Source organism: Micrasema longulum, unplaced genomic scaffold (genome assembly GCF_059751315.1).
Source record: "Micrasema longulum isolate JH-2025_06_02 unplaced genomic scaffold, ASM5975131v1 h1tg001506l, whole genome shotgun sequence".
NCBI lineage: Eukaryota > Metazoa > Arthropoda > Insecta > Trichoptera > Brachycentridae > Micrasema > Micrasema longulum.
In genome coordinates, this window is record NW_028278690.1 from 74,946 (window position 1) to 147,034 (window position 72,089).

Below are 72,089 nucleotides of genomic sequence, written 5' to 3' on the forward strand. Positions count from 1 at the left end.
TTGGAATTATTATGAAAATAAAACTTTGCTATTTGTGTTACACAACTTTTATTATTTTACAAGAACACTACCATATTTTTGGGAGAGCACTCTTTCCATCGACGGGTGATATAAAACTCAAATTAAAATTAAAGTGTTACGAAGTGAATGCCGATCAATTTTTTTTTTAAATAATAAAATAAAAAAATTAAAGTCAGAACGCTTAACAGCTGAGCGATAATTGCTAGATTTTTCCACCCTTGGGAAAATACATTATTTTTAAATATCAAAAACATATTTTTTTCCTTAAACCAGTGCACCCCTGAGAATAACCTTTTTTATTGCCTTTGCTAAATATTTTATGTAGTTTTAAAATCGCTAAAAAGGCGAATGACATTTAATATGGCTGAGTGTTCGCTAATGACTGTTTGTTCCCGAAATCAAACAGTTTGATCAAAAAAGGTTTTCGCGATACTAATTTTCGAATGACCTTTGATTAGTATTTGAGTTGCGTCAGCAATAGATTTATGAAGTCAACTGTCAAGTGAATTGAAGTGCAAGTACAATAAATTAGTTAAGCCAATATTCGAAAGCTTGCGTAAAAATAACTCAACGAATTATTAAAATGATTATTGTTCGATTTAGAAATTCGAAACAGGGTAAAAACCTCAGAGTAATAATGCGCTAAGCTATAGAGGAGCCCAAACGTAGGAAAACCATTCTATGACTATTAGGTATTAAGTTAAAAAAATAATACTTAGAGTGATGCTTCGATGTCCTCCAAAGTTGAAATCTATTAATCTATTTATATACTACTAAGCGTGTTGTCCGGGGGTGGTATCCCGAACGCTCTTGCAGCTGTATTATCTCGTGTATTAACATACAAAACACACGAGAAAAACTGTTTTCCTGTGCCGCGAGAGCGGTTTAGAATAGCATCTCAGATGTATATTTAAATAGATGTGTAATAGTTTTTTATTTATATTTTTGCTATATTGAGTTTTTCTACTGACATTTCTTGGTGGAATTGCATTTTAATTATAATAATAAAAATACTTTATAGTTTTATTCCACTTTTATTTATAATCATTTTATATTTTTTTTACCAGTGACCGGGTTTCGTCGTGGCCGACATCATCACCGACGACACCAGTCTGACGATGTCGGTCGCGACGAAAACCGGTCACTGGTAAAAAATTTATGAAATAAATATAAATAAAAGTGGAATAAAACAATAAAGTATTTTTATTATTATAATTATATTTTTGTTATTGTTTAATAATATGCATGCTTGCACTTTCAGTAACAATTTTTCATGTTTTATATTGTGGGAAAAACGGTGGAAAAAAGAATGAGGGGATGAAGGGAGTGGCGTGAGTTTAATAGATATAGGGTGACCGTTACAGTGGAACATCGTTTAACGGGCTATATTGAAAGTTCGTTTGATTATTCATCAAAGGAACATTCTTTTGTAAAGCTTTCCTAATGTAAATTATTTCCATATCTTTATTGAAGTCATGATTAAAATTGATAAGGTGATTTGCGAATTCGGAAAAATTGTAATTGTGAAGACACCTCATAAAACCTTTGACACGGAAAATTTCGCGATGTTCTTCCAACGTGAATTGTAGGACAGCAATTGCATTTTGATCGGTTAACATCTGAATTATTAAATAAACCAAATGGCTTTTTACTGTCAAGCAATAATTTACCAATATTTTTATTGGTATAAAAAGAAGATTTAATATTATTTGTCGAAAATTTGTGTACATTTGTATTTACGTAAATATTTTTTCTCCGCTTATTATACTCGTTAGTATTATTATAATTACTCTTGACAGGATATAAAAATTGATTGATTGTTTTTTTCAAATCAAGTTCATTTATCAAATCAATTGTATATGCATTACAAATAACAATTTTTTGAATTTAATAAATTCATTTTCGAAATTTAGTTTAAAAAGAGAAACATTTATTAAACGATGCAACATTGACTGAAATGTGGAATGTTTTCGAGAAGTTGGGTGGTTGGATGAGTTATCAATGACAATATTCGTGTTAGTCGGGTATCGGAAAACGTTAAATTATTTTTTATTATTGATGTTCATTAATGTCAAATCTACAAAAATTCATTTAATGTCACTTTGGACTTCTAGGGTGAATTCAGTTTTTTCATGAAAAGTGTTTATAAAATTAAAAAAACAAAATTTATCGACGTTGCGTTCCAGTCTTAATACAAAAAATATCATCGACGTACTGTTTCCATAAGAAGATTTTTTTATAAAAATATTATTAGAGTTTAATATTTTACTCTAAATGATACTATTTAAAAATATATCTGCAACTAAAGGACATGTTGAACTTTCCATTGCGAGTCCCGAAGTTTGCTTATAATGTTGAATAAATTGGAAATAATTTTGATTTAAGCAAATTTTAAACAACGAATGCTTTTAGATTATATTTAATAATTGCTTTCGTAGTCTGAAATATTAACATTAGTGAAAAGGTTTAGGACGTCAAAATATTAATTTAGCTTTGTTGGGGATTACCAATTTTTTAAATGTATCAATTAGCTCTAACAAATTTTTAGCGTTGTATTTAGGTGACTTTATTTATTTTGTACGGCGGCAAACACCAAACATTTGTACAAAATTTCAGAAATTTAACGTTTCAAATTAAATTTATTTTAGTCGTTTATAATAAGTTACTTCTGTAGAGCATAAATAATATCTCACCCGTCAACAAGAGCTTAAAAACGAAAAGTTCCATGAGTTTATTAGCTAAAAGATAGAAAATCTACTGCCAAGCTTATTCATCCCAGGGAATTTATGATTATCTTGATAATACTTATTCTTAATTTACTTGAATAATATAAACAGATTTCTGTGTGTGCGAAGACAGAAGAACATTAGTCACACAAAATGGTTAAAAATTTAAAACAAACAAACAAAAAAAGTAACCGTCAAACCGTTTTCTCCCAGGGGTAGGGAGATACGAAGAATTCCATATCACGTTGTACGCATACAGACCTGTTTTTTTTCTACATTGATTTTTTATTTATTTAAACTTTTGCACATAATGTAAATTGTTCATTGGCGGACTGTTTGCCAAATTGCAATTTCTTCCAACCATTCAATAAATTATTTTTTTATTTACATAATTCAAGTCAGAAAACATCATTCATTGAAAATAAAAATTACATGCCAAAATAGAAATAACTGTATTTGTATATCGTGGGTATACTGGCAAAAAGCTTTAACTCTCAAATCCCTGTTTCGAAAAATCAAGCATTTAAGTCTTGTTCCAATTTTACTCTTTTATATCTTATTTAAATAAAGTAAGATGTAAAGTGCTCATTTAAGAACTTGTTTTTAATTTTTCCGTTTCTATATTTCATATTTAGTATATATTAAGGTCTTAAAAGCTTTAAGCCAGAATAAATACCGGGTATACGACTTAACCTTAAATTTACTTTTAGAACTACAGATATATGATTTAATATGACTGAGTATATTTTGCCAGTTTGTAGAGCGTTAAAAATTTTATGAAATTGCATCATTAAGTCAAATCCGCATATTTTCGAGTTAACTTGTTTCGCCAGTATACCCACGATATAAATGACCTTAAATCAATAAGGAATAAAAAGGAAAGAGGAAAGGAGGAAAGATTAATGAAGATGAAGAAGATGCTTCTTAAGACGTGATTTAAACAGATATAATGTAAACATCTTTGATAGTTGATGGAAGATTTTCCACAGTCAAGTCGCATGGACACGATATGAATAATACTCGTGTATCGCCTCCGTTACTTTTATACTAATACTATTTGTATTGAAATACTTTATTTATGGTTAACTTGCTGCATATTTATGTTATAATTTCTTATTTAATTTTTCTTTATTATTTTTTATTTTTTTCTGATTTTATTTTATTTTATTTAATGTATCTTTATTTTCTATACTTGTGTACAGATGTTTTGTTTCATTTAAATTGTTTTTCAATTTAATTTTATACTTTGTCAAAGGCGAAAGCCGTCGAAATCAATAAATAAGAAAAAAAAAGAATTGAGCATGAGTATTAAGATGGTGCTTTGAGAATTAGAACGAAAAGGTAAACCATGAACTGACAAACACACATTAATATATCTTTAAGCACGTGCACCTATTATTTCGACTTTTGATATATTCTTCTTTAAGTATTTCCTGGGTCCATTGAAATGAAGTTTGTGAAAATAAGTGAATGAATACTGAATTCATTAACTCACAAGGAAGTTTATGAATAGGATATAAAACACAGCGAGACTTTGTAATTTGCTTTGTAGCAAAATCAAATCGCATCGTTTTCCCTGTTTTTGAAATTTTTGGTAGGAATGGTTTTCTTTTACTAATAGATTTGACGAATTTGAAGAATAAAATCAAAACGAGAATAAATGAGAAGATCTAAATTTGTTGCAACAGAGGGAGAAAACATATTTGAGAAGGCAAAATAATGAAATGAATTTTAACATGAGGTCACATTGTTAACTATTCATAAATATTTGTAAATTAACATAAAGTTGGATTGAACTTATAAACATTATTTTTGTCCTAGACGTGTTTTTCTATGATATAAGAAATACAACACGCGATAATGTTATAATTACGTGATACAAAATTTGAATATTCCACAGGAAGTAAAACCCAGCACTTGTGTAAAAACATTTCATCCTAATGAGTACTAATTCAGTGCTCTAATTTCATCGTCTCTGGATCAATATTATTAAATGAAAGGTCAAGTGATTAGTCCTGCTTTGCGTGTGCCAGTCCAGGGACTATGAAATATTGCAGTATGGCACCAACTTTAAGACCAATAATTTACATACCTTTTCCAGGAATAATTGCCATAAAATTCGGCTTAAAATTTTTAAAAAGACGTGGGAGTTGCATGCATGTGAAGATGTGTGTGAGGTGTATTTTCTTTCTTTCTTTCTTTTAATTTTCCGTAATAGTGTTTTTATAATACATTTAATAATATATTGTTTATGTGCTCCTCAAATTACGTAACAGCGCTTTCGACAAAAGATAACACGACATTTTTGTTTCTCTATTTACTTTTAATTTTTAATTAATGAAGTGAAATAATGTATTAAGTGCATCAAAAAAGAGGAACTGAGGCCCAAAATGCTGAAATTTATAGGTACCGGAAATTCCAATCACACGAGTCCCGAAGGGCAAATTTTTTTTACCCTGTAATAGTCAATTAAAGTTAACCTGCTCGTTATTATTAATAATAAAGATATTCATTTAAAAAGGCTTTATTTTTGTGGAAATAACATTAAAGTAACCGTTGTAGTATAAATATAAAAAGTTTTCATCTAAGTTAAGAATAATTCCTTTATTTCCAAATACTCGTCCAGGATTCGGTATCTATTTTATGAATAAATCTATTTTATCTGCTAGTTGATTATTTTAATTAAATATCGGGTTGTGGTCCTGTGGCTAGTGTCTTGGACTCACGGACCAAAGGTCCCTGGTTCGAATCCCACTAGACCCCAACTTGATACCCATTTTCTTAAAGTGAGTTATTTAAAACTCGTTGAAAATGGCCATCAACATTAAATATTTGGGTAAACTATAAAAACGCAAATATTTCTTTTTAAAAAAAATAATTTAATTCCTTGTTTATTTATTTCAAATAAATCTTTTTTTTTTTTTTTATATGAACACCTAACTGGGCATAACCCGTGTCGAGCCATTATTTTTATATGATGATCTAGAATATAAAAAATATAATATAATATATATTTTTTAATTAAAAAAAAAAAAAATTAAACATTATTATTATTATATTATTATATCAAGTCATAAGTTAACCCGAATAAATTTTTTTGATAACGAACCTTTAGATAAAAATAAATTTATTTTCATATAACTTTGAATTATCTATCCTTACCTCTGTTTTGTATAAATACATTGAACTCCTTAATAAAGATACAAGTCTCGAAGATGTCGCGAAAGCGATGAAACCGGTCACTGGATATTAAAAATTTGTGGATTGAAGTATCTCGTCTTTTATTTATATAATAAATATAAAATTCTTAACAGAAAATTAAGCAAATAACCTTACCGGGTCAAAGAGAGGGAGTCAAATCCCCTATGGATCAATTTTAATTCGATAACTTGAGGATCATTAAAGCTTTTTACTCTACATTTTTCGTAATCGTGAAAATAACAGAAAATAATATTTTTCCGTTTTCGATTTAAAATTTTCAAATCGTTTAGCATTTTTTTAAAAATATATGTGTAAATTAGCATTCGGCGAGCTAACAAAAAATAATAAAATACACGAATGAGTAAAATATGTGGACGCGATAACACGAATAAATTATTTCACTATCATAAACAACTCCAACCTTTTACTTTCGTGACTCTGTATATTATACAAAAAGGCGCTGGGTCGTTTGGTCCACCCGTTCGCATCACGTGTAATATTTGGATGCTTAATAAGGGAAAGGTTTGATGATATATATATTTTTTTATCAACCTGCGTACTTTAATAAAACTAGGTGGATATTTCAATAATAATGGTGAAATATAAATCTATCAGCCAATAATAGGCCATAAGATCCATCTTTGTTTTAATATGTTTACGAAAAAATCTTTTCAGATGGTTGTAAGTTTAGCCATTTACAAAGAAAATTACTTCATTTTTGTTGTTAATATGATCATTTTATATATTGTGTAATACTTACCGTTCTGTCTATGTTTTCAGATCCATATTTTTCAATTTTTTTGTTAGGTTAACATCTAAGCTCAATTTCTTATTAGTCATTAAAAAATGTCCAGAACATGTAAATAAGTTGATTCGTCGCTTAACTTGGAGATCTTTGATGATACAGGAGATTTGGCTCATGTTCTTCAATAATATGCTGTTTACCATTATTTAATTGTCTCTGTTTGTATTTGCTACATGTACTTATGTTTTGTTTGTTTGGTTTCTTGTGTCATAAATTATTAAAAATATACAATGTTTCAAACATACCAAACATAAAAAAGCAACATTTGCATTTTAAAACAAGCTTTATTTTAGATTTATCTTAACTGTGCTTTAAAAGGAGAAAATTTCTTAACCGGTCTCAAATAGATGACTCAAAAATAATATTACAAAACTAAACTAGTAAATATCAAAATTCATTTTGATTCACCCTATCAGATGATCAATTGCTCAATCGATATCGAATATCGAAAAAATACCGCAACAATATTGTAGTGTCTTAAGCTGTGGCCAGGGTAGAGGCCTAGCGCAGTAGCGACAGCGGGCCCGAAACGTCAAACTTTCGAAAACGTATAAAAAACGCCACACATGGCCATAGTGCAAGGCCGGGCGCGATAAATGAATGTTCGAGGTCTAAAGTGTCACCATACATTGCCGCTGGTATAGTGAAAATAATATGGACACTACCCGTTCTAAAACTACCATATTAATTCGTAATTAATTTTAAAAATACAACCAAAAAATATAATTCTTAGAGTGAAACTTTCCCGTCTGGCACATTGTTTCAATTTATGAAAGTACTGAATGTTGGACATTTAAAAAAAAGTTATTGACACATTTCTGGCCATGTGGCTACAAAAGCAGATCCCAGCAGAATGCTCGCAAGAGGTTTGCCAGTAATTTGAATTATGTGATAACGAAAACACGTACGACTTTCGCTCGGAGAAATTTATCTTTTGCGGCCCTAAGAGTGTTCAATGTCCTGGATGAATATTCAATTCTCTAAAACAAAAGCCATTTTCGGGATAGGTGTACAAGTGTAGGTTTTGTCCAAGAGAATTGACCATTGCAGGAGACTGCTGCGAGACATAGATTTATATGTGGTACTATTAAGCGTGTTGTATGTGTCTTTATATGAATAATTAATAAAGTTGAGTGTTAAAATTACCGATAAAATCATTATTCGAGATAAGTAATACCTTTTTTCTACCAATTTACATTTGCTGAATTGGAAAATTCGATTCCGAAAAAGGTACGCATAAGCAAACCCAAATTAAATCATTTGTGACTACTTGTTTAAAGGTACTTTAATTAAATGACTCGACAATTTTTCTTACATTTTTTCATTGCAAACTTGGACGCTTTTGCCAGTCCCTAAAATTTGAATACGGGGTTGCGCAATAAAATTGAAGAGTGATCGGTTGTAACTTGTAAAGTACAGCCATTTCTATGGTAATTTTTTGTCAGAATTCAAGACCACGGTAACTTTTTACAAGACTTTGAAAACTTTTTGACTCAAGAAAAATATATTTTGTGGATGTTTTGGAAAAAAATATGTCAATAGATATTAATACTCTTATTCTGAGTAAAACGGGACAGTGCGTTTTTTGATAAAAGTAAAATTTTGAAACTAAATTATGATTCTAAACTCCACCGTACTTAAAATGAATAATATATTTATTTATTGGTTGGAAGAAATTGTCATTTGGCAATAAGCTCGCCAACTTACAATTAACATTATTTACAAAAAAAAAATACTGCTATAAAACAAACAAATTATTTAAAAAATACGCAACATTATTATTTAACAATATTTTGAGCTTGTCCAAATTTTTGTAGACAAGGCTGGATTTTATTCAACTGGGAAGCTGTTAATATTTACATATTACAACAGATATAAAGAACATTTTACAGAAAGTAATAAAGAAGTCTAGGCTTCTACAGGGCTTATGACCTATCATTGGCTGGTTTAAGTTTTAACTTCAACTTCACAAACATCAACAGATGAAAGAATTGAAGGAATAAAAATGTTCAAATATAGGCAGAATGATAAATGTTACACAGCGTGTAACATGGCCACTCAAACCAGCCAATGACAGGTCATAAGCCCTGTAGATGCCAAGACATATTTATTGCCTTTTCTAAAATGTCCGTTATTATTTGATTATATTTTAAAAATTCTCGGTCTATGTTATTTATTAACTAATATTGATGGAATTCTATTATAATTAGGAAATAACTTGTATTTTCATATACGTCAGGAATTAAAATACTTGGTACAATAATATTTATTTATTTAAATAATTGATCTACCAATTAGCATTTTTACCATCTAACGGAAATCTTCAGACAGGTAAACATTGAAAACATTCCTGCAAAACTTAAAGCATTATCCTAATACATGTGAAGACATGAATGGATGAAAACGATGTGTGGCAAATGTTCAAAAATGTACTTTTTTACATAATTAATTAATTTTATTATTATTATTCAATAGACAATATTCAACTAGAAAAAGTCGCTGAGATTCAAGATCTTGGTGTCATATTCGACAAAATACTTGAATTTAAAAGCCACATCAACCACATTACTTCTAAAAGTATGAAAACTTTAGATTTGAATGGATGGATTTGGGTGGATGAAAAACAGTTTTAAAGGATAAGGAATTTTGAATCCGTTAAAATAATTAAACTCTCGTATATATCCTTGGTTAGAATCCAATTAGAGTACAACATTACTATATGATCCCCTTTTTACAAAATTCTCATAAATAATGTTGAAATATAAAATAGTCCTACGAAAATTTTTAAGATTCATTAATTTCAAACTGCATCTTCCAATAAAATAAATTGATTACAAATCTTTGTTATTTTTTTTGAATTTACATACTCTGGAGGATTGCGGAAAAATAACTGAACTAATATTTTCTAATAAACTAATTAATTCTAAATTCAATTGTTACGAACTCTTGGATTTAATAAATATTAATATACCAACACGTCGAACTAGAAAAAATGGTATGTATTATTGTCACTCTTCTCAAACCATCATTTGTCACTCACCTATACCGCGTTTACCACAAACTATGAAATTAATGTACTTCCTAAATCGACATTTTTAAGTGAATGAAAATCATCTCTTTATAAATATTTGATGGTGTTTTATAATAACTACTACTACTACTACTACTACCATCACGCCATTTCCCCGTAGGGGTAGGCAGAGAGAATGGACCGCCATACACGTCTATCCTGGCATACACTCCTAGCCTCTTCCACATTCATACATCTTGTCATACATGTCATTCGGTTCTGTCTGCTTTTGACATGACCAGACTTAAGATTTTGGTTTATCTGATCATGCCACGTCTTCCTTGGTCGTCCTCGTCTAACGTTGCCGTTCATTTTTGCCATATATACTTGTTTTACCATTCTCTCGTCGTCCATTCGTTCTACGTGACTAAACCATCTCAGAGACCCTTTCTTAATCTTATCAATTATACTTGTCTCAGATTTACACTCTCGCCTGATTTCATCATTCGTAACCCTGTCATACATTGATTTCCCACACATTCGTCTAAGAGATCGCATTTCAACCGCGTTCACTCGGCTTTCATCCTTCCTCTGCCAGTTCCATGTTTCACTTCCATACATAAGTGTTGGGACTAAAACTCCGTTGTGCACTGCCAGTTTAGCTTCGATTGACATATTTTTATTAGAAATTACTGTGCTTAGTGCTCCGTTCATTTTGTTTCCCGCATTCACTCTTCTTTCAACATCTTTTTCTACTCTTCCATCTCTTGAAAACATGCTTCCCAGGTACACAAATTCTTCTACTTGCTCGAGACATTCGTTGTTTACATTTATTATGCAGTCAGTAACCTCACTATCCCTTTCAAATACCATCACTTTTGACTTACTTTCGTTCATCGCCAATTCGCTCTCTAGGCATACATCATACATTCTAGAGACTATTTGCTGCAAATCAGCCTTGCTGCTTGCTAACAGAACTGCATCGTCAGCATACAACAAGCAGCTTACTGAAAAATTATCCATTTTTGCTCCAATACCCATACATTCTATCTCTTTCATACAGTTGTCCATGTATAAATTAAACAACCATGGTGACATTACACATCCCTGTTTCACGCCTTTTGAGATCGCAAACCAAGATGTAAATCCCCCATTAACTCTTATACACGCTGAACTCTCCTCATAGAGAGACGATACTGCACGTATAAGTTTATTGTTTACTCCATACTTTTCCAACACGCCCCACAATTTCATTCTATCTACTTTATCATACGCTTTTTGCAAATCGACAAATGCGCAGAATAGTTTTTGACTTTTTGCCAAAAACTTCTCCGTTAGCATTCGCAGCGCAAAAATTTGATCCGTGCATCCACGTCCACTCATAAAGGCTCCTTGCACGTCCCACACTTTGTCTTTCGTCACCTTTCTTACTTTCTCGATTATAATTTTCCCATACAGTTTACCGACAGAACTCAGAAGACTGATGGCCCTATAGTTTCCACATTCCGCACGAGATCCCTTTCCCTTATATAAAGGCATGACAACTGCCCTCCTCCAATCCAACGGCGTATGTCCTTCCTTTAGGCAGAGATTGAAAAGTCTGTGCAGCCATGTACCCACGATCTGGCCACCACTCTTCAGATATTCCACAGCAACCTTATCATACCCAACGGATTTTCCGTTTTTCATACTTTTCAGCGCACTCTTTATTTCTACCATGCTTATCTCACATGACCTATTATCACTCGTATCTTCCTCTGCACAACCAAGCTGTTGCTCAGGGACACTTTCAGTACTTTCGTATACTTCCATAAAGTATTCCATCCATCTCTCTTTCACTCCTTCGTCATTCGTTAGCATTCGGCCATCTTTTGATTTTATCGCTTTAATGTTTCCACTTTCGGAGGAGTTCTTTGTCTTTTTCACCTCTTTCCGATAACGATAAACAAATTATTTGCAAAAACTATTTGTGCTAATAATTTGGTGTTAATTCATTTTATATCTTTTGAATGCTGACTTACATGCATACAATAATTAGAATAATTTTTAAAAAGCCCTTTAGGTACCCCAGCATCAGGTTATTTGAGGAATTGGTTATATTCGATATAAAGCAATCATATATTTTTAGAATAATAATGTTTGTGAAAGCAAACTATTCTACCAAATCCCAAAAGGAACACTCCCACACTACCAGAAGTCAAACTAGAGGATGGGTCATGGGGTCTATCACAAACTCTGAATTCGGGCAAAGAAATTTCAGGTTTCTGGGCCCCGAAATATTCAATATGTAGCCAAACATAGTAAAACCATGACCCGGATTCAATTGAATAAACTTGTAAAAAATAGGTTGCTGGGTTTAGGTCGAGAAGGATTGAAAAATTTACTCAAAATACATTCTTAAATAATAAATGGTATAAATTAATATTGTATAACTGTATAGTAAATTAACTGGTAGGTAGTTATTTAACTTGGTAATGTATCCAAAATAAAACAAGTTTATTGGATTATAATTCTACTTTATTTTTTATAAAATATACAAAAGGTACATTGTGAAAAGTTTTTTTTGTTTGAAAATGTCCTAACAAGACAAAACGCGTCACAATATACCCTTTGTATATTTTTTAAAAAATTAAGTAGAATTATAATCTAATAAACTTGTTTTACTTTGGATACATTTCCAAATTAAATATGGAATTCTACCAATTGTCTGCATAAACAATAAATAAGTTATGTTATTGTTTATTTTTGCATAAAAATGTCTGCCTTAAAACAGGTTGTACCTAGTTAAGCAGACTAGACACGATCCAGAGATATCTATTACCTAAGTGTGTATGTAGTAGATAAAGTAATAGTTTTTTTTATTAAAAACTAAGATTATTATTATTGTTATTGTATATATATTATTTTTTCTTGTTATTTTTCTTTTTAACTCCATCTTTTATTATGGTTTTATTGTTTTTAAATTTGTATATCTTAGTAACTCTTTATATTGTTATATTCTATATTGTAATAGGTAATTGTGCCGTATAATAAATAAACAAATAAAATCCTTTCATATATAGTTGACTGCACTATCAAAAAGTCGCAGAAAAATGGTTTTGAGAGCGGATGAATGTGTTACTTTTTCAACTATTGTACCGGTGCGGTGTTGAAAACTTTCACTTCAGATAACTTAAACTTTTGTTTTTATCACTTAACACCTTATTCCACTCATGTTTTTCTGTGGCTAACAAAGTTCTTAATTACTTAAATTTTTCATAAAATCTGTCACTTTGAAAATTGAAAATTCTTAATTAATAAACAATTTATTTACAAACATATTGCCAACAAAGTATAAAATCAATTTAGAAAATAACAGTGTTAAATTTCAATCGATGTACAAAAAACGTTCTTCTTTGAAGTAACCAATCACGTCCATTTTATAACCTAGTTTATTTTATATTTCCCAGGAGTATTAAGAGTTAATCTCACATTTTACGAGTTGGAAGTAAAAATATTACGAGTACTTACCTACGTAATCAAAATATTTAAGTGCTAACAATTTTTTTAATGCATTTATTTTTTAACACGGCATGTTTGAATATTGAAATAAGATTCAACCATAGAATTAAGAATAGTCCTGAAACCTCATACCCATATCAAACGAAAGGTGACTAAACTACTCTTATTGGGGTAGTTTTACGTTTTGACCCATTCGTTTCTTTGTAGACGTCGCTCAGTACGCAACTCCCCATTTTAATTGAACTATGCCATGTTGTGTTGTTTTAAAGTGTAGAAAAACTGCTGAGAACCTAAAAGAACTGGATGTGTAAGTAGCAAATGCATGTGTAAGTAGTAAATGAATTTCTTAAAAATTTAATTATTTTTCCATCTGTCAGATTGTCAAAGAAAACAAAAAGGCCATTTTGTTAGTGTTGCCAGGGTAGTCAATTTTTTTACGCTACTTTGCTCATCTAATGAGATAATAAATGAAAATTCGACCTCTCGGATTGAACAACGCCGTGTTGGACATTTAACTGACATCATCTCTAAAACATAAAATATTATTTAAAATTATATAAAAATAAATGTTTTACGGAAAATAAAATTTGTTTTATTTTTAAGGTTCAAAGTTCATTTGTGTTATGATTATATTTTTTTACGATCTGGCAACATTACGCGACGGCTTCATGCATGCGCGCGGCAATAGTGGTGCAAAGTGGGGATTTTCGGACACAGTCCGATGTATTCAGATATTATTCTACGCTCCTTCTGGACTATTCTTAATTCTATGGATTAAACTTTGTCAAATAGGCAGACCATTGTCAATATATTTTTAAAGACTAGAGCATGACAAAGGATAAATGATAAAATCTTTATAGAATAATAATTATTATTTTTATACCATAAGTAAGTAGGTAACACAACCGGTCAAAAAATTAACCGTTGCATTATCTAGGTAATCAATACTAATGTTAATAATTATAATGATGGAATTCGTAGAAAAAAAATGTGAAAACTACCTTGAGATTCCATCAACATTTTTTTTGGTAGCTGTCAAAATTTTGAAAGAAAATTTAGGTTTTAAAATAAAGTGTGTCCGTTTATTTAAAATTTTAAAAAGGATGACCTAAAGTCCAACGAAACGGTACAAATTTATCGTCATTCGAAAGAAAATTTTCTGATCTATATGACATTGTTTTTGTTTTTACGATACATGTATTATTTTATTTGATTACTATCCTTTAAAATGGAATGTCAAGTAGGCGAAAGCGAGCATTTTCGACACGTATTTCTGTTCGCGATTAATTGAGAGGATAACGCTGCCAAAGCTGTTTGCGATATTTACGCAGTGTACGGTCAAGATAAAATGAATTGTAGACTAATTTGTTCTAAAACAATGGAGAAAAATACATTATTGACTAATTTGTTGCAATGTCTTTTGATGTCCTCCTGTTCACCTCATTTGAAAAAAAGGGACACAGCTTTTGTTAACATATTAACAAATTGATTTTGATTTTTTTGTTTATTTATCCATACATATTTACACAGAATTTTAATTACAAAAATACATCTTCAAATTAAGGTATTACGTACATTGGAAAAAATGCTTACAAAGACTTCAGTGTCTGAGCGTGGGCCATTCCTTTTTTAATTATTATTAAATATATAGCATATAAATATGGCATGACATGGCCATGAAAAGAAAAAAAAGAAAAACAAAATTAACAAGTGCTGATATTACGAAAACAGGATTTATTTGCAATACGCATTTTATTTTTAATTTTAATTAATTTTTTAAGCTGAGGAGGAGCTACCAAAATCAGAATTGCTTGAAAGGCGGTGCAAAAATAAATTTTAAAAATAATGAACCGACGCCCTCTTGTGTACGCTATTTTTCTTCTTTTCGCAGAAAAAAACGTAATATTTATTTATTTATTTATTTTATTTATTTTTATTTGGGAAAAAAACAACAGTTCTTACATTGGCGGCCTCCGTGGTGTAGTGGTCAAGACGCTTGACTCGCAGACGGAAGGTTCCGGGTTCGATTCCCGGTGAGAACACAAAAATTAAATGTGATTTTTCTCAAGCCTGGGTGTTCTGTGAAGTAATTCACCGCTGTAATTGGGCCTTCTGGCCTGTTGTGGTGCAAAAATAAAATAAAATAAAATAAAATAAAATAAAAATAAAAATATATTGTTTACAAAAAATAAGAATAAATATAAACGAAAATTGTGAAAACAGTCAATAAAAAATTTCCACAGTGGTGTAATCTATTGATTAAGTGCATTATCGGTATCAAAATAAATGCAATTAACAATAAAGAAATGTTAAGCACTTTAAAATTGCAAATAAAATCAATATAAATATATTTATATACAGTAATAAAAATAAAGTAAATAGAAACAAGATAAATTTAAATATGAAGAATAAGAAAAGAAAAAAGTTCTTTAAAAATAATGTAAAAGGTACAAAATATAATAATGAACGTACGAGTACATACATAATAACTGACATCGTATAACTAAACGGGTGTACAGTCTATAAGGAATCTTCTATATTTCAAATAGGAAAGATGAAAAATGTCTGCGTGACCAGAGCAGTATTTTAATAATGACATGCTCTATAGAAAAAGTCGTTTTTTCTTGCGTCAGTCCTAAGTACTGGCAAATTAAATATTATGATTAATGAAATATTCAATATTATGTGTCAAAGAGTTTTTAATAATTTAGCGCTTTGCCTGATTCACATAACTAAAACTAGTGAACAAAGAACTCAGCAAAACAGATACACGAGATGTGCTTTAGTTGAAAATTATGTTACTCCTACTGCAAGAACAAGCTTTGCTCAAAGGCAATACAATGTTTTTGCACCGAGAGTGTATAGTCTGTTAGACAGTTCTTTGAAAACCACTAACAGCTTAAATACGTTTAAAGTCAATATTAACAAGTGGATTGCTGCACAGAACTACAAAAATGTTTAAAATATACTTCATGATATACTTACACAAAATACATTTCTTATATTTCCTTGATGCTTAGTGTAATTTCTATTTTGTATACCTTTACTATCACTATGTTCTATTGCAAACCAGTCAATTCATAATTTGTCAGCATAAGAACCGATTTTTGTTTAGTTGGGCGACAAATTGTGAATTGGAAATGTAAAAAAATATTAAAAGATTTTCCATATATGTAAACTGTTTCTGCTTGCTTTTTTCTCTTCAATATATATTAATATGACGTTTGTGTATGTAAATCTAAATAATAAATAATATTGACGGAAAAATATAAATACATCTGCACTTATTGTACAGTTTATCAATGTTTTAGTGTAATTAAAGCATTTTCATTTTAGACGGCGCGGCGGTATTATTCTTAGTCCATTGCGTCAAGTTTAATCACTACGAGTCCATTAGATACTGAGGAACAGCAAGGAGTTACCCACAAATTGAACAGCCATCTCTATCACGCTCTTAATGCGTCTATTTAATTATACATCATTGGCAAAAATCTATAAAACGTGGCAAAATATAAAATCACCTGATCTTTTTGACCACTTAAAATAATTTTAATTATGTTTTTTTTTATTTCAGGTCTTGTGATGTCATCATTACAAACAACGTAAAAAAGCGCAGCTCGACTAAGAGTTAAAGAAACAAAATGTGAAAAACAAAACCAATTATGGCCGGAAAGCTGTTTTTCGCTGCGCTGGAAAAAATATAATTAGCGAAATGAGCTCGCCAATTCCTTTACCGTCAGAGATATCTTCGAACGAAGGGGGCAAAGAAATCCCCAGCGATCTAGAATGGTCCAATTTATGGTCGTACCAATTTTTTGGTGACGAAAGTGACTCGAACGATACTTTGTATTTCAATTACACTGGAAATGCGACACAAGACTGTCGAACTTTCGCAGAAGGGTCTTTTTTGGGTTCAGCGTATTTCCAAGCGACTGTGTCGTTTTTGTACTTCGCAATTTTTTGCGTGGCGCTCGTCGGGAACGGGCTAGTTTGTTTCATAGTGCGCTCTAATCCTCGTATGCGAACTGTGACCAACTACTTCATTGCCAATTTGGCTTTGGGTGATATTTTGATGTCTCTGTTCTGTGTTCCGTTTTCGTTCATGTCTCAATTGCTGCTGTACCACTGGCCATTCGGTCCGACGCTGTGTCGGCTGGTGAACTACTCGCAGGCGGTGTCGGTGCTGGTGAGTGCGTACACAATGGTCGCCTTGGCCGCCGACCGGTGCAGGGCCATCACTCGCCCGCTGAGGCCCCGCCTGTCCAAGCCGGCGGCGCAGGGGGCCATCGCTGCTGTGTGGCTGGGCGCCCTGGCCACGGCGGCGCCCATTCCATTAGTGTCGGCTCTCGTTTACCCGTCGGGATGGCACGAAGCCTGCGAAAGGTGAGAGATACCCTGACTTATAAAACAGGTTAAGTTTTTATATAAACATTTCTTTGTGTGGTCATTGTCCAAATATTCGTAGACAAAAGACTAGATTTCACCCACTAAGAAGTCATTAAGATTAACAAGTTACAACAGGTTGTGGAAAATATTTTAGAGTAAGGAATATGAAAGTCTAGGCATTTACAGGGCTTATGACTCGTCATTGGCTGGTTTATGCGGCCATTTTAAACTCTGTAACATTCACCATTTTGTCTATGTTTGAACATTCATATTTCTTTGATTCTTCCATCTGTCGATTTTAGTGAAGTTAAAGAGCTGACAGGTCATAAGCCCTGTAAATGCCTAGACTTTATTATTCTCTTCTCTAAAGTGTGCTCCATCCTTGTAATTTCTCGATATATAAAATACGTTATTCTACAGAAACAGTGTAATAGTGGCATTTTTTTTACCACTTTTAAAAATAATAATTCATATCCTTAGAACCCTCTATCTCTTTTCTAGGTGTTCTTCCCGCCTTCTTTCAAACTAGTTACATTATTTTATTCATATATACAACTTTAAAAAAAAATAAAAACTTTTATTTATTGATTTAAGTGGCCACTATACACACTGTGTTTCATTCACCAATTGTGTTTATGTTTAAACATCCACATTACTTTAAATCCTCCATCTGTTGACTTATGTAAAGTAAAATAGATAAATCCTTTTTTAGTACAGTGCAAACTTTATCTTATTGAATTATTTTACCTTCTAGACAACGCTTGAAAATACTTATCGACTTAAATGTATCTTTTTATCAATAATTAACAACTTAAATAAAAATAAAATAATCATCATGGTTTATTGACAAAAATAATATTTTTTTAATCTACTACATACACACTTAGGTTCTCTGGATCATTTCAAGTCACCTAACTAGGTACAACCTGTTTTAAGGCAGACATTTTTAAGCAATATAAACAATAACAGACAAAAAAATTATTAACATATTACAATAGAGATGAAAAACATTTACAGGAAGGTAATATAGAAGTCTAGGCATCTACAGGGCTTATGACCTGTCAAAGGCTGGTTTAAGTGACCACTTTACACACTGTGTAACATTTACCATTCTGCCCATATTTGAACATCTATATTTCTTCAATTCTTTCATCTGTTGATGTTTGTAAAGTTAAAGAGCTGAAACCTTTACTTATGCGGGTGAGATTTATCTAATTGAATTATTTCACCTACATACTAGGCAACGCCTGAAAATTTTATTTTTTCATTTTCTATACTTCTTCATGGATCAGGTGGATTTATCAACAGTCTGTTGTAATATGTTAATGTCAACAGCTCCCTATGGAGTTGAATCAAGTCCTTGTTTACAAAAATTTGGACAAACTCAAAATATTGTTGATAAATCCACCTGGTCCATGAAGAAGTACAGAAATTGAAAAAATAACATTTTCAGGCGTTGCCTAGTATGAAGGTGAAATAATTCAATTAGATGAATCTCAGCCGCATAAGTAAAGATTTCAGCTCTTTAACTTCAGAAACATCAATAGATGAAAAAATTGAAGAAATGTAAATGTTTAAATACCGGCAGAATGGTGAATGTTTCACAGTGTGTAAAGTGGCCACTTAAACCAGCCATTGACAGATCATAAGCCCTGTAAATGCCTAGACTTTTTTATTACCTTCTTTTATATGTTTTTCATCTCTGTTGTAATATGTTAATAATAACAGACTAGTTAATTTATTTCTTAAACGCTCCTTCTTTTTAATCAACAATATTTTGAAGATGTCCAAATTTTTCTAAAGGAGTCTGGATTCAAAACTAATGTAATTATCTGTACAAAAAGTAAACAAATTCCAAAGTATAAAGAAAAAGAAATTATAAAAACAATTTGAATCCGAGTGTTCCACTATTTCGGACATTTGACACCCAGAGACAAATATTACCGCATATCGCTTTGCCAAGTCTTCAATGGAGCTATTCCAGGCAGCCATAAATAAAATGATGATGTCCAACACGATCACAGATGTTTGATCACAGACATGCACCGAGAGAAGAAGAAAAATGGGAGTTTGGTCTTGACTGTCTGCAGTTGAACTACTCTTTGGCTCTCATGGCACTCAAGTTCATGGTGTGGGAGTTGGTGTGCACCTACACTCATAAAATTGCATAAAATATATTGAGTCAACATGAGAAACCTTTTTCCAGGAGTATCTACCACGAGGAGTGGCCTCTCCCAGAGCAGCAGTTCTACTACACTATAGCTCTCTTGATACCTCTTGTTTATTTATAAAAATTTTAAATATTAAAATCAGATTACCCAAAACTGTTAACTTTTATAATCTTTCGTATTTCACATAGTCCAACAAGATTTTTTTTTTTACAGTCATAATTATGGAACTAATTATTCATTGAATTTACCAATTATTCGCATGCAGCGACTTGCAAATCGATACAGTAATGATTAAATTTATTTTATACCACGCCGTTGATGATCAAGTTCTGTGTTTTGAAAATGATTTAATAATTGAAAATTCAAGGAATGCTTTGTTATAAATTCTTGTTTTAACTCTTTCCTTTTGTGTTTAAAATAATATTTTACATTTGTTATTGTCAAGGAATAATATTTATATAAACCATGATGAACTTTATAATTTTCCTTTTAAAGCTCTTTTTTTCTTCTCCTCTCTTAGACAAACGGCTATTTTCTTTGATTTACCTTTTTATCACATAGGTAAATATTTTTATTTGTTACATATGTAATATAGATTTCAGTCACCTACTTACGTAGTACGACGTGTTTTTCTGATCGCTCCGTTAAAACTGTTTTAAATATTGTTAATTTGTGAAGTTTTGATTATCAGAGGTGATTTTGGGGTAGATTATATATGCTTGCAAATTTTCAAGCAAAGCATTAAACAGAATAATATAATCTTTAGCGTTATTTCTGTGAGTAAAAAGTTTTACTAAGTTAATTGTCACATTTTTGGGATTTATGACAGTTTGCGGGTATGTCTGTTTTGAATTAAATAATTCAACTGATAAAGCAGAGAGTAGATAACGCATTTTACTGCCATCTATTGATAAATATAAAAATAAAAACAGTTACCAATTTAATACTGTTTTTTTGATACTGTATTATAATTACTGAAGGAATAAGATCATTAGTTTTTACTTAATATAATAAGATTAAAAATGAACCCACATACTTTACTTGAGGAAACTAAAATAATAATTGAGGAATTAATACTTGCCACACAGGATCCATCAAAAAAATTTAGCAAGTATCAACAAAATATAGTGAATTTGAAAGCAAATAAAATACTTGCTTTGATGGGTCACATAGCTGTTGATATGGGAGAAAAAAATAAACAAATTGAAAATATGAATACGAATAAAATGCTCGCAGAAGATAGTTATGCAAGAAAACTTACTCTAAATATGGGTACTCTCAATAAGGCGAAGGTAGATAGAAATAGTCTAAACTTTCGAAATGACTATTCTGTTTTAATAACGCCTACAAAAATAAATGAAACAGCTGAGAGTTTACAAAAAAAGTTAACAGAAGGCGTTAAAATATCTAAATTCGGTATAAAAGTGTATGGAATAAAAAAAATATCGAAAAATCGACTAATTGTTAAGTGTTCTAATAAGGCTGATGCTCAAAAACTTTGTGAAATTATAACCAAGGAATTGGATGATGTCGAGGCCCAGGAGATGAAGAAAAGAAAACCTACAGTGATTTTGAAAGGTGTGTTTAATGAATATGAAAAAGAGCATTTATTCAATGATTTGATGGGTCAAAATGAAGAAATAAAAATAATTAAGGATGCGCATTTTGAAATAAAGAAAATTATTAAGAGTAAATACAACGATACTTCAAATTATATTGTAGAAACCGATTGTGCATTGAGAAGACTTTTGGTAAATAAAGGTCAATTATATTTGGGCTATCAAAGGATATATGTTGAGGATGCAAACCCTCTACTGCAGTGTTTTCACTGTTTATTCTTTGGACATTCGTCTGCTAGATGTCTCCACAAAGATAATACAAAACCTAAATGTTCTTTTTGTGCCGATGATCATTCTTATAGAGAATGTATTAAAAAAGACAAAAGCTCACCAATCTGTCTTAACTGCTCTAAATACAATGAAAAAAATGATAAAAAAAATGCTGTAAATCATCAAGCAAATGATAAAACATGTCCTATATATAAAAAAATGCTCTTATTTGCGCAGCAAAAAATTGAGTACTAGATATGGCTTTTTCATATATGGATGAAGATATTGAAATCAATTATACAAGAACAAATAAAATAGAAGACTGGATTATGAAACAAGATGACACAGTCACACACTTGACATGTGTCCAAATTAATATTCGATCTGTTACTAAATATTGGGACTCATTTATGATATATTTTAAAAATTGTTTGGATAAAATTGATGTAATAATGCTGTGCGAAACGTCTCTAAAAAGTGAGTTAGTCAACTTATTTAATATTCCGGGCTATAACTCGTATAGTTTTTGTAGAAATAAAAGATCTGGAGGAGGCATTTTGCTTTTCATAGATAAAAATATTGTTTTTCAACCTGAATTAATATGTTCTGTAAATTTTGAGAATATTTTTGGAACACTAACATTAAAAAATAAAACCAAAATTAACCTACTCGCTGCATATCGACCTCCAAATATGAATAAAACTTATTTTCTCAATGAAATAGATCATATTCTTAAAAGTAATTTTCAACATGTGGAAGCAATTCTTATGGGAGACATAAATTTAAATGTGCTCAATACTCAAGATCCTGTGATAATATCATATGAAAACTTACTTGCAAATAACTATTTTATAAAGTGTATAAATGATGTAACTAGGGAAGCGATTGTTAGTGGCAAAATTACTAAGTCTTGTATTGATCATATTTATGTTTTTTTTTTTTTTTTTTTTTTTTTTTTTTTTTTTTTTTTTTTTCCCTCTTGTTCCCGTTATTCATTGCTTTGCTTATGCATACAAAGCTTTTTTTCCTGGTGTGTATATTTTGCACAATAGTTATTTTTCACGGGTATGAGTCAATTCCCTCATTAATTTTTTTCATTTTTGTAACTATGGCCTTTAGAAAGTCAATGTATTTTTCGGAAGTAGCTTCATTTTTTATAACTTCCTCTGGGTTTTCAAAAATTTGGCTGTATTGTGCGCACATTTGTTTGCAGTTTAACCTCTCGGCATCAAACATAGGACAATCTAGTAATATATGGAGGACGTCCTGAGAGCTAAGTCCATCGCAAGGGCAGCAATCGTTATCTCTTTTTTTAAACCTATGAAGATACTTTCGAAAAGCACCATGACCTGAAAGCATTTGAGTCAGCTCGTAAGTCCGCCCAAAAGTATCCAATATCTCGGCATCTTTTATATTTTTGAAAAACAATTTCGTTATTTTGCCTGTATCACTTGATAAATATCTTTTGTTCCAAGTATCGTATGATGTTTCTTGCACTATTTTCTTAATATATGATATTGGAATGTGGTCATAGGTAGGGAGAGTTCTCATTTTGGAAGCTTTTTTCGCTAATTCATCCGCTCGCTCATTTTCCATGTTGCCGTCGTGTGCTTTAATCCATGTCATTGCAATTTCGTTTTTGACATATTCGGTATTTTTTTCAGCAAGCTCTTTAATTTCGTAAATAATTGGATCTGTGGACTTTGGATCATTCAATCCTTGTAAACTTGACATGCTGTCACTATGTAGCATAATTGTAGAATTTTTGGCATTTTTTAGTGTCCACTTCAAAGCTTCTCTTATAGCCACTAGTTCACTTTGGAAGACAGTACACTCATTTGCCAACTTTATTTGTCTTTTAGCAGTTTCAACTTTATTTTTAAAAATGACAAATGCTGCTCCGACTCGTCCTTCCATTTTACTGCCATCAGTAAAGATGTTTATTTCATATAAATTGCTCGTGATTTCGACATCAATAATTATATTTATTTTAATAGGAGTGGCTGGGTGTCGTAGATCTTTATAATCTATGCGTCGCTGAATATTTCTATCCTCGGGAATGTCATTTACATATCCGTATCGTTTTGCATGATATATTTTTGATCTTTCAGTTATCGCAATATCTAAGGGCTTAGTACCAGCGATTACCAGCGATGCTTCGGTAGAAATAGTTCGGTATCCTTTTATAATTTGGATGGCTATCATTCTTTGTACACTGCTCAGCTTTTTAATGTTCTTTTTTTTCGTGACTGAATCACCCCATACACTTGCGCCGTAAGTAGCAATTGGCGTTATTATATATTTGTATAATATCTGTAAAATCTCACTCTTTAGTCCCCAAGTAGCCCTGGCGGCTCGTGATAGTTGTTTATAAATATTGTTAAGCTTATTACAAATGTGATCCAGATGTGCATTCCAGGCTAAATGGTCATCGAGAATCACACCTAAGACCTTAAAATTGGTGACATTTGCAATAGCAATATTGTTCATATAAAGAATTGGTGTCTGAAAGTTTTTTCTTCGCGTGATGATCATACAATTTGTTTTTTCTGGAGCAAACGAAAGCTTGACTTTGGTTCCCCATTGGCTTAGAATTTCAAGAACACTGTTGGCTTGAGACTCTGCTTTTCTTAGGTCGTTGTCCGCTATGGCTATGAGTATGTCATCCGCAAAGGCATGCTTGTAAATTATATGTCCTTCTAAAAGTTCCAAAGCTTCATCAATTATTATGTTCCATAAAGTAGGCCCCAGAACAGAGCCTTGGATGCATCCTTTGGTATTTATTTTACGTTTCATTTCGTTATAGTGTTCTACTTCAGTAATGCGGTTTTCTAAGTAATTAACTAAAACCATATATATGTTTTGAGGTATTTCCTTTTTCCTTAGATTCGCCATTATGCCAGGCCACCACGCATGGTCGAACGCCCCTCTAATATCAAGAGAAATAACCAGGACAAATTTTTTGTTGTCTCTTTCCTTCTGAATAAAAGAAGTTGCTGCATTGAGGGCATCTTCGGCACTTCTTTGTGGAAGAAAACCATATTGGTTTTTAGATATTTTTTCAAATTTTAACAAATACCAAGTAATTCTGGCACAAAGTATTTTTTCAAAAATTTTGCCATAAACCGGTAGTAGACCAATCGGACGATAAGATTTTATTTCATGATAATCGTCTTTTCCTGTTTTTGGTATTATTATTGTTTTCGCTATTTTCCAAGACTTTGGGAAGTAACCTATGCTTAGGCAACGATTATAAAGCGATAGAAAAATTTCAGCGTTTTCCAATAAAACTTTGCAACAGATGTCTCCACTGAGATTGTCATTTCCCGGAGCTTTTGTGTTATTTCATCCGTTTGCCGCATAAACCATTTCGTCATTGGTAATAGGAGGGTCTTCAAAAGAATAATAATTATTTCTTAATTCACTTCTTAAGTTTTTGTGAGCTTGATTTTCATTGATAATATCATCGTCAGGATAGAATGTATTAACAAGAAGCGAAGCACTATCTTCTACGTTTGCACACCAATTTGTTCCACTTTTAAGAACAGCAGGAACAATTTTTGTGTTTGACGTACCCATAATGTGATTCACTCGATCCCAAACGCTATCTTTTGTTTGACCTTGACAAAATTCTTTCCAACTACGTATTTTAGCGTCCTCGATAATTTTTAAATATGTATTTTTATCAGCAAGATATTCAAGCAAAAGTGCAGTCTTTCTTCGTCCTCGTGAATTACACATTTTCGTTTTCAATCGTTTGAGTTTTATCGATGCAGTGTTAATATCTTTATTCCACCATGGAGGTTTCTTCTTGACAAAGGGTTTTATTTTTGGACAAATTTCATCACACCCCTTTTGAATAGATTCAGTTAAAAAAAGCACAGCTGTGTCAATTTCATGTTTGTTCATTTCGATAAATTTCTCAGGTTTAAGTTCTTTATTAACATTTATGATTTCTTTGACTTTATCACATAATTTTTTCCAATTTACAGTTTTTGTACAGTATATTCAAGTATTTGTGAGATTATTTTCTATTCCTAAGGTACACAATTTAAGGTTAAACTTTATTGCGTTGTGATCGGATAATAGGACGGTTTGTTCACATACCTCCCAATTGTCTATCTTTTGAACGATGTTGTATGTACATAAGGTAATATCTATAATGCTTTCGGATACTTTCCCCCATCTAATTGCTCTGAATGTAGGCGATTTACCCTGATTTAGAACGCACAAATTGTTGGAAGCTATAAAATCTACAAGGTCGTTTCCTCTGGAACAGTTTTTTGGCGAACCCCACATCATATGTTTGCAATTAAAATCTCCCACAAGAATAATCTTTCTCATATTAAGTTTAACCTTAATGTACTCTAAATCGTCGAGTGTTTTGTTTATATGTCCACCAGGCTCTGAGTACACTGATATTAAAGCAATATTTTCTTAGGGTAAAATCGCACATACTATATTGTTGTTATCGATATTCTTTGCTTTATAAATTTGTAGGTTTTTGTTCATTACAAAGATAGCAGATTTATTTCTACGGTCGATGTTTGAATTATCACTCTGAAAAATTTGCACATTTTGAACTGATTTAATCGTGCCAGTATTTCCGGTGTAAGGTTCTTGTACTAACGCAATATCAATCGATTTGTCAAAACACGCTTTTATTATTTCTTCTGTAGCACCTTTACATCTTTGGAGATTGCATTGTACAAATTTAATAAAATGGCCTCGATTGTTCGCATGGCTGCCATTAGCACTCGTATTCTACCCTTTCTCTGGCTCTTTTATCCATAAGAGTTCTCACAGGGCAAGCTATGCTCGTTGCATAGTGATTATTATTTTCCATTTTCCTTTCAAAACAGTTGACGCATTTGGGATTTTCTTTACTCTTGCAGTCTCTTGTTTCATGGTCCTTTGAGCACACCGCACATTTAGCTTCGGCATTGCAATACTTTTGTATGTGTCCAAAGGACAGATACTTGTAACATTGCACCACAGGACTTTCATCTTCAACTATAACCCTCTGGTATCCGATGTTCACCTTTCCTGCATTGGTTAGAGTTTTCCATAGTCTTGGGGTTACTTCACATATTACGTTATGAAGAAGTGCATTTCTGTTTCGCTTTTTGTATTTGATCTTTAGATCGTCATTAATTTCCAAACTCTTATTTTGGTTTGTCAATGATTCGCTAAGATCTTCATCAGTGATTCCCTTGATTAAACCTTTAAATATAACTTGAGGATTTTTCTTTTTACCTTCTTCTACTAAGAGATTTTGGGTTTTGTTTTTTATTTCTTCCTTCATTCTTTCACGGTCTTTTTTTGAGGAGCAATTGATTAAAATTTGTTGGTTACTAATTTTTCGCAACCCAACTATGCCTATTCCTGTTGACCGAACATTTATATGACGTTTTACCAGACCCTCTACCTCCTCGCTTTTTTTCATAGGGTCTCCAGATTTCACGATAAGTGCGTAGCTAGTGGGTTTTGGCTCCAACGGTAATGTCGGAGTTTGCCTCTCTTCTAACTTTTCAAGAATTTTTTCAATATTTTTTTCCGACTTTTGAATTTGAGACTGGACCATAGCCAAGGTTTGGTCCATTTTTCCAGTAATGTTCATGGTATCACACATGTTTAAGACAATTTGAAGAAGATCTTTTGTGGCCGTTAAGACAGTCTCTTTGATATCACGCTTTATAGTTGCTCCAGAATTCATTGCGATATTTATAATGTTCGCTAAACTTCTGGCTTTTTTTCCGGGGTTATCAATTATTTCCGGATCTCCTCCTGGAGAAGCTGACCTAGAGGCAGGTTCTGAGTTCGGTCTTCGCAAAATTTTTTTGGCAGAGTCTGTCATTTCGTAAAGTAAAATATAAATAAATTATTACTTACGATTTTATATTGTTTACAGACTTCGAGTTGCAATCCCTGTCGTTAAAGTCTCCAATGCTTTGAAGCTCGGGAAGCTCGGGTTGCTTTTGGAAAATATGGAAGATAATAATATTTTCCGGATTTTCCGGGAAATTATACTGTTTTTCCTAGCTTTTCCGACTTTTGAGAAATATCTTTCAGGATTTTCCGGAAAATGGAAAAACACATTTATTTTATTAGTTTCACTCAAATCGATTATTGTTTAATTTATTTAATTTTTTAATTTTTTTTCAGACCGGCACGTCTGCGCGCCACGAAATCAACTTTTAAATGGTTCTCGATTCGTAAAATATGAATGTCTCCGACGACGAGCTAACACGTCCGATCGGCACTACGTTTATTTTTGACTGAATTGGACAAACTAAAATATTCAAATTAACGAGGAGCGCGGGTACTAGAAACAACTGAACACTCCAACGGCTGGAACAAGAAGGATATTTATGTTAGATTGATAAGTGAAAATAATATAGCTGCTTGTGTCACCGACACGATGATTGCTGATCACTTTATAACAGCAATTCAAATTATATTTGATAAAAATAAATCCATGCCTCAACAAAATAATTTTAATCGTTTGTCTATATTATCTCAAAAACATATTGATTATGAAATAAGGAAATATAACTGGAACTCTCTTATAGAAGAATCAAATTGTCTTATACTTTATGATAACTTATATGTCTGCTTCAATGAAATTTATAAAAAAAGTAAAAAAAACATACATTTTAAACCAAAAGCTAGACCCTATGCTATTAAAGAATGGGTCACAAATGATTTATTAGAAAAAATACGAAATAGAGACATGTTTTATAAAAGATGGAAAAGTACTCCTACAAATAAATCATATGAAAAAGAGTATAAATTGTTAAGAAATAATGTTACTAAATTAATTAAGATAAATAAAATTGCTTTTTATGGAAATAAATTCAAACATTGCTTCAATGATACTAAGAAAACTTGGGACGAAATAAATAAGTTGTTAGGGAAAAGGAGTAAAAGCAGTTGCGATGAAACCATAAATAAATATTTAATAAAGAATGATACTACTCCTAAAAATATTAGTGACGATTTTGTTGATCATTTTACAAAAAGTATAAATAACATGCTACATCATTGTAATAAAAAAACAATTGATGCGTCAATTGACAAACAACCGCAGAGCATGTTTTTGCCTAGAGCAAAAATAAAAGATGTCGTTAATATAGTTAAAAAATTTAAAAATAGTAAATCTGCTGGATTTGATAATATTAGAATGTATGATGTAAAAAAACATATTGATTTATTAGGACCAGTATTAACACATTTTATTAATTGCATTATACTCCAAGCGGAAATACCAGAATTACTTAAATATAGTATAGTCAGACCCATATATAAAAGAGGTAAACATTCAGACATTAGTAACTATCGACCAATAAGTATTTTACCTGTTTTTGAAAAAATATTAGAAAAATACATAGCTCAAAAATTAATTAATTATTTATCAAAATTTTCTATAATTGATCAATATCAATATGGTTTCCAAAAGAAAAAGAGTACGGAATTATTATTACAAGACTTTTCAAATGGAATAAATAATGAACTAAATAAAAAATATCACACCCTTGTTCTATTTATCGACAATTCAAAGGCATTTGATACAATTAACCATTCAAAATTAATAGACACATTAAATGACATTGGAATCAGAGGAAACCTTTTAAAACTTTTCAAAAATTATTTAACTAATAGAAAAATATGTGTCAAAGTATTAGATGAAAATAGTAAAATAGAACATGTTTCTTCGGGGGTGCCACAAGGATCAATATTGGGCCCTACCTTGTATATAATATATGTGACAGTCATGTATAAACTATTTAATAATGTCAAACACTATGTATACGCCGATGATACTGCTTTAGTTGTGTCTCATAAGGACCTCAAAACTGCAGAGAAATTATTGCAAGAAGACTTTTTAAACCTGCAAAAATGGTCCCATGATGCAGGTTTAATAATTAATTCAAAGAAAACCAAACTTATGCACATAAGATCACCGAACTATAAAACTCACACAACACCGTCAATTTTATCACATAACTATACGTGTATCCATAGTGATATTACGCAACCGTGCATGTGTGAAAATATTGAAAATATTGAGCAGTATGTTTATTTAGGTTTAACTATAGATTGTAATTTTAAATGGGATGTACATATTCGAAAATTGTGTAAGCGATTAAGAGCAATAAGTAATAGAATGTACATATTAAAATATTATGTCCCTGTTAATACTTTACGAATTATTTATTTATCTCTCTCTGAATCAATTATACGATACGCCATAACTTCCTGGGGGTTATCAAGTGAAACTAATATTAATTTTATTCAAACCTTGCAAAATTCTATGATCAAATTGCTACTACATAAAGATGTATACCGCCAGAGACACAATATTTCAATATCATTAATGTATAAATCTGTAAATAAATTATCTGTTAGGGCTCTACTTTGGTACAAATTAATTTGTCAGCATGCGTCGCACTCCGAGTATAAACTCAAGTTGGTACATGATTACAACACCAGGTTTACTAGTATGGAAGGGCTAGCTGTTCCTAGATACTGCAATAAATATGGCAAAAGGACACTGCAATACAGTATACCTAAAATATTTAATATGTTACCAAACAATATTAAAAATACTGAGTTAAATACAGGAGTTCGACGTTTGCTCAAATTATGGTTATTAGAAAAAAGTTTTTTGTATTAGTGATAGTTTTTAATTTTTCAAAATGTAATCTGTAATTGTTTTTCAAGTAAAATTATTGTTAATGTAGGCTAAGTGTAAATAATTAATGTAATTTATAAGAACCTGCTGACGAGTTGTATGTATGCAACTCAGCAGGACTTTAATTTAAGAATTTTTTGTAAATATTTTTGAAAAATAAATAAAAAAAAAAAAATAAAAAAAATATATGTAAGTTTTAAAAATGTTTTCTACTGTTTATTTTTTTTATGTTTTTGTTCTTATTTAATATAACACTCTATTTTGTTGATTTTTTTTTCTGGTTTTCTTAATTATGCAAAAGGTTCATGAAACCGTAAATAACTAAATTTGTAATATAACAAGCTAAAATGGGAGCAGTATTACTAATTAATGGCTCTTATTTTACTCTTGCTTGTGGTATGAAGGCTGATGTCCACATACAAACATATTTTTAAAATTTTATTATTTTAAGCCAATTGACAGAATATGAAAGCCTTAAAAGATTGGAATTAATGACACACGATATACTGATTGAACTGAACCTTAGCAATTTAAGAAACCTTTTGAAGGTACAATTGAAATTGTCATGGCACGATCTGGGCAAACATGGAAAGTGTTTCATATTAGATGTTTGCTTTTGCTGTAGAAACACATCGATAGTAGGAAGTACATTTAATATAATGAGCTAAAATGGGTAACCTTCTCTCCCCAGGAGTATCTGCCGCGAGGAGTGGCCTTTCCCAGAGCAGCAGTACTACTACTCCATGGCTCTCATGGCTCTCCAGTTCATGGTGCCATTGGCAGTATTGGTATTTACCTACACGCGCATAGCTATAGCTGTATGGGGAGAAAGACCACCGGGGGAGGCTGAGAACTTGAGAGATATGAGGATGGCGCAGTCAAAGAGAAAGGTTTGTAAAATGTTGTATTCATAATTTAATATGATAAATAATTTGTAGATTTTGACTTTTTTCTCAAAATGCAACACTGAAGTAACGAAAATAGCCACCTTAGGGTCTGGATACATCACCACGGCACGGCGGCGGCAAGCATTTGGACATAATCAAACATTGTTAAAATATTTTTACCTTTAGCTTGAATTTTGTAAAGACAGTGATCTTTTTCATTTCGTCAGGCAAATTGTTATAGAAATTTATTCCCTGATATACACAACCTTTTTCAAAGTGTTTAGTATTAAATAAACATATTTAATTTATTTAATATTACATATTCAACTGTTTCGTGAGACTGTTTCTGCATATCAGTTTAAAGCAGCGTGAGCAAAAAAACTGATTTAAGCAACTGCTGGAACCGTTTTTCAAAATTCATATTATCTTTAAAAAAAGAGTTTTATATTTTTATTAGAGGGAAAGGATGGCCACGGTTTTTTTACACTGCTCCAAGAGTGTAATAACTGTGTTTTTTTAAAGTTCGTACATCCTGACCAATTTTTTACTGCAACAGGAGGGTGGTTATGATTTTACTGTAAAGACGTTATTGTTTAGATAGTTCCATTTCATATCGTCACTTTTTAAAAAAATTAACATTTAAGTTTTATCATGAAGTATTACAGCTCTTTAAAAAAAATGTCAATGTAAAACTGTTTTTTTTATGTAAAAGTTTCAACTGTTTTGAAAAAGTAACTTTTGAAATGTGACAGTTTTGTTTTTAATTTACTACCTCTAAGTTTAATTTTATGCCCTTCATTGCATATTACACTGCAATTCTGAACGCATCGCGCGCACAAACCACACATTTATTTCAAACCTCCTGCGCGCGCTGTTTCTGCTTTTTTAAAGTTGCTTTCATATTGTTAATGTTTAAGATAACAATAAGATATAGTGCATTAAAAATCTAAGAACTGGATTTTTTGTGTAGCTAATTAATAAAACGTATTTATTAAATGATTCACCTTGCAAAATAAACCGGTTTGATTTTTATTTTTCATTAATAAACACGGGTTTAAAAGAGAAATTGAAAAAACAATTTATCTCGGCTGTTCATAGCCACGAATTTCAATAAAGGTAAATTTAATCGAATTTTACAAATGCTCCGAAATAATTCAATCAAAACCATATTGCCACTCAATCAGAAAAACACGAATGTCCTTAATATAACCTTAAACGATTACCAAATCTCAAGAGCAAGAAAAATACTACGTAAAATATTTTGAAAAATTGAGTGAAAAGAGTATGACACGAGAGTTCGTACATCGAAATCAAATTTAATAACAGTGAGTTTCAAAATGCATTTTATGATTTAAGTGTAATATCGCTATATTATATTTTATGGCTTTATTCAGGGGAATAAAATTTACGAGGCAAAAATCTTCGAGTCGTAAAGTTACATTTTCTTTATTACCTGTGATTCAGTTAAGTGCAAGATTATTAAGACACAATCTTTAACGATGTAATACACGCAATAAAAATAAAACAATATTTTGAGTTTGTCCTTACATTTGTAGACAAAAAATAAATTTCACCTCCTTGGGAGTCAAACAGTCCATAAGAACTTTAAAAATTGGAAAATTGTTGACAGGCGTTGCCTAGTATGTGAAATAATTCGATCATATCACTCTCTTTACAATTATAAAGATTTTAGCTCTTTTATTTCACCAAATCAAGAGATGGAAGAATTGACAAAATATGAATGTTTAAACATACACAGTGCGTAAAGCGGTAACTAAAACCAGCCAAACCAGATTCTTTAAAATATCACGCACTATCCTGGATTCAAACTAAAGATATTTTCTCTTTATTATGATATATTTTGTTGCCTTTTAATAATAACAACTAATATTTTAATGTTTTTTTAAATATTTTTTATTTCCTTTTTTAATTTCTATGAAATTAAAAAGTGCCTTCTAACCTTTTACATAATATTTTCTTTTCTTTTTCTTACATTAAGCAAAAATATTATACCTGTCTTTGTATTATAGGGGAAAAAAATAATAAACATTTCTTGTATACCCACGAACAGGCCATGCCTTCGTGGGGTTTTTGTTTACTATTTTTAATGTTTATACGTATTTAATTGCTATGTAACTATTCGTTATTCTTTTATGCTTTGTTTTACCTCTTATATGTTTATTGTAATAAAAAAAATACAGGCCATAAGTCCCTGTAAATGCCTGAACTGCCATATTGCTTTTTCTAAAATGTTCTCTATCTATTTTGTAATAAACAAATTACAACAGGGATGGTAAATACCTTAAAGAAATGAATATGGAAGTCTAGGCATTTACAGGGCTTATTACTTGTTATTGGCTGGTTTAAGTGGCCAAGATGAAATTTATTAATTGGAAAATTGTTTATTATTATATAATAATATTTAAATAACTCACTATTAGAAAATGGGAATTAAGTTGGGGTAGAGTGGGATTCAAACCACAAACCTTTAATCCGTGAGTCCGAGACACTAGCCACAGGACCACAACCCGATTCAATAGTTGAAAATGTAATGAAGCTGCTAGGAATATTTTATTGCAATTTTACATGTTACGTTCTTATTTTTATTATATTTTTGTATTTCAAGTGTGTTCTTTGTTTTTTGCTAATAAATGCCATATTTCAGCACTTAATTGAAATCGATTAGCCAAAGTCGAAATCAAAATATTTTTTATTCAAAAAACGTATTTGAAACTACTCAATGAGAAAAACGAATTCACGAATGCTAAATCGTGCATGGCATTTTTCTTGTATGCCTGGATTTGTTTCCTAAAAATTTGAATACAATAACTTATTGGAAGCAGACATTAAATTGTTCTTTATTATCAGCGCTTTTCATTTTGATTTTTTCCTTATGCGCAGTAAAAACGTGACGTATTTTCCTAAAGTTCTTAAATCTAAAATTCGAGAAAAATCTCTCAAATGCTTGACCGATGTTCAAATGCCCGTAGAATGATCAAGATGGCAGGAAACGGAAAGAATAAAAAAGTACAGAGCATTGCAAAGGTCTATGTCCAGATAATAAATTTTCTTTGACAAGTAAAGACGGGTGCCTGTTCCTGTCAAGATAGTAATTTTCTGGGTATTGATGTGTGAGAAATATCGCCTACACGAAAATTGAAATAAAAGATAGATTTATGTTTTTATCGAAGCTTTGAATAAAAACTCTTCGCTTTTCTTTCCATAATACATGAATAAACAGAGTCAAAGGAATCCATCTCGTAAATTGATGTACGTATGTAGCTCACCATTATTTACGTGTACACATTGACGTGGATGAATGGAAAAGTTACTTGAACAAACCCTGTGTTATTATTCTTCAATATATGGCTAGTGTTTCAAAGCTTTGTGGATCATTATTTAGTTTCAACAAAACACGATTAGTACTAACTCACCCATTTCTTTGATGTAGCCGGTGCACTAACGAGTATTTATGGTAAATTACAATTATATTTACTGACACGAAAAAAGAAAAACAAACTAATCATCAACACCTGTTTCATGTCCGTCATTTAAATCAGTTTAATCATCGTTAATTTCATGTTCTTTTTTGTCACTTATATTAGCATCATGATCTAAAGAATCATTTTCAAACCGTGGCACGCGTGATGTTTTGGATGAAAATGGTTTTGTCTTCTAACAAGGTCGAGATTTGTTGCATCTTAGAAGGATGTCTGAGCTTAAAAACTGCCAGTTTCAAACATCTCTGTTGCATTCTATCCTTGAAAATTTACCGGGAAAATTCTGCCTCCATAGCCTGACGGGCTCGTTGCGTGCCTTTGCAGACACTTCAGATAACTTGTCTAATCCTTAACTCGGTACTATAATTGTTATCATTAATGATTTCAGAACCTAAATATTTAAAGGAGTTGACATTGTCTATGTGGTGTGACGAACGTCAATTGTCTGCTGTGCATAGTTTATTAATGACTTTCTTGCTAACATGTATTTAGTCTTAGATGTATTTATTTTAAGACGCCTGTCACTTACAGCCATCTCTGGTTTTAAGAAATCATCTTTTAATCCTGTAAAAGTTTTGGAGATTAATTCTAGGTCATCTACATTGGCTAACATCTACAGTTTTCATTAATGCTTTGAATTTTCAATTTTTGAGTTGGATCATTTTTGTATACCTAAGGAAAAGTTTCAATGAAACAGCTTTATTTAGATCTAAATTTGTTGCAACAGAAGGGAAAACATTTTTGAAAATGAAATATGGAAGCATACGCATAGGCATTAACAGGGCTTATGGCCTGTCATTGGTTGGTTCAAGTAGCCACTTTACACACTGTGTAACATTCACCATTCTGCCCATGTTTGAACATTCACATTTCCTCAACTCATCAATCTGTTGACTTTTGTGAAGTGAAAGAGCTGAAACTTTTATCTTGTAGGTGAGATTCATCCGGCTGAACCAATTTACCTACTGGGCAACGCCTGAAAACAATTTTCCAATTTTTATACTTCTTGACCAGTAAGTTATTTAACAATTTTATAAGAATGTCCATATGTTTGCAGACTGGCTGGGATTCCTCCCAAGGGAGTTATTTTGATCTTAAGTTGTTGCAGCAGTTAGGGAAAACATTTTTGAGAAGGGAATATGGAAGTCTAGGCATTACAGGGCTTATGACTTATCATTGGCTGGTTTAAGTGGCCACTTACAAATTGTGTAATATTCACCATTCTGCCCATGTTTAAGCATTCACATTTCCTTAACTCTTCCATCTGTTTACTTTTGTGAAGTAAAAGAGCTGAAAGAGCCTTTTCCAGTGAGAAAATTTCTTTCGCATAAATTTAAACAGTGTTTATTTCGTTATTCAAATTTCCATTGATTTTACTGTTTATGTTGTATAATAATATTATGAAAACGAATAACGTTGAGATAACATATAAAGAGAGAGTATAAATGTGTTTTTTAAAATCAAAATGGTGACTCTTATGACGCGACGGCTTAAAGCTTGGATTCAATTTTTAAAAAATCGTAAAATTACACATTCGTAACGAAAATATGAATTATTTAGATGTTCCTCTTCAAATAATTATTTTTTTGAGTTTTTTTATGATTTATAGGAAGCTGATTTTAAATATTAAAACGTTATATTAAATATTTTAAAAATGCAAACTTGACAAATTTTAAGAATTTAAATGGAAAAAAAAAGGGTTTTAAAAATAAATTATCTAAGACATTTCAATTAGTTATTAAAATTCCTTGGCAAAGTTCATTTTTTTTAATAACATATATATATGTTTTTTTAATATGTAGTTTGATAGATCAATAACCAATTTCAGTGCTTTTGCAACATTGTCAGACTGGTATTGTTTTAAGAAGTTTGTACAGTAATATAATATATCATCATCATCATTCCCTTTTCATACTTAATGGTGCATCGGAACACCAATCGCAGCTTATAATTGTTTTTTTGTTGCATGCAGGTAAAATTATCAGTCTTTCGTTTAAGGTACTAGTCCAGAGACTATGAAATATTCTTGTGTGAAAGCATTTTTTTAAATAAATATTTCAAATCAACCATGTCGGAAATCGAACCAAAGACCTCTTGCATGGTAGGCATTTGCGCTGACCATTACATCACGAGGTCATAATATATGGGCTGTAAAATTGATTTATATTTTGAGATGGGGAGGTATGTTGGGAAAGTATTTGACGGTGTTTTTCAGAATGTATTTTGAGGATATAATTCAATATTATTTCATTTATATTTCGTTTTATTTAATTTAGTACTTCTTCTTATTTTTTTATATTTCTTACTATAGTATATAGTGAGTTAACAGAAACATCTCTCAATTGTAATTTCAATAATGTTTATATCTATTTATATAGATATATTTTTATTTTTTATTCCAATGATACTTGTTTGTTTTTTAAATACTACTATATTTTACTTGAATTATTTTGATTTTACTGATACCATTATTTTATATATTTGATTAAATGAGAATCTAAATTTGTATAATTTATCTCTGTTTTTTTTTTGCATTGTATTCTTTGGAATTTTACTATTTTTTACGTATACCCTTTTTTCTAGATTGATATTGTATTGCATCACATGTCATTATAATTAAATCTTATTATTTTTACAATTTATTTTTACTGTTTATTATTATTGGTTTGACACGGTCATAGCCTAAAAAGCCTTAATAAGATAATTAATCTTTAAACTAGTGTAATTTTGAATAAATAAATAAATAATTTTCATAATGATTTTTATGCTTTTTACATATTTATTTATTTATTTTTTTATAAATAATTGAAATTGTGCATTGGAGGGCTTTTTGCCAAATGGCAACGTTTTATTACCAGCTAATAACATAAAGTTGTTATATATTCCATTCAAAGTTTAAAGAGTTTTCTATTGAAGAAAATTAGAAAGATATATGCAAAAATATATTATATTTTAAAGTATTTGTAAAATTGGTGTGTAGATTTTCACGGTCAGTGTTATCAGTATGTATCATTTTTGGGTGATCACGTGGAAGTTAGGTTTGTGTCGATGTTTTGGCTACCAATGTAGGAGCCGTCTCCAGGGTAAACTGTATGACGCACTTTTTGTTGCTTTTATTAATAACTTTTCAATGAATCATTAAAGACAGAGTAAATTTTTAAAGCTATAGCAGTTTGACATTGTCGCTAGAATGGTGTAATCGATTGTTGGTTTATCTTGTGGTGCGTGTCTTACAAACACAGCACACCGGTATGGCGCGGTTGCATAACACGTGTTGTTTGTCCTAAAGGGCGTCTTAAACGTCTCGTTTTCAGGAAATTAAATGTTTTAAACCGTTGTAAAAATATTATCTGACGCCTCACGGCGCGGAAAAAATAATGATATCTACTGTCACCATAGTTATTTTTTGCTAATTTTAAATCATATTAAAAAAAATATACAAGGTATGACGTATTTATGTTGAAAAGACTATTTTAAAATTTAATCAATGGTTTCTAAAACATACCTTGATCTTCAGCGGATCACTTGGTTTTTTAAGCTACTACGCGGGCTTTTCAGAATAATATTATTTACTTAAAAGACGTTTACTAGTTTAAATAAGAACTTCCTTAACTTAATATTTTATGGATGAACTTTTTTTTGTTGATTAATTTAAGGAAATTCGTGACGAAATTTACTTTCCAGGGATAAGTTTGAGGAGTTTTTACAGTATTGACGTTTCAAAAAATTTTACGTAATGGATTTTGAACAAATTAAGCTTTTTATGGATATTCTGATATAGTGTGTAGAGGTTGATTTATATATTTTAAAAACATAATAATTTAAAAATTTCAAAAAAAGGAAATTGTTGATTGATTTCGTGTTTATTTTGTAGAACTTCATATTCAAACTTGTAAGAAACCAAACACTGATTTTAATATTATGAACACTTTATTTAATTTTTACTAATATAAAAATAAAAATTTCGTCACAGTTGTTTCGCTTTATTAGGGCATTTTCAAACAAATGAGAAGATTAGATGGATTGACTGTTCTTATAAAGGTAAATAATTCAAGGTACTTAAGAAAAAAAAAAAAACCTTATTAAGTAAAGCATGTACATTAATCATAATTGTGGGAAAAAACAATAGTTAAGGGCTTTTAAGGGCTGTACTGATTGTACTGTAATGATGATTATTACTAACACGCGCATTGAAAAGATCTATATTTCGCTGAAAACCGAACGTAAATCGGTTAAGCCGTTTAGGAGCAGTTCAGTGACATCACACGTACATAAGAATTATCCATATATAAAGATATTTAAAAAATAGGACAATCTAGTTCGATTCCATACGTTTTGTAGCGGAAAAATGAATGAAAATTAATACAAAGTGGCATCCGTGGAGTAGTGGTTAAGCCGTTTGACTCGCGCAAGAAAGGTTCCGGGTTCGATTCCTGGTGAGAACACAAAAATTAGAGGTGATTTTTTCCTCTTGTCTTGGGGTTTTGTGTTGAAATTCACCACTGTTATTAGGCTCTTGGTCCTTGTGGCTTGTGATGTAAAAAAAACAAAAAGACCAATAATTTAACTACAAGTAGCTATATTAAGAACCATTTTTTTTAACATTCTTTTTTTAATGTTATATATTTTATTCTTTACTTGCTTTGTACAATTCGGGGAACTTTTTAATTGGTTTGCCCAAGAAATATTTTTTTATATCAACTACACATAAATTCGTTATCCAAATAAAATAAAAAAATCAAACGTTTTAAAGAAAGATAGATTCACTTATTTAAGTGACCGTCAAGTAACCTAGAAGCAAAATAAATCATTTATGTATATGTTTTTTTTTTTAATAAAAAATCTGGCCTTTTTACATTTTTTTTCTACATCTGCTTCTAAGTGAAGCATGTGGACATCACCTGTTGCATCCTGGAGACCCAATCGCCAGCCAGCACTTTGGCCTCCTCCCACGTCAATCCAGCGCCCTTAGTTGCGCCGAATAAAGTCTAAAAATCATCATCGACAACCTTCCAGGACTATGATTGTTCAACTTCGTGTATATGTTTTATAAAAAAATATTTTTTTAGCTTTTATTTGATAATCTACGTGCTTCCATTTTCCATTATGTTATATCCCAACTCAACACAGGGTTATTGACGTCATAGAGTAATATATTTGTAGCTTAATGAATAAACATATAAATATAGATTACATAAACATAATTGACGGCCTCCGCGGTGAAGTGATCAAGACGCTTGCCTCACGAACGGAAGGTTCCGGGTTCGATTCCCGGTGAGAACACAAAAATTAAAAAATTAATTTTTTCTCAAGCCTGGGTGTAAAATGATGTAATTCACCACTGTAATTGGGCCTCCAGGCCTGTTGTGGTGCAAAAAAAATGTTTTTTTGATGAATTGTTATATTTAGTTAAAATTACGCATTATAATTATTTTGTTTTTGATTGCATTAATTGTGATGATATGCGGTGAAAGGTAATTTTGATAAATAGGTATTTGAACATTATTTTGCAGATGTTGCTGTATTGCAAATGTCCCCCTGAGACTGCAAAAGAGATAATTGCACGTCAGACCTTTTATGCCTAATTGAAAAAGACAATTCGACGTTTCTTTGTTCTGTTTTTTGCACCTCGAGACCGAACCGATTTTGTTATTTTAACGTATTAGGAGTGGTACGTTTTTTGCTTTTTAAAATAGTTATGATATTTGTATTTAGATAAAACTGGGTGTTTTTACGGATTTTAACATGGTTTTAGCTCCCCATAATAAACAATTTATCAAAAATAACCAAGTAATGGGAACACGCCAATGGTAATAATCTACAGTATAAAAACACCGCTCTCGTGCTAGAAAATCTAGGGATAAAATACGGGAATATGTCTGTATGAAGAAAAGTCAGATCGCGTTTTCACTTACAAAATTTGCTTCATAATGTTTTTACGTAACCAGAAAAACAGGTTATTTATTATTAAGTAAAATCATCGACCTTTTAATACACATACACGCACCCTGAGCCCTCTAATATATGCCCAACTCAGTCATGCCAAACGCGTATTAAGTCTTTTTTTAACCGCCAGCTGGGTTTTGACGTGAACGTGATATTTAATTCAAAAATAATAGTAAAAAATGCCGGATTAAGTTGGGAAAATGTGCAAAAACCATTCAAATAAACATAAAAAGATGTTGTAAATTTTCATTGATAAGTAGTTACCTAGGTTGGTACTTGTTTATGATTGGATTCCAATATTAAAATTAACTGATATCCAAATCCTCTTTTTATAAATGTCAAACTGCTGTTTTTACCAAGAGAGGTGCACTTGGTAAAGATATACGATTTTCAAAAACGTATCAAATTAATCTAAGCGACACAATTTTGGTATTACCAAAAATTCAGCAATCATAAATAAATGGGTAGAAATAGTCAGGTAGTCAAGGATAGAATCTGTTTAGGATCCATAAAAAAATAATGTTGACTGTGAAAATTCATTTACGTTTTTTTACGTACAAAAAAATCGGGTTGTGGTCTTGTGGCTAGTGTCTCGGACTCACGGACCAAAGGTCCGTGGTTCGAATCCTACTCTACCGCAAGTTGATTCCCATTTCCTAATAGTGAGTTATTTACAACTCGTTGAAAATGGCCGTCAAAATGAAATATTTTGGTAAATCAAAAGAACGCAAATATTTATATTTTTTTATATTTTTTAATTTTTTTTATCTTCCAATTTTTATTTGTATATACGCATTCTTATCGAACCCTGGTCAATGATGAATACAACATTTACGCTTCTTATATATTTTTTGTTAATCAGATTAAAGATTTGAAGATCACTAAATATGCTTAGGCCAAAGCTCATCATTAAAAAAAATACCGTACGTAAATCGGTCAAGTAGTTATCGAATACATCGTGGACACACATACAAACATGACTTTATATAAACATACATAAAATTGGTAGCTGGAAAGGATAATAGCTTTTGTGAGGTTCAATATTCCAAAAAAGCGTGAGAATCAAATACATTAAAGTTATTCATCTGTTCGAGACAGGTAACCTATAATGACAGGTTTACCTACGAGAAAGAACAAAACCACCCTTATTTATTAGATTGAAATTTGTGAAAAACGAATAAAGCTCATGGGAATTTTCGGTATCCCTCCATAAAATATATATATTTACTAGCCAAAAAAAAACGTTTTGATACAAAATTTTAACCAATTTTAGTTCTTACGAAAATGCATTTAACATTACTTGAAAACAGACTATTCACAAAGAATGCAATAAATATTATCGATTTATATATATTTTATGAACATAAACGGCAAATCTGCCTTTTACAGACATTTATAATATTAACATATTTGGCTCAATATTTTATTTTTTTCAAACGTGAATTTCCTTATACCCAAGATTTATAAAAAAAAAATAAACTAAACATTATACAAGATTTATATTTAAAAAATTAACCTAAAAATTATAAAGCATATTCAGTAGATAAGATAGATAATATTCACATGATTTGAATGCACAACTTGTCATTTCGTAGCATTCATGGAAGAGGATGCAAAAATGTTTTTTTAGTGGTTAACTAAAAAATTCTGATTTTGAAGTTACCTAGCCGTAGTAATTACCATGCGAATGTTATCTTTTATTCTATAATAATTTGCGTAATTTATATAAAGATCTTAAAATACATTAAACATTTAAATTTAGTCCTCGATTTATATTTCAAATATTTTTTTTAATTAACTTTTGTATGTTGCGCAAAAAATATTCAGCACAGAGCGAGATATCTGTCAATGCATTGCCCGGTATGTAATTCTTAGAAAGTTTAAACAACAAAACATTCTACAGTAAAACAACAAGAAAATTATAAGTATTGTTTCACACAGCTAGGCAAAGTTAACAAGAAACTGTATGTATATATATTATGAAATGCATGAATAAATAAATATAATTACCATTCACAATCTTTGAAAAAATTCAAAAGGTTTGTTCTGTAGGAACTATACCCTACACTAAATATATCAGATACGTGGGAATAACTATTGCCCAGTTCATGAAGTCTATTTAATACGGCATTACAAGTATACACTGTCCGTGAATTGTTGCTACAAAACGGTGGCACCTGTCTAGTCATTCTTCCAGGCACCTTGAAGTTGATGAGAGATAATAGTTCAGGGCAATCCCATATTAAATTTACAATTTTGAATAAATTTAAAAGGTCTATAATTTTTCTTCTATCTACAAATTTAATGTTGTTAGTAAAAAATCGTAATTTAAAAATTCATGACTTATTCTAAGTTTGAAATGTATATACCGTAAGAATTTTTTTTGGACTCTTTCAAGAGAATTTTGGTGACAGTTGTAGTAAAGAGTCCATATTGTAGAGTTATACTCTAACTGGCTTCTCACTAATGAAGTATACATTAACTTCAATGTGCCTATGTTTTTCAATTCCTTAGAATTTGTCTACATCGCGTTGATTTTTTATCAATGACTGAACAAAATACTATAATCTTATTTAAATTTAAGTTAAAAAACATGTGTGTAGAAGATAAGTTAGCTCTTAAAAAGTAATCGTATTCAAATTTGATTTAAATAAATAAAAAATATCTGGTTTCCAAAATTATGAGTTAATGATTTTTTTGAACGAAAATTATTGTATTGAAGGGTTTTCTTTGTTAACTATGAGAAAGTACTTTAATAAAATAATTCAGCATCGACTTTTCGCTTAAATATATGCCACGGTTTTCACGGTCGCTGTTATCAATACGTTTTTTTTGGGTGATACCATGTGTGTTGGATTAATTCCGACGTTTCCATCTTCAGGGTAAAATGAGAAAGTTTCTCTGAAGATTTTTTCAGCTAACCTAAAAGATGGCTCCTACAATGATAGCCGAAACGTCGAAACAAATCCAACACACAAGGTATCACCCAAAAAAGAAACATATTGACTTTACCTTTAGTATTTTTTTTCGGGAAAACTGTTGGAGCTTTGTTTTGTAGTATGGTGAAATTGTGTCAAATTTGTCGTGGTTTGATAGGATAATGTGCTTCTGCGGTGATTGATTTTACATGAAACCATATTAACAAATCTGGTGGTTTTTCCCAAAAATTGAAATTGATAATTTTTTGTTCTCTGCAATATTTTTGCTATAGCTTTTAAGTGTATATTATATTGTTAAGAAATGTTTTTTTTTTTTTTAATTAATTTATTTTAATAAAACCAATGACAGATATCCACAGAAATACATTAAAAACACGTACAATACATACTAGTGTGTTTCTGTGAATGTAAGTGAGTGAGAGGGTGGGTGAGTGGGTGTTATATTGGAATGAGAGTTGACATGTGCGTAAATATTGCAAAAGTGTCAAGTGTCGAAAATATAAATATATATAAAATATTAAGAATTAGAGATAAAATTTAATAAAATAAAATAAGATAAAATAAGACTTTATTATTGAAACTAAGTATAAGACAAAAAAGTATGTTTTAAGACGCGCATTTTAAATATAATTTTTTTACAATCAAAGGGATCAATAAAGGGATATTTTAAATTATATTCACGAGCAAAACGTATAAGTGGAGAGTTCTGGGCATAGTTCGTACGAATTGCTGGCAGATAAAATAGAGAGCTCGACGTGTGACAGGTGCGGTAGCCGGGGACATTTAATGATAACTCCGACCTAAGAGCCGGACTATCAAGGCGTCCACTAAGTATGTCATGAAGCACCCCCATGCCTAATGTAGACGGCGATCTTCTAAAGTAAGCAAGTGGTGCTTTTTTTTTTTAAGAATAAATATTTATTTTAATGGTCATTAAATATAAGTCAATATGAGAACATTCATATATTACGTAGGTGCTAATTTTAGACCATATGAAAATAAAAATAATAGTAATAATACTCGCCACAGCAACAGCGTTCGTCGGCATAAAAAAATTCATTGAGAGCGATACTATCGAATGAGTTAGGATTTTTTTACATTTTTTTTTTGCACCACAACAGGCCAGGAGGCCTAATTACAGTGGTGAATTACATCACAGAGCACCCAGGCTTGAGAAAAATCAAATTTTATTTTTTTGCGTTCTCACCGGGAATCGAACCCGGAACCTTCCAAGCGTGAGTCAAGCGTCTTGACCACTACACCACGGAGGCCGCCAAGAGGTCGTATTTTACTCCATGACCTTTGACCATACGAAGAATACTACTCCATATTTGGCCTCATTTTCATCTTCTGTCAAATAATAAAATTATAAAAAAGAACAAATATCTTAACTCCTAATAGGCCTAGAAGCAGCAAAACATTTTGGAATAAATGCTAAGATCAACAGTGCATTTTGGTCATTGAAAAAAAAACGCCCTGTACTATGGGGAACAAAAAATCAAAATGGCGCAAAAAGAGTGAAAAGACAACAAAATGAAATATTATAGTTAGAATATGACCTCTCTTATCTAACAATAACTGAAGAACTATTTTAACCAACTAAACAATTAAATATAACTTAGCTCTATCAACTACAATCCTTAAAATGTATTCCTTAATTAGGCACTGATGTAATTGTAGACAAAGAATTTTAACTTGCAAGAAAATGTAATAAACATAAACAAAACACGAGAATATCACAACAATATCATATTTAACATGCTAAAACGAGACAAGGACACTTGAGACTAATAAACGAGGTACTGAATTTATAATAAAACGAAACAAAAGACTTTCAAAATATGGTAAAAATATTATCACTTCTAAGAGTATGAATTTAAAGAAGAACGATAATTTTTTTTAATGAATTTTCTTATCTAAAGGGTTTATAAATTTTTTTTAAAATGTAATAATAATATTAAATAATCATTGTTTGGATGCTATATTTATTCACGTCAAGAGTGTATCAAGTAACGTAAGTCTGTTATCATATCATTTATATTGAGAACCTTTTCATCATTTACTTTGCATTAATGAAAACATAAACACCTCATACCACTAATTAATTTCAGGTTTTAATTAAAACCAACGATTTCGGAATAAGTCTAATCTCCTCTTAGGAACAATTTGTATGGATTGCATAATGATTTTCAAAATAAATACTTTCTGCTTCTGCTATACATAATATAATAGTCCATTTACAAAATAAATGAATTATTTCAAGGAAGATATTAAATTTTCTTCTCCTTACCCGTTTGCCTCGGTGTTCGTGCAAATATACATGATATTTCATACTTATTTACATACACACTTAGTTTTTAGCAAAACCTAGAAAATACCTCCCTAAACCCGATAACACCCATATTTTTTTTCTTTTTTTTTTAATTGTAGACTGGCTACTTTCTGCATAACTATGTTCCATTTTAGGTATGTTTTATTCCTTTTCTTGAGGTAGGGATCAGTGCTATGCAAGGTCCTGACGTCACTACGACCTGTGAAGATCTATTGTGACGGGTCCACATGAATAATTCTCGCCCTCCAAGACCAGGTCTTAAAAGAGCCTAGCTACTATATGGGAGGCGAGAGTTTACATTTTGCTAAATCTCTACCTCCAAATCCAAATCCGTTAAATATCCTGCTATAAAGCGGGAGGCGAGGTTTTTAACAACCTCAGGTTTAACCAGTGGCTCCTCGAAGATAAAGCTTCTTTTATTATGTAAATCATCATATTCATAGATTGAGTTTTTCTACTGACATTTCTTGGTGGAACTGCATTTTCATTATAACGTCTGTCCTGACGCCGTCTGTCCTGACGCCTGTCTGACGATGTCGGTCACGACGAAACCCGGTCACTAGTAAAAAAAATATAAAATAATTATAAATAAAAGTGCCCTGCATATCCTTGAATAAACTTTAAATGCTTTTTTTTTTTTTATTTACTAAGGAAAAAACAACAATTGTTATATAAGAATACAAAATATTAAAAATAGTACATACATCCAGTTAAAGTTTTTCACAAATACAATGAGAGAACATGTTATACATTAAAGAGAAAAATAATTGATGATATAAGACATGAGAAAAAAAAAGCGCTCGTAAGAAGGTTAAGGGATGAGAAAATAGAGTGGAGGAGTGGAGGAGTGGAGAAGAGGGATTTTCACAATATAGTTGACCAATTCAAAATTTTGATATTATAATAAAATAAACATAAACTTATTACACACTGACAAATGTTTTATTTTACAGTGTTTCAAAATTATTTTTAGTGACAAAATGTTGTATTAAAAATATCTAAATGGGGACAAAGTAAATTTATTTTGGAGCAACTACGATAAATAAACAAGTTTTAAAAATTATTTTTTTTGGGCAATGAATTATAAAAAAAACGAACTTGTCGTGTTGACTTTACGGGACAATTGATTGAAATACGCTTCAAGAGGTATGAACTATAGATAAAATTGTTTAAAATTTTTAAGAGAAAAGACATTTCGGAAATGCTTCTACGTTCAATAAGGGAAGTTTAACTATGAAAAGAAGAAGAGTCTTCATACGAGTCAAAATATGTAAGAGATTTACTATCCAGAAATTTAAGGAATCTATTCTGTATGTTAATAGGTACTAATGAAATAGGTGAAGCCGTCCAGGTCATATTATTCTCATATTTGTTATTTCTTTTTAAAAACAATTGTCACGAAGTTTTTATTTTTATATGTTTATATTTGTAAAAATAAAATAAAGTGTTCAGTAGACTCAAATCAGTGTTTGATTTCTAATTTTAAGTTTAAATATGGAGTTCTACAAAATAAACACCAAATCAATCACCAAGTGGGTATATTACATTGGCTGGGTACAAATTGAGAAAATCAGTGGTTTATGATCGCATTGAAGGTATATAATAATATTTTTATTATAAAACAAAACACCGATGTACATAAGTATAAACATATTTATTTTTAAATTAACTAAATATCTCCACTTTACTATAAAAAGGGGGTAAAAAATAAATAAAAGAGGGAGGAAAAAAAAAAAAACTCAAATCTTCAGGAAATGACACACGTGATTTGAATGTAAATAAAAAAGGGGTGTTTCTGACATTAGTGGGTAAATTATTCCACAATCAACCAGCTACTACTGTGAAATTGGAGGCAAAAAAAATAAAGCGGTGAATAGGGATTGAAAGGGTTCTCTCGTTACTAGAGCGAAGAGATAATTCATGCTGAAGAGCTCACTCAGATAAACGGGAAGAATTTTGCAATATTTTAAGTTAGTGCAAACTGTCATAAAGTTTACGACTAACTTCGTAAACCTAATCGTGCCACCCTAAATGCTTATATGTGATAATTCCTAAGTTTTTGACTGATGTCACGAACGGAATTTCTGTGCATTTATTTTGAAACGAGGAAGTGTAGTGAAATCCACTTTTGAATACAAATAAAAGAAAAATGTTGTTCTCATTAACCTAGAAGTGCAACCAACGGTGAACAGAAGAGGTCTGTAGGTCTGGAATAGAAAAGGTTGTTGTGTGTGCGTTGATCTATGGTAGTTCAACATTGTTATTTGGCGGCCAGGCAGTCCCATGGTGTATTACTGAAATTAAGCGGGCATATGTGTGGAATTATTTCATTATTCCTACAATTCCGCTTGAACAGTTTATTAGAATACATTTATAGATACTTACCATTCTAGTGATATATGCGTATATTTAGTACAGCAACAAAATGATTTTAATAAAATAAACGTCTTTATTCATTAATCAACCAAAAAATCGGGTGGTGGTCCCGTGGCTTGTGTCTCGGACTCACGGATCAAAGATCCGTGGTTTGAATCCCACTCTACCCCAACTTGATTTCTATTTTCTAATAGTGAGTTATTTAAAACTCTTTGAAAATGGCCCTCAAAATTAAATATTTGCGTAAATTATAAGAACGCAAATATTTCTTACAAAAAATAACCTCATATTTAAATATTTTTTTATAATTATTTCCTTTTTTCAGATGGTGAAGATGATGGTCGTTGTAGTAGTCGTTTTCATAATGTGTTGGCTTCCCTTAAACATATTAGTGGTAAGTAGCAATACATTTATATTTATTTTTCTTTTACATAATAGATTAAAAGTAATAAACCAATTTTAATGATTTTTTTAAAATCATTTTGTGTAAAATCATTACAATTATTTATTTGCTGACCAGTTTTATTTTTACGCCTTGACAAAAATAGTCAAATACCGGTCAAAACATTCATTGTTATAAAGTGATTTTACACAAAATTGATTACATTTTGTTACATTAAAAAACAGGGAAAATTGTGAATGTTAGTTTGTGCGTAAAGTGGCCACTCAAATCAGCAAATGTCAGCCCTGTAAATGCCGACACTAAATACTTTATGCTTGTCAATTATTTTTCTTGAGAAATATTTCACGGAATGATTAAAGAATGTAAAATATTTTATCTAATTTTTAAGGTGTTTACAAATTCGTTTGTATTTCGATAAATCTCCTTTTTTCAAATGATTTATTGATTAATACAAAAACATATTTACATAAAACAAAAAAAAAATAATAACGTATCCCAAACGCTATGATAAAGCCAAAAAAAAAAAATTGAGTTGGGATACAGCACGATGGAAAATAGAAGCATGTATATAATTAAATAATACTCATACCATAAATAAAAATGAAATATTATAACTTAAACATACATATTTATATTTCAATAAACATCTGGACCACACGCTTAACAGGATATAAATCCATTCAATATTTCGCAGCAGTCTCCTTCAATGGCCTCTTCCCTTAGACACAATCCAGACTTGTAAACTCGTTCTGTAAATTGTTTTTTTTGGCTGACGTTTTCAAGAACTTAAAATGTTCATCTAGGATACACTCCTCTGGAGATACTCCTCTGAGCACACGTTGTGCGTGTTTTTTTAATGAAATAACTCAAACAACAGGAAAGCGTTGTACGAGCATTCTGCTGGGATCTACTCTTTTAGCCGCATTACCAGAAATGTATCAATGACTCTTTTAAAAAAATACCTTATGTCGAGTACCTTCATGAATTGGAATGTCTCAGATGTGAAAGTAATATTTTTTTTTTATTACTTTCTTACATTTACATTTTTTTGCACCACAACAGGCCAGGAGGCCTAATTACAGTGGTGAATTACATCACAGAGCACCCAAGCTTGAGAAAAATCACATTTTAATTTTTGTGTTCTCACCGGGAATCGAACCCGGAACCTTCCGTGCGTGAGTCAAGCGTCTTGACCACTACACCAAGGAGGCCGCCGAATATATAGACATCAATCTAATCTCATTTTTTTTCCACCAGCTCATCACGGACGAATCTTGGGAGTGTTGGTCTCCACTTCCATATGTCTGGTTTGCATCGCACTGGCTCGCCATGTCTCACTCCTGCTATAATCCAATTATCTACTGCTATATGAATGCGCGGTTCAGGGATGGCTTTCTTCAGGTAATTTTATATTTTATTTTTTTCCTGTAAGTTGTTTGACTTTGGAATGACTCAATTCTCTTAATTAAAGTGGCACCTTCTCCATTCTTTTAAACGTCTAAAATATCATCTGACTTCTTCTCTCTTACAGCCTGTTTTTCTGATTTCTTTTTGCTGTCATGATGTTAATATATTCATTTTATTTAAAACTTCAAGTTTAAAAAAAAGGTACTTTGGTGGACTTATTACTAAAAACAATATCTACTAGCCAACTAAAAAATATACTGGTCGAAAAGAAGAGATTGGTCAAAATTTTGTTCTCGAAAAAACGTAAGCATAAAAAAAAATACATACATTTGTTAAAATGAAAAAAAAACTCAATTACTTAAAAAAACTGCTGTTTATTCAACGGCTCGACTTACACATATTTACAATAATTTTTAGAAGTACATTATGTTATACATATTCGATTATAGGAATGTTGGATCAGATAATGAGTTTGAAAGGAGAGAGAAAGAGGAACCAAGGAAAGAAAAAGGGAAAAATATATATATTTAAGAAAAAAAAAAACAGTCAAAACTCAAGGAGTTTAAGATTCGGAAATATATCATAATGTTTCAGGCGTTTCTTGAAGGTGGCTAGAGAAAGTACATTTTTTATATGAAGAGGTAGCTCTTTCCTCTACTTTAATGATATTTTTTTATTTTCTTTTATTCAGGAAACATACAGTACAGTTTCAAAGTTTAATATTTTACACAATTAGACTTAATTTTAATGGACCAGTGAAGTTTCCATATTATAAAGCAATTTTATGTAAGGTAAATTATGAAAGTATAAAAAATAACAATAAATACTTTTTTCTTTTGAAATAAGTTTTAGATTCATAGTTTGAATATAGTATATTATGATCCTATTTTACTTTCTGTCTCTTTATCAACATTATGTTATCTTACGTGCCTAAGAGTAAATTAATAATTATTTTCTTTTACCCTTATTTTACGAAGAAAAGGGGTTGAATATCCAAAATGATTTTCGTTTTCTTGTAAGAACACCCTTGAAGTTCTTATACATTATATGATGTGATAGGTTTTCATATAATTACGAGGTAAATGGGTAAAATTGTATTGCTCGCCCACGGCTCTGTGGTCCTAGGGAGGCATGTTGAAAAACAGATGGCCACATATCACAGTGTACACATAAATATTCATTATCCTAAACCCCATACAGGGGAAATGAAAAACAAAAATGTACATTAGTTTTTGAGTTTGCAAACATTCATGTTTGTACTAGGACAAAAACGTAATTGTAATAAAAAATACTAAACAATTAAAGATACGAAAATGTTTTGAGTTTGTACAATTTTTTTTTGACAAAGACCAAATTTCAACCCCATAGGGAGTTTTAAATATAAACATAATACAACAATAGAGATTAAGAACTTTGTTGTGTTGTGGTCTCGTGGCTAGTGTCTCGGACTTACGGCTCAAAAATCAGTGGTTCAAATCCCACTCTACCCCAACTTGATTCCAATTTTCCAATAGTGAGTGATTGTGCCACTTGCCCGTTGGCAAATGCACGCTCAAAATAGCTGGTTCACAAAATGCGTTATCCTTTATTTACTTTGCTACAGAACCCTAAATACAATGATTAAAATTTCTACCTTATTCTGGGTTCTGGCACCTTTATTGCTTGTACTTTTTTCGTGGCAGTCAGGATCAGATCCAATCTTGTTGTCAGGAAAGATTACACAACACAGTGGATTAAATAGATATTGATCGCAAAATATATTTTTTGCGATCGTGGTGAGAATACAAAAAATCACATGTACATACGCTCGGTTCAGTTGTTGTTCTGGAGCCGGAACAATATTGGTACCCACTGTAGGAAAAATGCAACATCTTAACCAGGGTCCCGTAGGTAGCAAATAAATCTGAACGCGTCATCCTAGCAAATGTGCTATATATAAAATACATAAATGTGTGAACATAGATTCAATGTGGCGTAACCGGTGAGTTAATTACAATTTGTTAAAAATGGCCCTCAAAAATTGAATATTTTTTGAGTAAATCAAAAGAACGGAAATATTTATTTAAAAAAAAAAACTTCCCAAAAATCAGAAAACAATATAGATATTCAAATATAAGCAGATTGGTGAATGTTTAACAGTGTGTAAAGTGGACACTCAAATCCGCTAACGACACGTCATAATCCCTATAGATGCCCAGATTTCCATATTTCTTTTTTTTATGTTTTTAATTTGTGTTGTGTGAAGTTAGTAATTAATGGCACTTAAATGTATTGTTTTAAATGTACTGAAATATGTGAGCAGTCACTGTACCGGCTGGGAGTGCAGAGTTTATCTATCCAACTTTTAAAAGATTAAGTTAATATTTTTATGTCACTAATATGCACCTATAAACAAAAGGTGGAAAAAATATTAAATTCATTCATTAGGGGCATTGTTTTTTTTGTTTTGACAGCTTCTCATATTGGATGCTTTATTTTAACGTAATAATGTATGGAAATAATTAAAATTCCCAAATGTTTTTTTATACCTGAGTTCATGTTTAAGTTTTATGGATCTGTTTATTTGTGACGAGCAAGTACCTAAATTTAACTATTTCCCATTTTTTTAATTTATTATTTTATTTTTTACAACAATACAACAAATCGAAACAATAGTTAGAAATAATAATGCTAAGGTTTAAAATGTAATTTTAGTTGTTTTCCAATTAGAACCTAATTTTTTTACTTGGTATGTCGAAACAGGTTGTGTGTGTGTGTGTATGAGTGAGAGAGAGTAGGTGGGAGGGTGTATATGTGTGTGAGCGAGTAAGAGAGTATGATAAAAAAGGATGTAAGTGAGAATAATTACAGTTTAAAATTTAGTTTATTTTCAGAATAATATAGAAAGGCCGTTTTTACACCACTTGAAAAATCCACCCAGTCCGATAAAAAAACATATGTTGGATTGACTTCTGTCGTTAAATAATTATTTTATTTATTAATTGCCAGGTAAACGCAAGAACCAGTACACCATGAGGCCGAAAAATGTCTCACGAGTAGAAAATATAGAAATAAAACGGAAAAACAAAATAATTGTACATATCCTCCCACCATTATTTTACCGGGCCGGGTGAAATGATACAGGTAAAATGGGCCATATTATTACAGGACTTCTTACTTACTTACTTATCGAGTCTAAACTGCATATCTTGCCACTCTAATGTGCAGCGACAGATATCACATTGTCAGTGGCCATCCTCAAATCATCCTCTTCACAAGTCAGCCGCTTTTGTGGACAGCGCAGCAGATAAGGGTCATCCCGCACCTCTTCACAATCGCAGTTTGTGTCTTTTCCTTCCAGAAAATCACACTTCTGATAATTATTCTCAAAATTAGACAGCGGAGAGACTATCACTTCCTCTCACTTCTGTTCAATGTACTTCATAGTCCTAACGCTCTTATATACCTGCGTGAACAATTTCAACGCTTATCAGTTCATGGTTTACCTCTTCGTTCTAATTCTCAAGGCACTCTCTTAATACCCATGCACAATTTCTTTTTTTTCTCTAACTCATATAGTGCCCATGCGGCTCGACTGTGGAATCATCTCTCATCCACCATTAAAGATGTTACTACATTATCTCTGTTTAAATCACGTCTGAAGAAACATCTCCTTTCTCTTCCTCAATCTCTCCTCCTTTCCTTTTTTCTCTTTTTTCCTTTTTACCATTGAGTTATAGTTTTGATTTAAACTAATTTATAAACAAATACGTTTATTTATATTTTTATATATATTCAGCTTTTTTTTTTCTTTTTTCTATTGAATATGTTCTGTAACTTGAATTATAAAAATAAAACTTTTATTTTATTGGTTGGTTGGAAGAAACTGCCATTTGGCAATAAGCCCGCCAATGTACAAATAACATTATGTACAAAAAGTCAAATAAATATTTTTTGAACCTCGTCACCACTACAGTCTGTTGAGAGCTTTCTACGCGGGGAACTCCAAACTGCGGGCGGTGTTTGTGCTCTAGGATGGCGTCATCCAGAGCCTATCACCGAGTTCTTCACTCCTAAAGAATTCTACAAAAGTTAGCCAACTACGTTTATTAAAAAAAAAAAAAACTCTAAATCACATAAAATTAAAAATATCACTGTTTTATCCAATAGTAATTAAAAATAATTAGAATCAGAATTTGTGTCTCAAAATCATAAGCAAAGAAAACTGAAAGACGCGAGGCTGATAAAACTTTATTACCTACTCACACATTGACATGTGCATTGTGTATCCACATTTTTTACCAGAGAGCAATAAGCGGACTATGGCCTGAAAGGGATGATATTCCTACACCACTCCAAGCTGGTGGCCAGATGTCGGCAAATGAGCAGAGAACACGGGACGCTGGACCACTTACAACAGTTACTCTTATTGATCACCGCTTTTGTCATCTTTCTAACCATAATACTATATTAAGGAATGCTCTTTTTGTTTATTTGTTGTGCCAATATATATGTAAGACTGCCAGACCTATTAGTTTGCTCGATGTATTTGATTTTTTGATTGTTGGTTAATTAAAAAAAAAAAATTACGTGCTAAAATTTCATCTGTCCGTGCGCTATATAGGCGTAGGACGTTTGATGATGGTAATATTAGACTGGTGAATTAATTTGCTAAATCTATTCTAACATAAACTTAAACCGTAAAAAGGGTTTAGATTTCTCACTTACTGTCTATGCTTTCTGTAGCTGAAGGATATGCTGTCATCTAAAATCCATCTTTAAACGAATATATTTTGTTAAAAACACGTCTTTAATTGTAAAATATAAATGGGGGCTAGATTTCTAACCGTCCGCGTCCGTGCGCTAAGTAACTCCAAAATGTGTTGAAATCTCGCTCTAGTATGCTTTTAAAATTTTACATAATTGGAAAAGGGAAACTAATTCCAATCGCCTGTGTGTTTTGTAATTGCAAGATGTGTTTGTATGCTTATTGTTGAGAGTCCTCGAGGTGATTTTTACGTAAATGGCAGTATATAAGTTATCCAGAAGAATAATTATGATTACTTATTTTTTCGGAAATTAAAGAATAGTGATTAAAAACTTCTGAATGAACACAATTGAAGCTGCTATCGAGAACCAACAAAATAAAAATATCGCACTTTAGAGCTCCCATTTCAATGGTTAATTAACAAAGTTATCTTCAATTGTCGAATCGAAAATAGAATTGTGTGTGTTTTGTATAAATTTTTCCGGAACACGTTAAATACTTATAAATTTTATGCAAATAAACACATTTTTGTAGGGGAAAATCGATTTCAGTTTAAAGACAATAAAGATAACTTTGTTGACTTCCCATTGTGATCGGGGTTTTGGAATAATAACTAGGTCACAACTTAAAAAAACTCGTTTTTACGAAAGAACAGTCGTTACACGCACCCGTTTTAACATGAAATAATTGCAAAAAACAAGGCAACGAATTTAAATTCACTTACTTGTACTATGTATTTTTAAGTTTGGAAAAATGACCATTATGCCAGTGTTATTTCTTGAACGTGTACAAATATACGTGTATGAATATAAGTATATGAATATACGTATATGAATTAACGTGTATGAATATATGTTTATGCTTTTCAGGCCACAAACATATTTTCAAGAATTATGTCATTGATTGTGGATAGAAAATAAATTTGGGAACATTTCTGCATTTTTAATTCAGAAAAGTATTTTTTTTACTTGTACCATTATTATCGCTGAGGTATGATTCAGGAGTGCCAAATATAAAAAAAAGGTGTAAAAGAAAATGTGAATGCGACAGCGCTAAAAGTATATTTTTACACTGTAGAGTAACACAAAAAAATAAAATATACATATTATAGCGAAGAAAGGAATTTATAAAAAGATGTACTTAATACATTTTTACGAAAAATACAAGATTAAAAAAAATCTTTATTTGCTTTATAGGAACTGCCATATGCTAACTATAAGTTTATTTGTATGATTTACCCAGAAACCAACATCCACTGTCAACTGGCCTATTATCGTTTTAAGGAGAGTGCAGAAATTTATTCATACATTTCCTGTATGCCAACAATAGATTGTTAAAACACCTAAATTACTGATGATAAATTACTGACACGAGTATATCATCCATATCGATAATCGCTGACAGCCAGGGAAGTAGTAAACGAAGCAAATTTCTGACTAGGAAGTAAAGTGAACAATGAACAATAAATAAGTAGTAATACTATTGGTTACACAATTAATTCAAGCGTGTCATCCAAATTAGATAGTTTAGTACTTACATATTTAGTTACCAGCGAAAAACTTTAACGTAGTTATCCACTACGTTACTTCGTTTATTTAACTTATAATAAACACCATTAAAACACTTTTTTTTTCTATCAACCTTCAACTAGGTAGGAGCTTCCAATACATTCACACGCATTTAATCCTTCATATTATTTATTTATTTATTTTATTAACATAAACGGCAAATCTGCCTTTTAGAAAATTTATAATAATAATATATTTGGCTTAATATTTTTTTTTTTTAAAAAACACAAATTTCCTTTTACACAAAATTTATACAAAAATTAACCTAAAAATAAAACAATACATTCAGTAGAAAGTGAAGAAATGTAAAAACAAATTAAATAAAAAAATGTTTTAGAGTAATATAATAAGAAAATCATAAATACTGTTTCATACAGCTGGGTAAAGTGAACAAAAAATTGTATACATTATGAAATGCATAAATAAATAAATATAAACACCATTCTCCATCTTTGAAAAAGTTCAAAAGGTCTGTTCTACAGGAACAATAGCCTACATTGAATTTATCAGATATGTCGGAATAACTATTGCCGAGTTCATGAAGTCCATTCAATTCGGCATTACAAGTCCGTGAATTGTTGCTACAAAACGGTGGCGCCTGTCTAGTCATTTTTCCAGCCACCCTGAAGTTGATGAGAGGTAACAGTTCAGGGCAATCCAATACTGAATTAACAATTTTTAATAAAAATCGTAATTTAAAAATTCATGACTGATTCTAAGTTTAAAATTTATATACCTAGATAATTTTTAAAATTTTTTATCTATTCATAAATTCACAGATACAGTGATGAAAAAAAATAATTTTAATTTCAAAGGCACGGAAACAGTATGGTTATTTAAGAAATCGGTAATAACGCAGAAAATACATTATATGTTTAAAGCATTTTTTTACAATTCTAAGAATGAACTTTCTAGATATATTGGCAGCATACTGATAAAATAAAATAGGAAAGAATTCTTTATTTAAGTAAACTTAATAAAAAAGCTTGTATAGTTTTGAAACCGGTCGGTAAAAAAAATAACAACAAGTGGTTAAAACAAAGTTATTTCATTTATTTTTAAAAAAAAAAACTAATTTTCATTCATAATTTTTGGGTAAAAAAAGTACATACAAAATTACTTGCAGTTGGCGTCACGTCACTTTGACGTCACACGTCATGCCCGCCGAATGCGGTTCTAACAAGCGTTGCGCGTTAGTATAGCACGGTAACGTAATACGTGCCGTTGTTTATAAAGTTACGAAACGTCTCATTTTCATAAAATATATATGTGTATTTTAAACCGTTGTAAAAAAATTATCCGAAGGCGCACGGAAAATATCGTAATTTTTTGATTATTTTAAAATGATATAATAAAAAAAACGTGATAGGGTCATAAAAGTGGGAATTCTGGATCCTTACCAAAACTCAAAGCACCAAACTTCTGAGTTTTAAGAGTAAGTGCTCAAGGCAAATAAAACGAGGATAGGCGGTGTCACGGAAATTTGGTAAATAGGTATTTGAATATAGTTTTTTTATCATTCTCTCGCAGACGCTTCCCCGATACTGTGAAAAAAAATCAACTGCTCGTCGAACTGATTACACCTAACAATAATCAAGGTTTTATTGTTCCGTTTTCCGCACCCCGAAACTGAACAGATTATTATTTTTTTTTTTTTAAAAAAGAGTATGAGAGTGAAATTTTTTGTGTAAGAACCTTTTCTGTTTTGTTTTGTTTTAAAATTATTTATCATATTTGTATTCCGTACGTCTGAAAACGGTATATAAAACTGGCTGCTTTTTTAGGTTTTTAGAAAGCTCCTATGGATCTGAGAAGTATGTTTACTAGGAATGGAATGACTGAGAAAGATATTGAATTATTGGGTGAGTGCCGGGAACAGAGTGAACGGAGCACTTAAACAACCTTGGCAGATAAATGTTTGTCGCAAGAGGCAAAAAGAGCAGTCAACAATGAAGTTCTGGTCTCGACCTGGTGTATGGAAGCAAAGTAAGGCCTTGAAAAAACAGGGATGAAATTACGCTGAATGCTGAAGTGCGCTCTCAGGGGAATGTGTGGTAAAACTATGTATGATAGATAGACAAATGTTGAAATCCGTACATTATGTAAGGCTGAGATAAGGATCATCATCCTTATTCCATTTTGCACCTAATGGTGCATGGGGCACTGCATTGTTACACCAATCGCAGCATATATTGATTTTAAAAAAAATACATGATGGTAAGATCAGGTACCAGGTACCAGTCCAGGGACTATGAAATATTCCGGTGCGTACACACATTTCACATCAACTATGTTTGGAATCGAACCCGAGATCTCTTGCATTGAAGGCAAACGCGCTGACCATTACACTACGAGGCTGACGATAAGCATTTTTGACAAAATTAAGAAAGGAGCTCTGAGCTGGTTTGGGCATGTAGAACGAATGGACAGCGAAAGAACGAATATTTACAATGCGAATGTTGATGGATGAAGAAATAGAGGAAGACCGAAAAAGACATGGCATGACCATATCTAACGAATACTTGAAGATGGACATGTCAAAAGTCGGAATAATCGGCGCGCGTGCATGAGAAGATGTATGAATGTAGAGGAAGCGAGATCTTTGTGCAAAGAGTGATGAGGCGTTCTATCCTCTCTTTCTACTTTAACGGGAAAACAGCGTGATAGTTTGTTGTTGTTGTTGGGTAACTCTCATAAGAAACAAACCATAACTCTTGTGCCAACACCCAGAGGCAAAATACTGGAATAAGTTATTTATTTATTTATAATATTTATCTAGAAAACCAACCACTATTTTTATTTTTTATATTAAGCAAAACAAATAACAAAAAAGCCAATTACATGTGTTTACAAGCAGCATCACAGTAAGTCAAAAAAGATTCTCGAACTTAAAATGAACAGTAATCTAATGTAAATCCAAAAGAAAAGAAAAAAATACTCAAATTATTTCGAAAGCAAACGCCTCACGTCATTATGATTATTCGCAAATAGGTATTTGTTTAATGATTTTTTTATTACATTAAAATTATTAAAAAATCACTATAAATATGAATTTTGCCTATAATTACATGAAACTAGAGGAATATGAAGAAGAAGGTAATTCCTTAGAACTTTGGAAGGAATATTGATAGAGAGTTTACATAGTAGTTCAGGACAGTTAATTGAACCAGAGGCGATTTTAAAAGTCAGATTGCCTTTCTTTTTAATTTCTTCAAGTGGTTTGATTTCATAACTGATATTGAACGGACGCAGCAGCTGTTTACAATGACCGTTTTGAGAGTGCGGTAGTGACCTGGCTTAGAAACCTGCTTCAAATGTCTAATCAGAGCCTAATTGAGGATTCTATTTGCAAAACCGGGAAAATCCATATTTTCCTATTTTGAACAAATCACAAAAAAACTAATACATTAATCTTACGAATAAGTATTTTTTCATTTTTTTTTTTCAGCAGTTGATATTTTATATACTACAGATGATGAAATAATCATGATTATGAAGAAATTGTCAAATAATTAATTTGATTTTCGAGATTGTCAGATTTGTAATACTCAAGGAGAAGTTGCCATGTTTGCAACTAGCAACCAACCCAAAAATTTGTTCGTCGGATTCTCACAAATAAAACGGTATTCTAAACAAAAATTATTAAAATTAATTTTTAAAAAAAAGGTAAAATTATTTTAAACAACTGTGTTCTGAATCTCTTTTTCATCGAATTTCGTAGGCCTCGTGGAGTATTGGTTAGCGCGTTTGCCTACCATGCAAAGGGTCTCGAGTTCGATTACCGTTAGAGTTTTATTAACCTTTACAGATTAGTACATTCATTTTCAAAAAATATCCGTCATTTTTTATTCATATTCTTTTGTTGATAATAATATTGTTTACTTACGCCTTTTGAAAATTTTGTCTGAGTTTTTTGTTTAGTTTTGTTTGGTAGTCGATATGAAATATTTATTTTAAAGGGTATTTTAACACCAGAATATTTTATGGTCCCTGGACCGGTACCGTCAAAGCATACATGAGACATGAATGTAATTTGAGACGAAACTTCCGCGGCACATAATATTACATTTGATATCATTGCTACTCAGGTAGCACTGGCAGTGTCCTTCCAAAGTTTTTGCTTGTGAACGTATCGTTCCTGTTAAGATGAAATTTAGACAAAAGAACTAGTATTTATTGAGAAATTGACATTGATTTTTAATTCAAATATATTTCTGAATTACATTAGCCTCAAAACTGGATTATTAATAAAAAAACTGTAGTGATTTAAATCGATTTAATAATACGATCTCGTGAGGTACTTTTTCGTAAACAGGTCAACGTCTTGTTTTACAGTTTCAGCGTAGGTTGGTAGAGTGTAAATAAAATTTCGCAGAAATGAGAGCATTTTTTTTTGGAAGGTAAATCGAGACTTTTTCTTAAATTGGGTGCATTAGTCTCAATTATTATGTCTCAGATTGTCTCAAATCTCTACTGATGTCTAATAATTCGAAGAAAATTCAATTATTGTATAAATAGGTAGTAGTGATTTTATTACAAAAAAGTATAGACTGTGAAGATATCGTATGGATTTTAATATTCGTTTATTGTTCTAGCATTAAATACGTCTCAAATTACACACAGTCTCAATTTTGAGTTTTAAATTTGATATTTTTTTACGATTTTTAAAAGAAATTTTATTTTATTTTTTATTGGATTTCTTTTTACTTGATGACGTAAGCGTTTCAAATTATATCGTACTTTTTAAAGCGGAAAATTTGTTTTATTTAAATTCTCAAATTGTGCATGACATATTGATAATATTATTCGTGGAAACTGAACATTTAAAATTTTTTTTTTTTTTTGTATCTCATGTTTGCAACATTTGCAGGTAAATTGGGACAACAAAAAAATAAAAAAATAAATTGAAGCATATTGTCTACACATGTGGTATGCTTCTTGTACCTGAAACATAGACTCATATTTGTGTTAAAATTTGAAATCGTAATATTAAATATATAAAAAAATATATATTCAGTTGAAGTTGAAAATTATCTCAAGTTGTATGCTTTTACGGTACCTGAAGCGTAAGATTAATCATCATATCTTCATATTTATAAAATAATCCATGTGAACTGCGATGAGTGAACCTATTAGGTGCAAAATACCCGCAATTTCAAGTTGCGTCTTCTGTACACGCAAAGGCCGTTGATGACGATAATTTGGCTTTATTTAGCTGAATTCAGGGATGCGTAATTGACACGCGAGGGGGCTCGAGTGCTGGCTAGAGACAGGGTCTCTTGGAGGCATCTGGCAATGTTACATGCTCCGCTTAGGAGGAGATGTAGAAAAAGAAGAAGAAAAATAATAGGAAAAAATTATTATATACTTTAATCTACGCGTAAAAATTTACATCAAAACTAACTTTACTATTCATTCCACGTTTTCGTCAACTGGTATAAATCTTTTTGAATATATTTTTGTGATTTTTGGCATTCGAAATATTACTATCGCTCGTCTGAATTTGTAAAAAAAACATTTGTATTCAAAGGCACATTCTTCTTGTACGCGTAGCAGATTTATTTCATTTCCGAATCGAACGATTTTCGTAGTGAAAAGAAACGTCAGATTTACAATCTGAATTAAGGCGTCAAAACGTGATGAGTGAACGTTACTCTTCAGCCAAATAGCTTCTACTAAATAATTTACATGAATTTACTTTTATACAAATACCTTACAATCTAGAAGAATAGTTAATGATACCGTATTTCTTTTCAAAATATGCAACCACAACTTAGATCGTCCTCAACTGCTTGAAAAAATTAAAATTCGTATCCCTCAACGTACAACTCGGCTGCAACAACAATTGTTTCTTGTTGGTATTTTAAGCACGAATAATAAATAAGAATGCACGGTTTCCCCGAATTTTTAATAATTACAACACGTTTTTTACTAAAAACGATATTTATTTCCTCATTTTAAACAAATTTGAAGTAAATGCCAGAACCCTAATTGAAAATAATTACCATAATAATATAATCTAACTGTACCGACCTAATTTTGTTTTTTTTTTTACATTTTAATATTTCAATTATTTTCTCTTGTTTGAAAGAAGAAAGGAGGGAAGTCTCATCTGGGGTTACTCCGTATGGATCCGCCGGCAAAAGGATTTTTAAATCAGAGTTAACAAAAAACTTTTATTTTTATTTTTTTATTATTTCATTATTATAGTATTTTTTTTTTTTTTTTTCTTGTGGAATGATGCGGAGTGCCTTTTTAAAAGTACGTTTTTCTTTCTTTTTTTTTCGAAATAATATTTAGTTATTTATAGAAAACTGTAATTGGCCTCTAATTTCGGTTTATTTGTATATATATGTTTTTTGTTTTAATGTTGTTTTTTTTTTTAATAAATGAAAAATAAAATAATTAAAAAAATTTAAAGAAATGCTTTGTCACAATAGTGTAATGTATAATTAATAATTAATGGATGCTAAGGAGTTGGACTAGTCATTATGGTTGCCGGTGGAATGCAACTGGGCATTTGCAGCATTTAATAAAATCATATCCTCCAGCAAAATGTGACTCACTGCGACCCTACTGGCGCATGACGGTTCGAATTCCAATAATAATAATGTTTAATCCTATAGAAGGGCTAAATAGTGCCAATCCAATTTAACCATATATCACCCAAAAAAAAACATGTTTTATTTTAAAAAAAACCATAAAAAAATAACTTAGATATATGTGTATATAAATTCAGGAGGTTATCTTAAAATAATAAAAATAAAAATAAATAAATAAACAAATGGTAGAAAAGAAATAAAATATTGTTTTTTTTTTAGTGGTCCACCTTGCAGTGGCATAAGTAAGCATATTGTTGGAGCTCTTTAGGCGTTGCCTTAGGCTCCAGACTCTTAAGCGATGTAGGGTAGCGAAAAAGTTTATCAGTCTACCGGCAAACATTTCTAAGGCACTGTGAAACCTAGACATTTATATTGTTTTGTGTTAGTTTACGTGCGTAACACTTATTTTAAAAAAAATAATTTTTGTAATAACTTGTCATAAAGTGTTCATAACAGAATGAAGAAGAATGAAAGTGAATGTAGATTCTGTAATTTCTAAAATTTATTATTTTCCGTATTGTAAAATGAATAGTTTTTGGAGAAAAACGATTATTGATCCAGCACTCAGACAAAATTATGACTAAGTTGCAATTCAGGTCCATCAAAGTTAACATTAGGTTGTCAAAGTTTTTATTAAAACGTTTATTGCGAATATTTGAAATTGGGATAATTGCGTACATATAAATTGCCTTACACATATAGGGTTCAATGTTTCTATAAGTGGAGTGGTATAGGTAATCCAGCCTAAGTCAAGGTCTGGTTTTTTTTTCTATAAATCTTGGGTAAAAAGAAATTTACGTTTTGAAAAAAAAAAGTAAGCCTAATATGTTAGTATTATTAATTTTTGTTAAAGGCAGATTTGCCATTTATGTTAATAAAATAATATAAAATCACGGTTCTCAAACAGATGTAAAGCTTGTATACAGAGTGTTACTTTTCTGTCAAAATTACATTTTATTCAGTTGTTATTATATATTAATATGTATTTTTTTAAACGTATTTATGTACAGATATAGTGGTTAGAGCAATTGGTTGCCGTGCAGAAAGTTGACGTAAAATATTTATTGAGAGTGATTTTTCACAGCAATGTTTCGTGTTATTGCGGAAAAAGTTTATATGTATTTCTATGAATAATATACTGCATTTTTAATCACTTTTTTTTAATTAAAAAAATATTTTTATTTATTTTTATTTTTATAAAATAAACATTGGCTTTCTTATAATTTACCGAAATATTTACTTTTGGGGGCCATTTTCAACGAGTTGTAAATAACTCACTATTAAAAAATGGGAATTAATTTGAGGTAGAATAGGATTCGAACCATGAACCTTTAATCCGATTGAGTTCAAGACACTAGCCATGGGATCAAAACCCAATTTAACCTTTGAAAAAATATTTTTTAACTCACTTTGATTACTTAAACCCGGACGATTTGTAGCAATGCGATTTTTTCTATTGCCGCGTCGCAGCAAATGTATTATAGAAATTTCATTCTAAAACTAAAAAGTATTAACATTCAAACATTGAGTTTAAGTAGATACTTATGCACTTGTTTATGGTAGAATTCATAAAATGAAAAAAAATCTTTATTTACAAATATAGAATTCATTTTGCAAATTACAAACTCTGGTCTTCTCACCAACAAGGTTTCACTTTGTTTATGAATGCGAATTAGTAGTTCAATTAAGAAGAAGCTACTTCTTCTTCTTCTTTTTATGGTTCATCTCCCTGATGGAGGTTGGAAATCATCATTGCGATTCTTACTTTATTGGCAGCTGCCCTGAACAAGGACTGAGTGCTGCAATGGAACCAGTCGCGCAAGTTCTTAAGCCAAGAGATGCGCCTTCTACCTGCACTGCATCTCCCTTCAATCCTTTCCTGTAGAATGACTTGTAAAATTTTTAATTATTCACCTCTCATCGCATGCCCAAAGTACTCAAGTTTTCTTTTCTTTACGGTCTTCAGTACCTCTTTATCTTTTTCCACCCGTATCATCGTTTCCAACATCATCGTTTCGGACTCTACAGGAGATCTACCCAGGAGATTTTTAATATCCTCCTGTAGCACCACATTTGTGTGTTTTGGGTGAGTGTCCGCGTTTCGACGCCATTAAAAAGTACTGAGAAGACGTAACATCGAGTAATGCGCATTCGGAGGTCTAAATTAAAGTTTCTACTGCAAAGAAGGTCACGCATCCTGAAAAAACAGTCTCGCGCCACCTCTATTCTGACTTTGATCTCTTGCGAGTGATCCCATTCATCATTCAGCCAGCATCCTAAATATTTATATTGATGAACTTGCTTAATAAACTGCGTACCAAATTTTAAAGCCATTGGGAAAGTTTAAGTAAGTAAGTAGCTTATGGTATCTAATTAGTAACATAAACCTTGACAAAGAAGCTTTTTTGCTTCGAAACCAGTCGGTGCACTTTATTCATGAATGCGATTTTCAAAAATGCATTAAATGTCACTTAATATTATTTTAGTATTACCAAAAATTCAGTAAAAATAAATAAATGTGAAGAAATTTTAAGGAATTCTAGGAAAAAATTTAATTGGGATCCATTAAAACTAATATTGTTTGTAAACATTCCTAAACAAACTTTTTTGAAGACAAAAAAAACATCCTTTCGTTTTTTTGTATATGCATTCTCGTTGAATGCAACCCTGGAAGGTCGATAAAAATAAGATTTATGCTCCTAGTCTTTTTTTCAGATTAGATTGAAAAAAAATATATCTACAAACACGCGCAGCGCAAAGATCTACATTTCGCTGAAAACCGAACGAAAATTGGTTAAGCCGTTTAGGAGGAGTTTAGTGACAGTACAGAAGAATTATATGTTTATAAAAATAATACAATCTAAGTTACGGCGACATAAATATTGAATCGAAGGTTTAATTATTAAAATGATGTTTTTATAAAGTTGGAATTAGATCAGCGTTAAATATGTTATTTATAAATTGTTTAACACGTATTTGGTCATTAAGTTTAAATTTTGATATTTTTTTTTATCATAAATGTTTTTTTCCGATTTTATGACAGTTTATTATTGCCTTATATAAAATTTGATCCTGTGACTTCACTCTCCTTCTAAATATTCGTATGGAATTTTTTTTTCTTTTGTATTATGGTAATGTTCAAGCTAACTTTGATTTTTATTTTTCAGACTACTTTTTTTTAGAAGTAATAGTTTTATCCCAGGTACAATCTTTATTTTTTAAAACGGTTTTTCATATTTATTTGGAAACTGGATCTGCCCTTCTCTTCATGCAAGGTCCCTAGCCGAACCTACGCGGGGGATCCAAATCCCCCATACACCGATTTTAATTTGATAACTCGAGTATTATTAAAGCTTGTTGCCCTGTATTTTTTACAATCGTGAAAATAACAGAAATGAGTATTTTCCTGTTTTTGTTTTTGAATTTTCAAATATATTTAATATTAAAACAAAAAAAGATGCAAATAATACAAGGGTCGATTTTACTTTATGTACATTGGTATTCGGTAAAATATGTGTCAGTGAAAACAATATTTAATTATTGCACGACCATAACTACTTCATACTTTTTATTCTCGTGACGCTATATAAGTAGGCGTTGGGGTCGTTTGATCTCCCCGTTTGTATCATGTGTAATTTTTGGATGCTTAGTGAGGAAAGGGTTAAATAGTTTGGTATTGCTGAACATTTCTTGCCTTTATGAAAGTATTTATTATTAATTTAACATCGCCTTCATGTTTGTGTATGAATTTATGTCAAAAAAATAATTCTTAAAGCTTTATTTTTTAAAACGGTCAATTTGTTTAAATTATCTTATTATTGATAAAAAAAATAATTTTGCTGCTAAAACAATTAATTTGCGATTTAATAATTGTGTTGTAAAAAGTTTGGCATGAATCCTTATTAACCAATTAATATTTTAAATCTTCTCAAAATTGAAAAGTTATGTAAAAAAGATGGTTAAAAAGGAATATTTTATTTTGAAAGTTTTACCGGCAATTTGTTTTTGTTCCAAAAGTATATAAATAAATATTTATTTATGGATTTATAATTAAGTCTATTGTATACAGTTATTACATTTTTTTATTATATATATAACTACAATAGAATTAAAATACAATCTTTCACTCGAAAATGAGTGGAGACATATATTTAAAAAAATCTTATAATATTCCCTTCATTCTTTTTCATTAACGATTTGCTTTCTTGTGATTAAATGTTTAATTTTTTGCAAAATTCCTCATGTTGAATAGCACAAACTAAATTAAGTTGCTTTTGTTTTTGTGGTGTTTTGGTTACCATTATTTGGTTAATAAATTAAAATGCATGAGTGTGTTTGAAACGGGTTGTAATCCTGTGGCTAGTGTTTCTGATTCACGGATCAATGGTCCGCGGTTGGATTCCCATTTTCTAATAGTAGTTATTTACAATCAGTTGAAAATGGCCCTCAAAACGAAATATTTGAGTAAATCATAAGAACGCAAATATTTTATTTAAAAAAAAAAACCTTGGAAAAAAATATATTTCAACAATAAAGTTGATGTTTTTGTTGGTACTCTTAATAAAACTTATCATTTTAATAAAAACCAGTCCCGAAAAAAGCAAAAGGCGAAGCGCTAGTCAGTGAAAATTATAATCTTAACCACAATTTTATTTAAAAAAAAACATTATATTTAAATAATGAATATTCTTAATATGTTGAGTTTTCTTACTGACATTTCTTGGTGGAACTGAATTTTAATTATAATAATAAAAATACCTAAATAGCTTTATTCTTCTTTTATTTATAAAGTTTTACCAGTGACCGGGTTTCGTCGTGACCGACATCGTCAGACTGGTGTTGAAACCCGTTTACTGGTAAAAAAAAATATAAATATAAGTGGAATAAAACTATTTAGGTATTTATATTATTACAATTAAATGAATATTCTCTTATTAAAATGAGAAAACGTGAACTTTATGTAGTAGCTATTCACTATTTTTTTTTGTTTATTTTTAATATAACTGAAATAAAACGACATTTTCGTGAGTAAACATAATAACTTATCCTATGAATATTTATCTAATTCACATTGCTGTATAAAGAAATGTCCAAGGAGGATGTAGACAAAGTATGATTATTAATATTATTATTTACACTGCTAAACTTTTTTGGGGTTATTGACATCATTTTGATGGTTAAACAAATATAATTTGATAAAACATTTCAATGCAGATAAACAAAAACGATTTTTGTATATTTTTTTCAGAAAGCAAATTTTCCAGCGTTGAATCTGATATAAATGTATATTTAATGGTGTGTTTGATTTGTAAAAAAAATACTTACATACCTACTGCCGGTTTTGTGATGTAGTGGTCAGTGCATTTGTCTAGCATGCAGCAGGTCTCGGGTTCGATTCCTGACATGGTTGAAATAATTATTTTTTTTAAGAAATATTTGCGATCTTATGATTTACCCAAATATTTAATTTTGAGGGCCATTTTCAACGAGTTGTAAATAACTCACTATTAGAAAATGGAAATCAAGTTGGGGTTGAGTGGAATTAAAACAACGGACCTCTGAGCCGTGAGTCCGAAACACTAGCCACGGGACCCCAAGTCGATTTACAACGCAATTCGATTAAAAAAGGTGTTTTTGCACTAAAATATTCCATAGTCCCTGGACTGTTACATGAAACGTAAAATCGATAATTTCACCTTCATCTTACAAATATGATCAAGATACTTTGAAATTCGCATACCAATCCAGTGCCCTATACACCATTAGATGTGGAAGTAAAATGCTGATGATAACTTACTGACCTTCTTTTATTAAGTTATTTAATCACGTAATTATTATTAGCGTAGGTTATTAATTAAATAGTTTTAAACAATACAATTATATTTTATTTACTCAATTTTAGATTGATAACGTATTTTAAAAACAATAATGATTGTTTATTTATATTTTATTAGGATATTGAAAGTTATATTAGTTTTTTTTTTCTAGACACATACAATACAAAATATTACTCGGCAAGTAGTACTTTATAACTGTCTACAGCATGCGTGGCAAGAATTATAGAAAATATTGAAAAAAATAACATAACTTAAAATTTAACACATATCCAATATGTACGAGTATAAAAAAAAATTTAGAATAAAAAAAAAAGTGAAACCTGAATAGCGTTTTTTTCAATGACTATTTTTTTGCATCAATTTAATTAGGTGCCTTAAATCAATTTCATTTTCTTGATAGCTTTTAACTAAATTAACTATATTAACTTTATTGTTTTTGATATTTTAGGTTCTAGCAAAGATTCCTTGCTGTACCCGCTATGTGAAGACCCGACTTTCCTACGGAGATCACACAAACCGCTCTAGTGCGGGGAACATCCCAATGACAGGTAATTTAATTAAGACGATAATATGTTATCGTGGTTTTATGTTTCCTTTAATATGGATAATGTAGCATCAACATTGAAACGTATTTAAAATTGAAATCAATATGTAACATCTACACCTGCGCATAAAAATTAGTACATAGCATTTAGACATAATTCAATTTTTATTCTGTATGCTTAAAGTTTATACATGACCACAAAAGATAATAAATTAACAATACTACAGCTAGGAAAAAAATCCAACGTTAATCGAAGAATACAAAATATACAAAAAAAGAGTTTACATATATGTATGTGTGCGACGTTTGTTTTTATGTGTGTGTATGTGAAAGGGTGTAAGGGTGCGGGTGCGTGTGTGTGGGTGTTTCAGAAAAAAAAAGACATAATTTAATCATTTTGTGTAATATCTACATCTGATCAATGTATACAAATTATATCTTCCTTTAAATTGTGCCACTTGAAGTACGCAGAAGATGCGATTTTTCTTGCAAAAATATATTTATGATCTTCAGGAATTTGTTGGGAGATTCCGGTTAACTGAGTTTTTATGTAAATGGAGTTATAGTAAAACAAATAGAGGAATTTGTGTATCTGGGAAGTACGTTTACTAGAGATGGAATGACTGAGAAATATATTAAAAGGAGGGTGAGTACCGGGAACAGAGTGAACGGTGACTTAAATCAACCTTGGCAAATAAATGTTTGTCACAAGAGGCAAAATTAACAGTTCACAACGGAGTCCTGGTCCCGACCCTGATGTATAGAAGCGAATTATGGACTTGGAAAAACAGGGATGAAAAAGGCGAATGTGTGGTAAAACTATGTACGATAGATGCACAAATGTTGAGATCCGTACATTATTTAAGGCTGAGAAAAGCATTATCGACGAAATCAAGAAAGGAGCTCTGCGCTGGTTTGGGCATGTTGAACGAATGAACAGCGAAAGGACGGCTAAGAATATTTTTAATTCGAATGTTGGTAGATGCAGAAATAGAGAAAGACTGAGAAAGACATGGCATGACCAAATCCAACGAATACTTGAAGATGGACAAGTCAAAATTAGGAATAATCGGCACGCGTGCATGAGAAGATGTGGGAATGTAGAAGAAGCGAGATCTATATGCAAAAATAGAGTGTTGTGGCGTTCTATCCTCTCTGCCTACCCTTACGGGGAAACGGCGTGACGGTTTGTTGTTATAATTACTCAGATTAAGTTTAAAAAATTCTGTCCTGACCCTGATCACCCTCTCTATAATAATGAGAAAGTTGACAGCTTTAAATACTCAGCAGTTTACACAACTGATAATGGTGGCGTGCACAAAGAGGTCGCAACTCGCCTAAGAATTGCCAGAGCAACTTTTGACATGATGCGTGCTATATAGAACTCTAATATGTTATCGGTCAAAATAAAATGCCGATGAACCAACTCTTGTGTATGCCAGTACTATATGGTTGCAAATCTTGGCACCTTACCAACATTCAAAACACCAAACTTCTGAGTTTTAAGAATAAGTGCTAAAGGATAATATTAAATAAAAGGTGATTCGATTTTGTTATTAATGTCCAAGAAACCTCTTAGAATAAGCGTTTTGATGATGCGGCGGAGGACTTGGCTTAGACTTGTGTTGCGGATGCCTCAGTAGAGCTTTTATCCAAGTTACCTCTTATTTACACCTGCGGGCTCCTGCCATCCTAGAAGGCTGTCAATGACGAGTTTGGACTCTATATCAGGAGAAATGTAGCAGCGGACACCAAAGAACACAACAGATCCATGACTCTCGACACCCTTTTTACGACCATCGAATGGTTGTGTAAATCTCCTCCGAGACTGGGATCAAAAAGGAGTTTTCTTAAATTCACAACTGACTTGAAGACCTCTGCAGAAAAACGCAGAGAGGATCTGCAGAGAAAGGAGCTCGGCGATAGGCTCTGGATAGTGGTCATCTGAAAACAATCACTGCATACAGTTTTACTTCCCTACGATAGACTAAAACAGATCAGCAATAGTGAGGTTGATATAAACTGCGATTATGTAGAAGTGCAGGATGATGAAGTAGAGCTAACTTGTGAATACATTGATTTAAGAATGGCCACAGATTAGGCAATATCTGTCGCTGTACATTGGAGTGGCAATGTCTGAAATCCAGACTCGATAAATAAGTATGTTTGAGGTTTGGGGTTTATTTGGTGGACGGCAGTGACGCAGGATTGACGTGGACACTGTGAAATATTCACAATCCCTTTTTAACAAAAGATGTCGCAATTTTTTTTCCATTCCCCATAGTTGTTTAACTTGCATGCGAATGTAATGTTCAAACTTGGCATCCACTGGGAATTGGAAAATTTCATGCGTGATTATGAAAGTCGACTACCTGAATGCAGAATTGTGAATATTACAGTGCGTCAAATGCTCACAACGAAGCCGATAATGAATAACTGATTCTCATTAGTTTTGTAAATGCCGTGGCTTAGATATTCTCAACAGCTTTATCTCTAGTGAAAGATTTATTATTCATATAAATCCCGTCAGGAAAAATCCAGAATTGGCCTACAGTGATATTGACTTCTTATTATTCTTATTCTTAGAGGTGAAGATCAATGCCTTGCAAACTCCTGACGTCACTGCGGTCTGTGAAGATCTTTTGTGTCGAGTTCT

The 72,089-nt window shown here is 31.1% G+C and overlaps 1 protein-coding gene across 1 annotated transcript; it reads left to right on the plus strand.

The window, feature by feature from the left end:
* The first annotated feature begins 16,976 nt into the window (after positions 1–16,976).
* On the plus strand, positions 16,977–51,759 carry LOC148275129 (RYamide receptor-like). The gene is made up of 5 exons (XM_088236103.1): positions 16,977–17,647; positions 31,037–31,235; positions 48,651–48,719; positions 49,986–50,129; positions 51,697–51,759. Exons 1-5 carry the CDS (start codon positions 16,977–16,979, stop codon positions 51,757–51,759), a joined length of 1,146 nt encoding a protein of 381 aa, XP_088092229.1.
* Positions 51,760–72,089: the final 20,330 nt, after the last annotated feature.

Bases quoted from the DNA above. Each gene is read 5' to 3' on its own strand.
- LOC148275129 (XM_088236103.1), top strand. From the start codon at position 16,977: ATGAGCTCGCCAATTCCTTTACCGTCAGAGATATCTTCGAACGAAGGG. The intron at 31,236-48,650 runs GTTTGTAAAATG...TCCTTTTTTCAG, and splicing joins TGGCGCAGTCAAAGAGAAAG to ATGGTGAAGATGATGGTCGT. The intron at 50,130-51,696 runs GTAATTTTATAT...CGCTCAAAATAG, and splicing joins TCAGGGATGGCTTTCTTCAG to CTGGTTCACAAAATGCGTTA.